Below are 71,174 nucleotides of genomic sequence, written 5' to 3'. Positions count from 1 at the left end.
CCTGATAGTAGCCTGCAGATTGTTTGGATTGTGTCCTGAGTAAGAAACAGCTTGCCTGGCCTGAAGCATCTGTCATATTAATTTTTCGTTGGTGCATAATCTTTTGGTTATTTTTTTAATTGCCTGGAGCTCGTTTACCTCTTAATGGGCCAGCTCATTTGCTCTTCCTTCAGCGAAGGCTCCGCAATTTGCCGCTGGCGGGCGGCCAATAGGAGCTCCCTTCAAGTGCTTGGTGGCTGCCTGGGCTATAAAGTACAGTGGATACTTCTAGTAGATGACCCCATAAACTGTTTTTTCTAGTACTAATAGCTTCCCGGGCCAAGCTAGAACCAAACAATTGTCATGCTAGACTGCCTAACCAGACAGAAAAAAATCGAGCTTCCATGTCCACGCCAGACACCATCATTGCCCCGGCATGAGGGTCAGTTTGGTTCGCTTCCTCACGTCTTTGTGCCTGGCCTGGAGCTTGTCTGATACTAGCCTGCAGATTGTTTGGATTGTGTTCTGAGTAAGAAAAAGCTTGCCTAGCCTGGAGCATCTTTCATATTAATTTCTCATTGGTGCACAATTTTTTAGTTATTTTTTACTTGCCTGGAGCTCGTTTACCTCCTAATGGGCCAGCCCATTTGCTCCGCCTTTAGCGAAGGCTCCGTGATTTGCAGCTGGCGGGCAGCCAATAGGAGCTCCCTTCAAGCACTTGATGGCCTGGGCTATAAAGTACAGTGGATACTTCTAGTAGATGACCCCATAAACTGTTTTTTCTAGTACTAAGAGCATCTCCAACAGCCGCGCTAAACTAGCGCCGCGCCGCAAATTAGGCTGTTTTAGCGCGCGCGCAACGCGACGGATCGCTCCAGCGGGCGCGCAAAACGGCGCGCGCGCTATAACGGGTTGGGCGCGCGGTCGAAAACACTTAGCCGCGCGGTGTATTTCAGGCGCCCGCTGCAGCGCGCGGCACACTCCAGCGCTCGCGCCCGCACTTCCTCTCCCACTTCCACCCCCCGTCCGGCCGCGCCGCCGCCGCCCGCCCCCCCCCCCCCCCCCCCCCCCCGACGACCGTTCAGACTTCCCCGGCCTATCCCCACGCGCCCGCGCTTCCACCCCATCCCCTCCTAGTCCCGCCGGCGCTCGCGCGCCTCCGTCGTCCGAGGAACAGCGCCCGAGCGCTCATGTAACACCCTCGATGCGACTATAGCTCCCACGTGTCGAGGCACGACTTAGAGACATAATCGCATTGAAGGCATATGTCGCAAGTTAGGCAATCTTCACAACATCCCATGTAATATGAATAATAAAGGGAAGATATAGTTGGCTTACACTCGCCACGTCAATCAAGTACATAAATAACATTATATCATCCAAACACTCATGGCCCGACTACGGCGCCAAAATAAAAGAGAACCCAACATGCGACACGGTCCCGTTCACCCCCAACTGGGCACCACTACTAATCATCGGGAAAGGAAACATAGTATCGTTGAGAGTCTTCGTCGAACTCCCACTTGAGCTCACACGCGTCTCCTGGAGCGGAATCATCAGGCCCTGCATCTGGTGTAATAGTAATCTGTGAGCCACGGGGACTCAGCAATCTCGCACCCTCGCGATCAAGACTATTTAAGCTTATAGGTATGGCAAGGTAAAATATGAGTGGAGCTGCAGCAAGCGACTAGCAAGTGTGGTGGCTAACTTATTCGCAAAAGAGAGCGAGAAGAGGAGGCAAAGCACGAGCGAGAAACTAGAGGGGCAACCTGCGCAAACATTACTCCAACACCGTGTCCACTTCCCGGACTCCGCCGAGAAGAGGCCATCACGGCAACACACTCGGTTGATTCATTTTAATTAAGTTAAGGTTCAAGTTATCTACAACCGGACATTATCAAATTCCCATCTGCCCATAACCGCGGGCACGGCTTTCGAAAGTTCAATCCCTGCAGGGGAGTCCCAACTTAGCCCATGACAAGCTCTCACGGTCAACGAAGGAATAGACCTCCTCCCAAGACGTTCCGATCAGACTCGGTATCTCGGTAACTCAAGACACTTCGACAGGTTAAAACAAGACCAGCAACACCGCCCGAATGTGCCGACAAATCCCGATAGGAGCTGCACATATCTCGTTCTCAGGGCACACTCAGATAGGTCAAGCTACAAGTAAAACCAACCCTCAAGTTTCCCTGAGGTGGCCCCGCAGGCTGCCCGGTTCGTACCAACACTCAGAGGGAGCACTGGCCCAGGGGGGTTAAAATAAGATGACCCTTGGGCTCCGGTAACCCAAGGGAAAAAGAGGCTAGGTGGCGAATGGTAAAACCAAGGTTGGGCATTGCTGGAAAAGCTTTAATCAAGGCGAACTATCAAGGGGTTCCCATTATAACCCAACCGCGTAAGGAACGCAAAATCCGGGAACATAACACCGATATGATGGAAACTAGAGCGGCAAGAGTGGAACAAAACACTAGGCGAGAGGCCGAGCCTTCCATCCCTTACCAAGTATATAGATGCATTAAGATAATGTAGAAATATAATGATATCCCAACAAGTAAATAAAGGTTCCAACAAGGAACGGCCTCCAATCTTCACCTGCAACTAGCAACGCTATAAGAGGGGCTGAGCAAAGCGGTAACATAGCCAATCAACGGTTTGCTAGGACAATGGTGGGTTAGAGGTTTGACATGGCAATTTGGGAGGCTTGCAAGCAAGTGGTAGGCATCGTAGCAATGGCATAGAAAAAGAGCGAGCAAACTAGCATAGCAAAGATAGTAGTGATTTCGAGGGTATGATCATCTTGCCTGCACAGTTGTCAGAGTTGACTGGATCCTCAAAAGCAAACTCAACGGGCTCCTCGTTAGCGAACTCGTCTCCCGGCTCTATCCAAACAAGACAAACAAGCAACAAGGACACAATCAACCACGTGCAAGAACAAGCAATATGATGAAATGATGATATGCTATGCGGGATGCGATGCGGGATGCAAAATGCAAGATATGACAGGAAATGCATGAACCTGGCCTCAACTTGGAATTTCAAGGGTGCCACTGGAAAGATGAGGTGAAATCGCTTGAAAACGATATAAAGAACGCCGGAATCGGAGTTACGGTTTGGAAATGGCAAGCGTTGCAAAAATGACACCGGTCTGCGATTTACAGCAAGTAGGCATCTAAATGCAACGAAATGAACATGCTACAGCACCCAAACATGACAACAAAATACATGGAAGGGATGCACACAAGATGCTTAACAAAAGTCTAGCACTGAGCTATGGCCAATTCATCCATTAGGAGGTTCAAACAAGCATGGCAAAAACGCAAATGGTAAAACAGATCTCAGACTTCGTGAAATCAACACTTGTCTGGAATTTCAGATCATATAGCTCTCTTCGGAGCAACAAAACAACATGCTACAGGACCTGAACATGACAAAGAAAGACATGGCATGGAGCTACTCAACAAGTTTAACAAAAGTCCCTTAGTGACCTTGAGTCAAAAGGGATCACAAAATATACTAACAAGCACACGAACATAGCAAAAACATAATCAGTTTTCAGACTTAGTGAAAACTGGGACATGCTGAAACATAACTCATGAAGGCATGTTTACGAGCTCGATGCACTCACCACGTTGCAAGTCACGGCAAGACAAGCATACATCCCTTAAGAAGGCACAAAATACAAGCTAGACATGGCAAGAACAATGGCATATCATGCACGGATCCACTACAATAACATCGGAAAATCGCAAACAAGTTGACGATCTACCCGGATTCACAACGAAGTGAAAGTAGAGCTCGATTGACTCAAGCTAGGGTGCTCCATAATTGCAAACAAAGACATGGATGGATAGAGCATTACAAGATTAACAAAACTCCCTTACTGATCATCCTCAAAAGAGGCACGGATCACTAGGAAACAACATGAACATATGGCATCGTGAACTAAACAATCCCAGGACGGTGAAATTACCAAGTCCCTGAAAACAGAATTAGCAAGTGCACCTCTTTGCAAGCTTGCACAAGACACCACATACATCCTAAAAATACATGGGTTGCACCTCTGGATAGATGACAAAACCCTTAACAAAACATATAAAGAACTCACGGGCAGATCATGCACACATTAATCATGGCAAAAATGACAAAAGTGCTAAATGAAGTAACAGATCTGACAATTAACTCACGAAGCCCTCTTCTAACAGCATTTCGGGCATCAAGATAAGCTCAAATGAAAATGATGCAATGGAATGCAATGATGTACTCTCTGAGATGAACATTTTGATATGTTATATGCATGAATTGGAGCTACGGATGCAAAGTTACGGAGCCGCGAACATGAGCATATGAGCTAAAATATCTGGGACTTAGAGAAAAAACAACCCTTAGATCTGGATCTAGGGTTTACTGTTCACGGCACGGAATCCGAGGACGGCGGCGCGGCTCGCCGGAGAAGTGGAGGACGGCGGCGGCCGGGGTTGGAGGCGCCGGATCCGGCGAGGGGAAGGTCGCCGGTGGCCGGGCCGGAGCTGGGCCGGCCGGGGCGAGGGGCGGCGCGGCGCGGTGTCCCGGCCGCGGCCGGCAGGCTCGGCGGGAGGCGGCGGAGTGCGGCAGGCGGCGGCCGGTGGAGGAGGCAGGCGGCGAGGCGGCGGCGGCGCGAGGCGGCGGGGAGCGGGAGTGGGCCGCGGGGGCCGGAGCTGGGCTCCCGGGCCGCGGCGGCTGCTGGCGGTGGAGCGCCACGTGGCGGCTCCCGGTTGGGTCGGCGGCGATGTCCGGCGCGGGGCGGACAAAGTCCGGCCGCGCGAGGTGGAAAATTTAGGGTTAGGGGGAGAGGATCCGCGAATTTGAATGGGGATGTATATATAGACATAGGAGGAGCTATGAGAGTCCAAATGAGGTGCGGTTTTCGGCCACGCGATCGTGATCGAACACTCTAGGACATGGAGCAGAGTTTGGTGGGTTTTGGGCCAAATTGGAGGGGTGTTGGGCTGCAAAACACACGAGGCCTTCTCGGTCCCTCGGTTAACCGTTGGAGTATCGAACGAAGTCCAAATGGTACGAAACTTGACAGGCGGTCTACCGGTAGTAAACCAAGGCCGCTTGGCAAGTCTCGGTCCAATCCAAAAATGTTTAATCCCCACACATGAAAGAAAGCTAGAAATGACCACCGGAGGAGAACGAAGCGCCGGAATGCAAAACGGACAACGGGGAAAATGCTCGAATGCATGAGACGAACACGTATGCAAATGCAATGCACATGATGACATGATATGAGATGCATGACAACGACAACAACACACGGAGACAAAACCCGAACCCGAGGAAATAAATATAACTTAACGCCGGAAACGGCAAGAGTTGGAGTACAAATTGGGAAAGTTACATCCGGGGTGTTACAGCTCGCTGCCGCGCCGCGCCCGCAAGGTGTTTGACAAAACGCCTTGCCGGGGTACTGATCCACGGGCACCTATGGGACCGGCGGACCGAGTCCCTTTCGGTTCGGCGAGGGCGGAGGTCGCGCAAAGAGCGGATCGAGGCGAAGCACGCGAGCAGTTACCCAGGTTCGGGCCGCACGGATGCGTAAAACCCTACTCCTGCTTTGTGGTTTGTATTGAATTCTTGCTCGGGAGCGCGAAGTGCTACAGTACACTTCAGCAGCTAACGAGACCGAGCGTGAGTGTTCGAACCAGCTAACCCCCCCCCTCTATGTTGCGCACGGGCCTCCTTTTATATGCTCAAGGGGTCACCGACAGGTGGCAACGTAGACAAGGGCAAAAAAGGGAAAGGTGCTGCGGTTGGTACAGCCACCTGCTACAGTGTATCATACCTAACCCTGACGGCAGGGGACAAGGGCCTTAAATGCCCGTCTGCATCGCCTAAACAGTGTAAAAGGGACCGTCAGGGACGCCACCGCTCGCCACGGCGGCAATCTTGTCAGCGCCGCTTGCCACCGCTCACCGCTGGCTGCACAGCCTCCCGCCACGTACGCTGGGAAGCGTCCCAGAGCGACACGTTGGTGGATGTGCTGGAGCGCGGGCACGGAGTAATGGCTTGCCGCGGCAAGCGCCTTGCCGCGGTCGTTGTCTTGTCGCGTCCGGGAGCTTGTCGCTCACCGGGCCTTGCCGGGACGCGTGGCGCGCCGCGGCAAATTCCTTGAGATGCCTTGGGCGGTCTTCCCGGCAAGCTCCTCTTGCCGGGGTCTTGAGGTGCCTTGGTTGGCCTTCCCGGCAAGCTCCTCTTGCCGGGGTCTTGACTTGGATACTTTGTTCTTGAACAGCTCCAAAGGAACCACGGAGGACCTTGGCGGTCACCCGGCAAGCCTTGCCGCGGGATGCTGCGACTGCCCGTGCACAAGTTCGGGATACTAGGGTACCCCTACTCTAGTACACCGACAGGAGCCCCGGGGCCTGGGCCATACACGGTGCCGAGCGCTGTTGGGCCAGGCCCAAAACAGGGCACGGGCACGCGCGGCCTAGGTTACGCCGTATCTTTCTCCGTATCCACCGCTCCCTCCCCGAACGGCACATGTTGAATGCGGCGTCGTGGGAGAGATCGTGGGTGGTTATTTTATTCGGAAATGCGGAACGTCCGCCCCCTCCCTCTTTATAAGCAGGGGAAACGGGGGCAGTTCGCACATTCGCCCGTTGCTGCTTCCAATCTCAGAAATCTCCGCCGCTCCCTCGTCTTCCCAAAGCCGAAAGAGATCAGCGCTCCGCCCTCCATCGCCACCAGCGCCACCAACGCCATCAATCTCCTCCACCACTTCCGCCATGGCTCCAAAAGCTGACAAGGGGAAGGTCGTGAAGTCGACCGAGGCGCAACGGCTCGCGGCGCTGCGGAAGGAGCGCGCAGTCCCCCCCCCCCAAGCTTGCCGCGAAGGAGCTGAGGGAGAACTACTACCTCTTCTGGTCGGCGGAGACGCGAGCGCATCCGCGCACAAAGGTACTCCCCACCGCCGCTTGGAAGAAGGCCCCAAATGGATACCCCTTCTTCGCTCTGTTCTTCTACTGCGGGCTCTGCCCGCCTTTCTCTGAATTCTTCTGTGACATCATGAATACCTATGGATTCCACCTCCTTGACTTCACCCCCAATGCCGTTCTGACCATGGCAGTTTTCCCACATCTCTTCGAAAACTTTGTCGGAGTCCATCCCAACGTAGCCCTCCTTCGCCACTTCTTCATCCTCAGAGTAGAGAGAGGAGAGCCTCTATCCAGCGGAATCGCCTGGATCTCAAGGGCCGGCAAGAAAGAAACCTATCTGGAGGGAGAGTTCCGCGGCAAGTGGGAGGAGTGGAGAGCAGATTGGTGCTGGATTGACGAGGAAAATCCGCAGCCATTCACCACCCGGCGCCAAACCCCAGTAGCACGCGGCAGCGATTGGAGTGACGTGGCCCCGGAAGACGACAGGCTGAAGATTGCCGTCACCAGGATCCTGCGCCTCAGGCTTGCCGGACTCACCGTAGGCGCTGTTGGCGCGGACTTTCTTCGCCGCCGCATTGCCCCCCTGCAGGAACGGGGGAGACCCACTTGGGAGTTCAAGAATGCGGCGGACATCATGAGGCTGCGGCCGGGCCTCAACTACAACTTCACAGTTCTGGAGCTCAACACGATGCTGCAGGAGCTCTTCAAGTATGACCCCCAACATCCCGAAGTTTTCAGGTTGCCAGGGGGCGTCGTTCCGTTGTGCAACAATTCCTCGCTCGACCGCATCCGTGCAATGATGCCAGAGTGCGACTCGCATGGAATTGTGCCAACTGGGCAGGAGCCTGCGGACGACGTCGTGCAGCAGTTCTTCGATGACTTGGTAGAAGTGGCGATCCGCGCTGACGAGAAGGACGGCCTCACCCGCGACACCACCGACGCGGAGATGGCACTGATCGCCACCAGGCTGGAAGAGGCGGCGGCAGCCACAGCCGCGGGCGAGTTTGGATTTACAGTGGAGGAGGCAGATGCAGTAGAGGCGGCAAGCCGTGCCGAGCGAAGGGAGCCTGCCGGCGAGAAAGAGCTTGCCGGGCAGAACGTTGAGTCGAGCGAGCCCGCCAAGGACACGAGCGGCTCGCTGGAGATCAACTCGTCTTCCACTTCGTCTTCGGGTAGCTCGCCGCAAGCAGAGCCTCCATCCCCGCCAAGAAGGCGTCTCCGCAAGGCCGGTGACGTAGCGGAGCGGCAAGCGGGTCAACAGTCGCCGCGCTGCGTGACACGCTCCACCGCGGCAAACACCGTTGCCGCGGGAGTGCCTCATGCTACGACGACAACTGGAGCGGGGCCCTCCCGGACCACCGCTTCTGCTCCTGCCGCTTCTCACGCCGCGACGACAGCTGGAGCAGGGTCGTCTCAGACCGCCGCCGCTGCTCCCGCCAAGCGGCCAAGGGAAGCTTCTCCTCCGCCTCCTCGCGCCGGGCGCGCGCCGGACTTTGATTTCTCCGCGTTCAGCTCCGACGAGGAAGAAGAAAAAGAGTAAGCTTCTCTTGCTGCTTGTCTTGTATCTCACTTGCTTTACTCTGAACTTGTTCCTTTTCAGGACTCTGGCCCAGAGAGCAGCGAAGAGGGCCAAGGCCCCGGTGATTATCATCGAGGATGAACCCACGGTGACAGCGGGGAGCGCACCCGAGACAACCTTGCCGGACCCGGCAACTTTTCTCCAGAGCAGCCCCCAGCGTAAGTATATGGTTTGCCTTCCGCTTGTGAGTTGCGTATGGATACTCTGTCTTTGCTGATATTTGATTGCTGACTTGTGTAGGAGCAGAGCAGCCTCACCAGGAGCCAAGGGAGAATTCCCCGACAAGGGAGATGTCGGTGTACTAGAGTAGGGGTACCCTAGTATCCCGAACTTGTGCACGGGCAGTCGTAGCATCCCGCGGCAAGGCTTGCCGAGTGACCGCCAAGACCCTCCGCGGCTGCTTTGAAGACCATCCAAGAGCAATGTACTCAAACCAAGGCCCCGGCAAGAGGAGCTGGCCGGGAAGGAAACAAAACCCCGGCAAGAGGAGCTTGCCGGGAAGGCCAACCAAGGCATACCAAGAAGACTTGCCGCGACGCGCCGCGCGTCCCGGCAAGGCCCGGTGAGCAACAAGCTCCCGAACACGACAAGACGACGACCGCGGCGAGGAGCTTGCCGCGGGAAACCCCCACTTCGCGCCCGCGCTCCGGCACACCCGCCAACGTGTCGCTCTAGGACCCTCCCAAGCACACGTGGCAGGAGGCCGTGCAGCTAGGGGTGCGCGGTGGCAAGCAGGCGCTGACAAGATAACCATTGTGGCAAACGGTGGCGTCCCTAGCGGTCCCTTTCGGCACTGTTTAGGCGACACAGACGGGCAGTTAATGCCCTTGTCCCCTGCCGCCAGGGGTAGGTACGATACACTATACAGGTAGTTGTACCAACCACCACTCTTCCGTTTTTGCCCTTTTGTCTACGTTGCCACCTGTCGGTGACCCCTTGAGCATATAAAAGGAGGCCCGTGTGCAACAGGGGGGGAGTTCGAACACTCACGCTCGGTCTTGCTAGCCGTCGGTGTGTACTATAGCACTCCGCGCTCCCGAGCTAGAAATCAATACAAAACCACAAAGCAGGAGTAGGGTTTTACGCATCCGTGCGGCCCGAACCTAGGTAAATCGCTCGCGTGCTTCGCCTCGATCTGCTCTTTGCACGACCTCCGCCCCCGCCGAACCGAAAGGGACCCGGCCCGCCGGTCCCATAGGTGCCCGCGGACCAGCACCCTGGCATCTTTGGCGCGCCAGGTAGGGGGGTCGAAGTTGTGTGAACCAGATCCGGCGTTCTCGCGAGCTAGATCTTCATCATCTTTATCAGCATGCCGCCGAAGAAGAAAGTTTCAGAGGCAGCTGCTCCGTCCGCGCTGAGCCAGCCACCACCGGAGCAAACGGTTGGTGGGGCAGGCGCCGGCGGAAGGACACGCATCGACGAGGGAACTCACGGTGCTGCCAGGTCCCAGGACAAGGCTGCACTGCCCATCGGCGGCGTAGCCGGCTCCCACAATGACCGGGCGCACTCCAAGACCTCGGCGTCCGTGCATGCACCGTGCCCATCTCAGGAGGCGCGGGACCGGCAGCGTCATGGTACTCACGGTACCATGCATTCGCTAGATCAGGATCGAGCTGGTGGATCTCAGAGCGCCCAGGACCACCATGCACGTCAACCTGCTGGCGCGAGCGAGACACGGTCGCCTGGACGAGATACTGCTCCTTCTAACGTAGTTAGAAGTCCGAGCATATCCCGCTCCTCGCACCGTTAGTTATCTCCCTTGAACGACCGCACTTTGTATGGAAAACCTGTGCGCGGAGGAACCTACTCGTAGCTAGTTGCGCCCTTACTTTGTTTCGAGTCCGCTCAACAACTTAAGTGAGCTGCTAGCGCCCTTACTTTGTTTCGAGTCCGCTCAACAAATTAAGTGAGCTGCTAGCGCCCTTACTTTGTTTCGAGTCCGCTTGACAACTTAAGTGAGCTGCAACTAGTCGCGACAAGGTTTCTTGCCGGTAGCGGCACCGCCAGCAGGCTGCTGACGTTCCGCACTCAGCGCTCGCGGCCCGGGTGCCTGCACCGGCAAGTTCCCTAAAAGCGTAGGGCAAAAACATACAGAGGAAGGAATCAAGTAAAGGGAGTAACGTGAGGAAGGCAACCTTGTTCTTCGGCGCGTTCATTCCGCCAAGAATTCCAACAAGTTGATGCCGAAGTGGGAAGGCCCTTACCGGGTGAAACGAGTCACTAGGCCTGGCGCTGTCCGCCTTGAGACCGAAGATGGCGTACCAGTGAGCAACTCCTGGAACATCGAGCATCTTCGTAAGTTTTACCCGTAAGGCGCGGTTGTCGGACCCCGTCCGGTAACCACCCTTTTGTACAAGTCTTGCCGTTGTTGCATGTAATCCTTTGTACAAAGCCGGGCGCAGATCCCGTGCATAAGTAGAGCTCATGTGCTCCGCACATTTTGTCAATTTTATGCTTTCTATTTTCTGGCATATATGATCTGACACTTTGTGCAGCACCTACTCCACGGTAAGCAATAACGAGCCGTAAAGCTCCATATCTGTATTGTCTCTTCTTCCTTTTGAAAGCAAGGTTCCCCCTCGCCCACAAGTTTGCCGGGGGGGGGAAGGAGAAGACGATGGATGGTATGGGCCAGGCGTCGTTCAAGAAAGTTTCGCCTTGCCGGGAAGCAAACAACAGAAAAGATAAGTTGCCAAAGTTTGAGCAATCAGATTTTTTAAATTTTAAGTTATCTCCCTTGAACGACCGCACTTTGTATGGAAAACCTGTGCGCGGAGGAACCAACCCATAGCTAGTTGCGCCCTTACTTTTCTTCGAGTCGGTTCAACAACTTAAGTGAGCTGCCAGCGCCCTTACTTTGTTTCGAGTCCGCTCAACAACTTAAGTGAGCCGCTAGCGCCCTTACTTTGTTTCGAGTCTGCTCAGCAAATTAAGTGAGCTGCAACTAGTTGCGGCAAGGTTTCTTGCCAGTAGCGGCACCGCCAGCAGGCTGCTGACGTTCCGCACTCAGCGCTCGCGGCTCGGGTGCCTGCACCGGCAAGTTCCCTAAAAGCGTAGGGTAAAAGCATGCAAAGCAAAGAGTCAAGTAAAGGGAATAACATTGCAAATAATACCCAGAATAAAGTTATATTACAAAGACAGCTTGTCGCATCTCTAATAGATTGTTTTCATGACATGATGGGCAGCGACAAGAAAAGAAGAAATGAGCGGCCTAATCTACGCAATCGCCTTCGACCCGCTTGATCCCGCTCACCTTGTCCACAATGGGTGCGACAAGGGCCTTGAGCTCCTCCAGATCAGCTTCTGGCGGTAAGGACCTGAGGATGTTGGTGAGGCGGAGGCCCGGATTGCGGAAGGCCACCTTCATCAACACTTTCTCGAGGGCTCCCGCGCAGATCTCGCGCGACTCGTCAGCTAGTTGCTTGGGGATCCTCTCCCGGAGTCGCTGAAGGGCTGTCGCCACGCCCTTGAAGAATAGAATGAGCTTGGCGCTGGGTTGGAGGTTGTCGTCGGAGGAATACCCGAGATCCTCCATCCCTAGTTGCGCCAGCTCCTTGTCGATGTCCATGGCGGCATTTACATGGCTCTCCGTCCAGTGCGTCACGGTTTCCCTGAAGGCGTTCTAGGCGGTGGCAGCGCTCTCCAGCAGCGCCTTGTCGGCCTTGATTTCCTCCTTCAAGGCCGCCTCCCGCTCCTTGGCACTGTCCAGAGTCTTGGTCAAAGTGGTTAGCTTCAACTCAAGATCCACGTTGGAGACCTTGGCGGCGCTGAGCTCCTTGCCCTTCTCCGAGAGATCGGCCTCCAACCGCGCCACCTTCGTCTTCAACTCCTCCTTGGCGGCCTCAGCGGCGGCGGCGGCGTCCTCCGCTTGCTTGAGGGCTCCGCCAAGCTTCTCTTCGCGCGAGGCAAGCTCCTCCTCGTGGGCGTCGAGATTGACCTTCCGCTGCGCCAGCTCGCCCTCCTCCGCGGCTAGCTTCACAGCGGCAAGTCGCTGGCGCTCTTCGGCTTCGGCCTTCTCAAGGAGAAAGGCCTTCTGCGCTTCAACGAGCCGCTCCCGCTCCTCCGCCAGGGATCGGAGGGCTTCCCGGTGGAAACCCCCGAGCTCTTCCGCGCGCTTTTCAATGTCTGCCCCTGCCTTCGCGACAAGTGCCTCGCGGGACTCCAGCTTGGCCTATCGCGCGCGGTAGAGCGACATCAACCTCCGCAGCAGCCGCTCTTCTTCGGGCTCGTTGTTGCTGCTGCTTGGCGCGTCGACCAGCGTCAACCCCGCGGAGGCAAGCACTTCTCCGTCGAAGATCTCCCCCTCGACCGGCGCTCTGGAGCTTGATGCCCAGGGAAGATTGATGAAGACGTCGTCGCCGGCCTTCAAGTAGATGCCCGGCTGGGGCTCCCCGGAGCTTGGCGCTGCGGTTTTGGCGAACGGATCGGTGGTCGGCGTAGCGCCTGGCGCTCCTGCGGCCTCTGGGCCGTCAGTACGATCGCCAGATCCCCCGCCAGTTGTCGCGTCGGCAGCCTTGCCGGCCCCTGCGCCAGCGGCATCGCCGCCACCGGTTGCTTCGTCGGCGGCGACCTCGGTCTCCATCTGCTCCGCAGCGGATGGATCTGACGGCCGGAAAAAGGGGAAGAGTCAAGCAAAATCCAGCAGAAACTCATAAAGATCAAGAAAAGAAGGATCCAAGAGAAGTTTTGAAGCAAGGGGAGTACCTGCACCAGGCTCTGCGGTCGTGGTCTCCGTCGTCGGGGGGCGGCTGCTGTCCCTCGCCGGAGAACCCTCCCTTGCCGGAGACTTCTCCCTCACCGGGAAGCCTTCCCTTGCCGGAGAATTCTCCCTTGTCGGGGGATTCTCCCTTGGCTCCTGGTGGGGCTGCTCGGCTCCTACACAAATCAACCAGCAGATATCAGCAAAGACAAGTACCCATGCACGCCTCGCCGCGGAAAATAATTCACACACTTACGCTGGGGGCTGCCATGGAGGAAAGTCGCCAGCTCCGGCAAGGTTGTCTCGGGCGCGCCACCTGTTGTCGCAGTGGGCTCGTCCTCGATGTCGACCACCGGGGCCTTAGCTCTCTTTGCCGCTCTCTGGGCCAGAGTCCTAAAGAGGAACAGATTCAGGGAAAAGCAAGTGAGAAACAAGACCAACAGCAAGAGTTGAAGAAATGCAAGTGCAACAAGAGAAGCTTACTCTTCTTCTTCTTCCTCGTCGGAGCTTAACGCGGAGAAGTCGAAGCCCGGCGCGCGCCGGGCGCGAAGAGTCGGAGGAGAAGTTTCCCTTGGCCGCTTGGCGGGAGCAGTGGCGGCGGTCTGAGACGACCCCGCTCCGGCTTTTGGCGCGGCGTGAGTAGCGGCAGGGACTGAAGCGGTGGTCCGGCTAGACTCCGCTCCAATTGCCGTCGTAGCATGAGGCGCTCCCGCGGCAACGGTGTTTGCCGTGGTCGACCGTGTCACGCGGCGTGGCGACTGTTGGCCCGCTTGCCGCTCCGCCACATCACCAACCTTGCGGAGGCGCCTTCTTGGTGGGGATGGAGGCTCTGCTTCTGGTGAGCTGTCTGAAGACGAGGTGGAAGAAGAGTCGATTTGCAACGAGCCGCTCGTGTCCTTGGCGGGCTCGCTCGGCTCGGTGTCTTGCCCGGCAAGCCCCTTCTTGCCGGCAGGCTCCCCTCGCTCGGCACGGCTTGCCGCTTCTGCTGCATCGGCCTCCTTCGAAGTGAACCCGAACTCGCCCGCGGCTGCGGCTGCCGCTGCCTCCTCCAGCCTAGTGGCGATGAGCGCCATCTCCGCATCCGTGGTGTCGCGGGTGAGGCCGTCCTTCTCGTCGAGGCGGATTGGCACTTCCACCAAGTCGTCGAAGAATTGCTGCACGACCTCGTCTGCAGGCTCCTGCCAAGTTGGCACAATCCCGTGCGAGTCGCACTCCGGCATCATTGCACGGATGCGGTCGAGCTCGGAATTGTTACACAAAGGCACGACGCCCCCCGGCAACCTGAACACCTCGGGATGCTGGGGGTCATATTTGAACAGCTCCTGCAGGATCGCGTTGAGCTCCAGGACTGTGAAGTTGTAATTGAGGCCTGGTCGCAGCCTCATGATGTCTGCCGCGTTCTTGAACTCCCAAGTGGGCCTCCCCTGTTCCTGCAGGGGGGCGATGCGGCGGCGAAGGAAGTCTGCGCCAACAGCGCCAACAGTAAGCCCGGCAAGCCTCAGGCGCAGGATCCTGGTGACGGCAATCTTTAGCCTGGCGTCCTCCGGGGCCATGTCACTCCAATCGCTGCCGCGTGCTACTGGGATTTGGCGTCGGATGGTAAATGGCTGCGGGCTCTCCTCGTCAATCCAGCACCAATCAGCCCTCCACTCCTCCCACTTGCCGCGGAATTCTCCCTCCAGATAGGTCTCCTTATTGCCGGCCCTTGAGATCCAGGCAATCCCACCGGACAGAGGCTCTCCTCTCTCTACTCGGGGTATGAAGAAGTGGCGGAAGAGGGCTACGTTGGGAAGGACTCTGACAAAGTTTTCGCAGAGGTGTGCGAAAACCGCCATGGTCAGGACGGCATTGGGGGTGAAGTCAAGGAGATGGAATCCATAGGTGTTCATGATATCGCAGAAGAAATCAGAGAAGGGCAGGCAGAGCCCGCAATAGAAGAACAATGCGAAGAAGGGGTATCCGTTCGGAGCCTTCTTCCAAGCGATGGCGGGGAGTACCTTTGTGCGCGGATGCGCGCGCGTCTCCGCCGACCAGAAGAGGTAGTACTTCTCCTTCAGCTCCTTCGCGGCAAGCTTGGGGGGGAAAACTGCCCGCTCCCTCCGCAGCGCCGCGAGCCGCTGCGCCTCGGTCGACTTCACGGCCTTCCCCTTGTCGGCTTTTGGAGCCATGGCGGAAGTAGTGGAGGAGGTCGACGGCGTTGGTGGTGCTAGTGGCGATGGGGGGCGGAGCGCTGCTCTCTCTCTCAGCTTTGGGGAGGCAAGGGAGCGGCGGGGATTTCTGAGAATTGGGAACGGCAACGGGCGAGTGGGCCAACTGCCCCTGTTTCCCCTGCTTATAAAGGAGGAGGGGGCGGACGTTCCGCATTTCCAAATAAAATAACCACCCACGATCTCGCCCACGACGCCGCGTTTGACGCGTGCCGTTCTGGGCGTGCGCGGTGGAAGCGGAGAGATATGCGGCGTGACCTAGGCTGCGTGTGCCCGTGCACTATTTTGGGCCTGGCCCAACAGCGCTCGGCACCGTGTCTGGCCCAGGCCCGGGGGCTCCTGTCGGTGTACTAGAGTAGGGGTACCCTCGTATCCCGAACTTGTGCACGGGCAGTCGCAGCATCCCGCGGCAAGGCTTGCCGAGTGACCGCCAAGACCCTCCGCGGCTGCTTTGAAGACCATCCAAGAGCAATGTACTCAAACCAAGGCCCCGGCAAGAGGAGCTGGCCGGGAAGGAAACAAAACCCCGGCAAGAGGAGCTTGCCGGGAAGGCCAACCAAGGCATACCAAGAAGACTTGCCGCGACGCGCCGCGCGTCCCGGCAAGGCCCGGTGAGCGACAAGCTCCCGAACACGACAAGACGACGACCGCGGCGAGGAGCTTGCCGCGGGAAACCCCCACTTCGCGCCCGCGCTCCGGCACACCCGCCAACGTGTCGCTCTAGGACCCTCCCAAGCACACGTGGCAGGAGGCCGTGCAGCTAGGGGTGCGCGGTGGCAAGCAGGCGCTGACAAGATAACCATCGTGGCAAACGGTGGCGTCCCTAGCGGTCCCTTTCGGTACTGTTTAGGCGACACAGACGGGCAGTTAATGCCCTTGTCCCCTGCCGCCAGGGGTAGGTACGATACACTATACAGGTAGTTGTACCAACCACCACTCTTCCGTTTTTGCCCTTTTGTCTACGTTGCCACCTGTCGGTGACCCCTTGAGCATATAAAAGGAGGCCCGTGTGCAACGGGGGGGGAGTTCGAACACTCACGCTCGGTCTTGCTAGCCGTCGGTGTGTACTGTAGCACTCCGCGCTCCCGAGCTAGAAATCAATACAAAACCACAAAGCAGGAGTAGGGTTTTACGCATCCGTGCGGCCCGAACCTGGGTAAATCGCTCGCGTGCTTCGCCTCGATCTGCTCTTTGCACGACCTCCGCCCCCGCCGAACCGAAAGGGACCCGGCCCGCCGGTCCCATAGGTGCCCGCGGATCAGCACCCCGGCAGGAGAATTCTCCGGCAAGGGAGGGCTTCCCGGTAAGGGAGAAGTCTCCGGCAAGGGAGAGCGCCAGCGGCCCCCCGACGGTGGAGACCGCGACTGCAGAACCCAGCACAGGTACTCCTCTTGCTTCAAAACTTCTCTTGGGTTCTTCTTCTTTTTGTTGGATTTTTGCTTGACTCTTCCCCCCTTCTCGGCTGTCAGACCCATCAGCTACAGAGCCGATGGAGACCGAGGCTGCCGCCGAAGAAGCGGCCGGTGCTGGTGATCCCGCCGATGCAGAGGCCGCCAAGGCTGCCGCCGCAGCATCTGGCGAGGGGTCCGGCGATCGCACTGACGGCCCTGAGGCCGCAAGAGCGCCAGGCGCTACACCGACCGCCGACCCGTCCACCGCTGCCGCAGCGCCAGGCTCCGGAGAGCCCCAGCCAGGCGTCTACCTGAAGGCCGGCGAAGGCATCTTCATCAACCTCCCCTGGGCGTCGAGCTCCAGGGCGCCGGTCGAGGGAGAGATCTTCGACGGGGAAGTGCTCGCCTTCGCGGGGCTGACGCTGGTTGACGCGCCAAGCAGCAGCAGCAACGAGCCCGAAGAGGAGCGGCTGCTGCGGAAGTTGATGTCGCTCTACCGCGCGCGGCAAGCCAAGTTGGAATCCCGCGAGGCGCTCGTCGCGAAGGTGGGAGCAGATATCGAGAAGCGCGCGGAAGAGCTCGGGGGTTTCCACCGGGAAGCCCTCCGATCCTTGGCGGAGGAGCGGGAGAAACTTGCCGAAGCGCAGAAGGCCTTCCTCCTCGGGAAGGCTGAAGTCGAAGAGCAACAGCGGCTTGCCGCTGTGAAGCTATCCGCGGAGGAGGGCGAGCTGGCGCAGCGGAAGGTCAACCTTGACGCCCACGAGGAGGAGCTTGTCGCGCGCGAGGAGAAACTCGGCGGAGCCCTCAAGCAAGCGGAGGACGCTGCCGCCGCCGCCGAGGCCGCCAAGAAGGAGTTGGAGACGAAGGTGGCGCAGCTGGAGGTGAATCTTGCCGAGAAGGGCAAAGAGCTTAGCGCCGCCAAGGACTCCAATGCAGGTCTTGAGTCGAAGTTGACTGCTTTGACCAAGACGCTGGACGGCGCCAAGAAGTAGGAGGCGGCCTTGAAGGAGGAGATCAAGGCCGAGAAGGCGCTGCTGGAAAGTGTCGCCGCCACCCAAAACGCTTTCCGGGAGACTGTGGAGCACTGGACGGAGAGTCTTGTGGTTGCCGCCACAGACATTGACAAGGAGTTGGCGCAGCTGGGGATGGAGGATCTCGGGTATCCCTCCAACGAGAACCTCCAACCCAGCGCCAAGCTCGTCTTGTTCTTCAAGGGCGTGGCGACGGCCCTCCAGCGACTCCGGGAGAGGATCCCGAAGCAGCTGGCCGACGAGTCGTGCAAGATCTGCGCGGGAGCTCTTCAGAAAGTGTTGGTGAAGGTGGCCTTCCGCAATCCGAGCCTCAACTTCACCAACGTCCTCAAGACCCTGCCGCCGGATGTCGATCTGGAGGCGCTCAAGGCCCTTGTCGCACCCATTGTGGACAAGGTGAGCGGGATCAAGAGGATCGAGGGCGATCGCGTAGATTAGGCCGCCCATTTCTTCTTTCCTTGTCGTTGTTTGGCATGTTATGAAAACAATCTATTAGAGCTGCGACAAGCTATCTTTGTAATATATTTTTATTCTGGGTAGTGATTGCAATGTTATTCCCTTTACTTGATTCCTCCCTTTGTATGTCTTTTTACCCTACGCTTTTAGGGAACTTGCCGGTGCAGGCACCTGAGCCGCGAGCGCTGAGTGCGGGACGTCAGCAGCCTGCTGGCGGTACCGCTACCGGCAAGAAACCTTGTCGCAACTAGTTGCAGCTCACTTAAGTTGTTGAGCGGACTCGAAACAAAGTAAGGGTGCAACCAGCTACGAGTTGGTTCCTCCACGCACAGGTTTTCCATACAAAGTGCGGTCGTTCAAGGGAGATAACTTAAAAAATTTAAAAATCTGATTGCTCAAACTTTGGCAACTTAGCTTTTCTGTTGTTTTCTTCCCGGCAAGGCGAAACTTTCTTGAACGACGCCTGGTCCATACCATTATCTTCTCCTTTCCCCCCCGGCAAACTTGTGGGCGAGGGAACCTTCCTTTCCTTGGAAAAAAGAAAGAAGAGAAAATAAAGATATGGAGCCTTGCGGCTCGTTACTGCTTACCGGGGAGTAGGTGCTGCACAAAATGTCAGATAACACATGCAAAAAATAGAAAGCATGAAAATGACAAAATGTGCGGAGCACATGAGCTTTACTTATGCACGGGGTCTACGCCCGGCTTTGTACAAAGGATTACATGCAACAGCGGCAAGACTTGTACAAAAGGTGGTTGCCGGAACAGGTTCCGGCAACCGCGCCTTATGGGTAAAACTTACGAAGATGCTCAATGTTCCAGGAGTTGCTCACCGGAAAGCCATCTTCGGTCTCAAGGCGGACAGCGCCAGGCCTAGTGACTCGTTTCACCTGGTAAGGGCCTTCCCACTTCGGCGTCAACTTGTTGGATTTCTTGGCGGACTGAACACGCCGAAGAACAAGGTCGCCTTCCTCGAGACTTCTGGCGTTAACTTTGCGGCTATGGTAGCGGCGCAAAGCTTGCTGGTAGCGAGCAGCTCGCACAGCAGCCTGAAGACAGTCTTCCTCAAGGAGCAGCGCGTCATCTTGTCGCAGCTGCTCTTGCTCGAGCTCATCATAAACGAGCACTCGAGGTGACCCGTATACGAGTTCCGTGGGGATAACTGCCTCTGCTCCATAAACTAGAGCGAAAGGTGTCTGTCCAGTGGCTCGATTTGGCATCGTTCTGATCGACCAAAGAACCACCGGCAGCTCCTCGATCCAGTTTTTCCCGCACTTGTGCAGCCTGTCGAAAGTCCTGGTCTTGAGCCCGCGCAGCACTTCAGCACTTGCCCTCTCTGCTTGACCGTTGCTTCTCGGGTGAGCAACAGAAGCGAAGCAGACCTTGGCGCCAAGATCTTGGACGTATTGCATGAAGGTGCGGCTCGTGAATTGCGTACCGTTGTCGGTGATTATCCTGTTAGGGATCCCGAAGCGGCAAACAATCGACCTGAAGAACTTGACTGCTGACTGTGTTGTCACCTTCCTCACTGGCTCCACTTCCGGCCACTTTGTGAACTTGTCGATTGCAATGTACAAGTACTCAAAGCCCCCAACTACTCGGGGAAAGGGGCCGAGAATGTCGAGCCCCCAGACCGAAAATGGCCAGGATAAAGGGATCGTCTGGAGAGCTTGAGCTGGTTGGTGTATCTGCTTGGAATGGAACTGGCACGCTTCACACTTGGTTACTTGTGCAGTTGCATCCTGGAGGGCTGTCGGCCAAAAGAAACCTTGCCGGAACGCTTTGCCGACAAGTGCTTTTGCGCCAATGTGGTGACCACATATGCCTCCATGTATCTCTGCCAACAGCTTTTGTCCGTCTTCCCGGTGAATACACTTCAATTTCACACCGTTGAGTCTTCTTCTGTACAGTGTCTTGTCGACAAACTGGTACATACTTGACTGCCGGGCTACTCTCTCCGCTTCTTCTTGCTCTTCGGGAAGTTCTCCTGTCTGAAGGAAACGGACAATCTGCTGCGCCCATGCTGGAGCCTGCGGCTCGACAACAAGGACTAAAGGCAAATCTGCTGCTGCGGGAACATCCGCTTCTACGGCAAGAACCTGCGGCTCTGCCAGAGCTTGACGTTCCCCGACAAGCTTGCCGGAGCAAAATTTGTTGGGAGTTTCTGCTTCAACGGAACAAACCCTAGGGCTTGCCGGAGCATCTTGCTCCTCAGCGCTCTTGGTGTTGGTCTCAGCTGCTGCGGGAACATCCGCTTCTACGGCGAGAAGCTGCGTCTCTGCCGGAGCTTGACGTTCCCCGACAAGCTTGCCGGAGCAAAACTTATCGGGAGCTTCTGCTTCAACGGAACAAACCCTGGGGCTTGCCGGAGCAGACTGCTCCTCAGCGCCTTCGGCATTGATCTTAGGGACCTTCTTGGCGGCGGCTTCGGGAACCTCTGCCGGAAAATAGTCACCAGAAATCAACTTCCTCTTCTTGCTCTGTCCAGTTGATGGTGTTACGGACGGTTGAGTCAGCTTGAGCACAAAGATCCCTGGTTCCACAGGTAGCTTAAGTGCGGCGCACTTTGACAGGCCATCGGCAATGGCGTTCTGAGCTCTTGGAACATGCTCCATTTGTAGGCCATCAAAGTGCTCTTCTAGTTTTCTCACTTCGTCGATGTAAGCTTCCATTAACGGACTCTGATAACTCTTGTTTACTTGGCGGACGACAAGCTGTGAGTCACCCCTGACAATGAGCTTCTTGATCCCAAGGTCTGCCGCGATCCTGAGACCGGCAAGCAATCCTTCATACTCTGCAGTATTGTTTGTTGCTTGCTCTTTGGGAAAGTGCATCTGGACTACGTACTTGAGGTGCTCTCCGGTGGGTGCGACAAGCAGCACGCCAGCGCCGGCGCCTTGCAGCGAAAAGGCACCATCAAAGTACATCAGCCACTCTTTGCTTGCTTCCTTGACGGGATGCTCGTTTCTGGAATTTCTTCATCTGGTGTTGGCGTCCATTCTGCTATAAATTCTGCCAATGCTCTGCTTTGGATAGTTGAAGTACTCTCAAACTTGAGGCCAAAGCTTGACAGTTCCAGTGCCCACTCAACAATCCTGCCTGTCGCTTCTGGATTCTGTAGTATCCTCTTCAGCGGAAAGCGAGTGACAACTGTGATCTCATGTGCTTGGAAGTAATGATGCAGCTTTCTCGAGGCCATGAGAAGGCCGAAAAGCAATTTCTGCACACCAGAGTACCTTGACCTAGCCCCCTGCAGAAGGGAACTAACAAAGTAAACTAGGCGCTGCACCATTTTCTTCTGTGTCTCCTCGTGCATCTGTGCAGATCCATCTTTGTCGGGACCAGAGCTTGCCGGGGAAGCCCCTTGCTTGTCGCTGGATGCGCTTGCCGTGGTTGCTGGCTCGTCATCTGCCTCCCTCTCTGCTACTAACGCAGCACTAACCACTTGATTGGTTGCCGCTATGTACAGCAGCAACTTCTCTTGTGGCTTAGGTGTGACAAGTATTGGAGGGGAGGACAGGTATCTCTTCAAGTCTTGCAGCGCAGCCTCCGCTTCCGGAGTCCATTTCATTGGACCTGCCTTTTTCAATAATTTGAAAAACGGCAGGGCGCGCTCAGCAGACCTAGAGATAAACCTGCTGAGAGCAGCCACACAACCGGCAAGTCTTTATACATCCTTGACGCGCTTTGATGCTTCAATCTGCTCAATGGCCTTGATCTTGTCGGGATTGGCTTCAATTCCCCGCTGAGACACGAAAAACCCGAGAAGCTTGCCGGAGGGGACTCCAAACACACACTTCTCTGGGTTGAGCTTGAGGCTGATCTTGCGCAGATTTGCAAAGGTCTCGTCTAAATCTTGAATCAGAGTCGCCTTGTCCTTGCTCTTGACCACTATGTCATCTATGTAGGCTTCCACATTTCTGTGTATTTGTGGCTCCAGAGCGACATGGACTACTCTTGCAAATGTTGAACCAGCATTTTTTAAACCAAAAGGCATCCGTACGAAACAGTACGTGCCACATGGAGAAATAAATGCGGTCTTCTCCTCATCCTCTTCTGCCATGAAGATCTGATGGTATCCTGAGTATGCGTCAAGAAATGAAAGCAAATCACATCCGGCTGTGGAGTCAACAATCTGGTCAATGCGCGGCAAAGGAAATGGGTCTTTGGGACAAGCTTTGTTAACATCGGTAAAATCGATACAAAGTCTCCATGTCTCGTTTGCTTTGCGCACGACTACAGGATTGGCCAACCACGTAGGATGGAGCACTCCTCTGACAAGGCCTGCTGCTTCCAACTTCTTGATCTCTTCTGCAATAAACTCTTGGCGCTCCACTGCTTGTTTCCTGACTTTCTGCTTGACGGGCCGTGCATGAGGACAAACGGCAAGGTGGTGCTCAATTACTTTCCTAGGAACACCGGGGATGTCAGACGGTTGCCACGCAAACACGTCGACATTCGCCCGCAGGAAAGCAATGAGCGCGCTTTCCTATTTAGGGTCGAGAGTGGCACTGATGGTGAAGGTACCACCAGTGCCGTCCTCCTTGGCGGACACCTTCTTCGTCTCTGGCGGAGCTGCCATTGTCTTCTTACACTTGCCGGTGGAGCTCGATGGTGCGTTCTCGACGGTAGCGCAGCACTCCGAAGAGGTGCGCTTGCCGGAGTGGGCATCAGAACTCTTGCCGGACTTGGTCTTCTTCTTCCCCCCGGGAGCTTCAGCGGCAAGTGACTGGCGGTCTGTTGCGGCTGCAGCTTCCCGGTAGATCTTGTCGGCGCAGATAAGAGCATCCTTCTTGTCGCCAGGGACAGAGATGACGCTTATCGGGCCTAGCATCTTGAGCATGTTATATGCGTAGTGAGAGGCTGCCATGAACTTGGCGAGTGCTGGACGGCCAAGTATCCCATTGTAAGGCAATGGAATATCGGCAACGTCAAATGTGACCCTCTCAGTCCTGAAGTTGAGCTCGCTGCCAAATGTTACTGGCAACGTGACCTTCCCCTTCGGCTTGCTCCTTCCCGGGTTAATTCCTTGGAATGTGCCGGTCTCTTCAAGCTCGCTGTCAGGGATCTGGAGTTTCTGGAGTACAGCGGAGGAGATCAAGTTCAAGCCGGCCCCGCCGTCAACTAACATCTTAGTGACCTTGAGGTTGCGGATAGTTGGTGAAACCAACATCGGCAAGCACCCGACCGCAGTTGTGCGGTCAGGGTGGTCCTCAATATCAAAGATGATAGGCGTGCTGGACCATTTCAGAAGTTTGCGTGACTCGACAGGTGGTTCTGCTGCATTGACTTCCCGCACCCACTGCTTGAGCTGGCAGTGCGAAGTATGCAGCGAAGCACCGCCGTCAACGCACAAGACATCTGTGGCTTTCTGGAACTCCTGCTCGCTGGTCTCGACATCATCCATGTCTTCGTCGTTGTCGTCGTCTTCATCCTTGTCGCGGCCGCGGGGAGGTCTGTCTCCTTGCCGCTGCTTGGCCTTGCCGCGGCGTCCTCCCCGGCCGGCGCGCTTCTTGCCAGATTCTCCAGCGCCTCCTTGGGCCCTCTCCTTGTCGCGTCGCTCGTACTCAGCCTTTTGTTGCTGAACAAGCTGCTCGACCTTCTTACAGCTCTGGAGGTCATGGCCCTTGGTGCGGTGCATCTTGCAGTACTGCTTGTCGGTGCCGTCCTGCTTGTCGGCGGCCGCCACAGCCTGGCAGTTGGTGCATGCGGCAATCTCCTTGCCGGAGCTACCAACTTTGGCTTTCTGGGCGCCACCTTCTTTGCCGGACTACTCAACAACTAGCACATCTTTACCTTTCTTCTTCCTGTTCCGCCGTCGGTTTTTCTTTGCCGGGGCAGCATCCTCACTGTCAGATCCTCCTGCTCCTATATTCTCTCCGAGGAGTTTCCTCCCTTCTTCAGCACGTGCACACTTGTCGGCCAGGGCATACAGCTCACTGACGTCTCTGATCTTGCACATCGCCATCTCCTCCCGCATCCTGCGGTTACGCACGTTCTGATGGAACGCACTGATGATCGCGGCGGGGTGGACATCTGGGATGTTGTGCTGTACACGGCTGAATCTCTGAATATACTTGCGCAGAGGTTCTCCTTCCTTCTGGGCGAGTAGATGAAGGTCGCTCTCTTGGCCATGAGGCTTGTGGCCGCCTGTAAAGGCGCCGACAAACTCATGGCATAGGTCTGCCCAAGAGGATATGGAGTTATCCGGCAAGTGCATGAGACAGGACCTGACGTTGGGCTTGAGCACCAGCGGGAAGTAGTTGGCAAGGATCTTGTCATCCCGTCCCCCGGCAGCCTGCACCGCGATGGTGTAGATGCTGAGGAACTCCGACGGATGCGACTTGCCGTCGTACTTCTCCGGTATGTCTGGTTTGAAATTCTTCATACTGGGCCACTGGACTTGCCGCAGCTCACGGGTGAACGCAGGGCAACCTACCGCGTACGGCAAGTCGCCTGGTTCCCCTGGCGCATGCATGTCGACAGAGGGCCCAGCGCACTGGTCTGATTGACGTCGCGCTTCTCTTCGGCGCTCGATGCGAGTACGAGCGTCTTCTTGCTGTCGTTCGTGAAGAACTTGGCGCTGATCGCGGCGAGCTCGCGGATCTGACGACGCGGTGGAGTCGCTGTCGAGGTGGATCCGGTGAGTCGGCGATCTTGGCCTTCGAGGTGGAGAGTGCACAGAGGTTGCACCCCCACCGGTCTTGTCACCACCGGCTCGTGCCTGGCTAACTTGCCGCGGCTGAGACGTGCTCGGCTGCCGCTGAGTGTCGCCATTGGCGAAGCCGATGAGACTCTGGATGGTGGCCCTCCAGTTGTCGATCTTGTCCGCTGTTGGAGGGTAGTCAAGGAGCAGTTGAGCTCGCGCCAAAGCTTCTGCTGCAGTGGCGGGTGGTGGTGGCGAACGGTGCGAGGAGCGGGATATGCTCGGACTCCTAACTATGTTAGAAGGAGCAGTATCTCGTCCAGGCGACCGCGCCTCGCTCGTGCCAGCATGTTGGTGTGCATGCTGGTCTGGAGCACTCCGAGACCTACCAGCTCAATCTTGGTCCAGCAAACGCATGGTACTATGAGCACCGTGACGCTGCCGGTCCCGCACCTCATGAGATGGGCGCGGTGCATGTACGGACGCCGAGGCCTTGGAGTGCGCCCGGTCGTTGTGGGAGCCGGCTACGCCGCCGATGAGCAGCGCAGCCTTGTCCTTGGACCTGGCAGCACCGTGAGCTCCCTCGTCGACGCTCGTTCTTCCGCCGACGTCCGCCCCATCAGCCGTTTGCTCCGGTGGTAGCGGGGCGGACGGAGCAGCCGCCTCCGAAGCCTTCTTCTTCGGCGGCATGTCGATGAAGATGATGAAGATCTAGCTCGCGTGCACACCGGATCTGGTTCACACAACTTCGACGCCCCCTACCTGGCGCGCCAAAGATGTCGGGGTACTGATCCACGGGCACCTATGGGACCGGCGGACCGAGTCCCTTTCGGTTCAGCGGGGGCGGAGGTCGCGCAAAGAGCGGATCGAGGCGAAGCACGCGAGCAGTTACCCAGGTTCGGGCCGCACGGATGCGTAAAACCCTACTCCTGCTTTGTGGTTTGTATTGAATTCTTGCTCGGGAGCGCGAAGTGCTACGGTACACTTCAGCAGCTAACGAGACCGAGCGTGAGTGTTCGAACCAGCTAACGCCCCCTCTATGTTGCGCACGGGCCTCCTTTTATATGCTCAAGGGGTCACCGACAGGTGGCAACGTAGACAAGGGCAAAAAAGGGAAAGGTGCTGCGGTTGGTACATCCACCTGCTACAGTGTATCATACCTAACCCTGACGGCAGGGGACAAGGGCCTTAAATGCCCGTCTGCGTCGCCTAAACAGTGTAAAAGGGACCGTCAGGGACGCCACCGCTCGCCACGGCAGCAATCTTGTCAGCGCCGCTTGCCACCGCTCACCGCTGGCTGCACAGCCTCCCGCCACGTACGCTGGGAAGGGTCCCAGAGCGACACGTTGGTGGATGTGCTGGAGCGCGGGCACGGAGTAATGGCTTGCCGCGGCAAGCGCCTTGCCACGGTCGTTGTCTTGTCGCGTCCGGGAGCTTGTCGCTCACCGGGCCTTGCCGGGACGCGTGGCGCGCCACGGCAAATTCCTTGAGATGCCTTGGGCGGTCTTCCCGGCAAGCTCCTCTTGCCGGGGTCTTGAGGTGCCTTGGTTGGCCTTCCCGGCAAGCTCCTCTTGCCGGGGTCTTGACTTGGATACTTTGTTCTTGAACGGCTCCAAAGAAACCACGGAGGACCTTGGCGGTCACCCGGCAAGCCTTGCCGCGGGATGCTGCGACTGCCCGTGCACAAGTTCGGGATACTAGGGTACCCCTACTCTAGTACACCGACACGCCTACAAGGTATGTATTGCTCAAACTTCATGAATTTGATGCATGTTTTGAATTGTAGTTTTTATAGTATAGTATTGAACATTGTAGATGAGTTCGTCGTATGATTCTTCCGAAGAAGAATTTGATATGGAAGAGGAGGAGGATCTTGCAATGATCCTGGCTATGCATATATAAAAAAACCCGAAGCACGGTGGTTCGGTTATGGGTCGGCAGAAAATTTGGAGGGATAGGACCGATGCCCACAACAGATTGATCAGGCATTATTTTGTGGAGAATCCCATATACCCCGAGTCGTATTTTCGTCGCCGGTTTAGGATGAGCACCGAGTTGTTCAGGCGCATTGCAGAGAAACTAGCAAGCCATGACCGTTTTTTTCAGCAAAGGAGGAATGCCGCCGGAGAGCTCGGGCATAGCACCTTTCAGAAGGTGACAGCCGCTTTGCGTATGTTGGCATACGGTATACCGGCTGATCTTGTTGATGATCACTTGGCTATGGGTGAGAGCCAAGCCATCATGTGTGTCAAGCGCTTTGCAGTGGGAATTGTGCAAGTGTTTGGCGAGGAGTATTTGAGATCTCCCAATGCTGAAGACGTCGCAAGGCTATTGGCGATGAACAAAGCTCGCGGTTTTCCTGGCATGCTTGGCTCAATAGATTGCATGCATTGGAGTTGGAAGAATTGTTCAAAGGCATGGCATGGGCAATTCCACGGCCAAAAAAAGGGTTCCACTATAATCCTTGAAGCGGTGGCCGATCAGGAGACTTGGATTTGGCATGCATTCTTTGGAATGACTGGATTTTTGAATGACATCAATGTTGTCAACCGGTCACCACTGATGAATAAGATTGCAAACGGTGAGTTTCCACCGGTGCAGTTTGTAGCAAATGGCCGTACGTACAACTATGGCTATTATCTAGCGGATGGCATCTATCCAAAATGGCAAACCTTCGTGAAGCCGTTGAAAAAGCCGGAAGGTAAGAAAAATCTTGACTTCCACAATGCTCATGCGGCGGCTAGAAAAGATGTGGAGAGAGCATTTGGGATTTTGCAAGCCCAATTTGCTATTGTGAGAGGACCGGCTAGATTTTGGGATCAAAAAATGCTTTGGTACATCATGCACGCTTGTGTGATCATGCACAGCATGATCATCGAGAATGAGCGTGGCCAAGATTTAGACTACTCACAGTATGAGCTCTTGGGATATCCCGTGCGAGTGCGACGGGGGGCTGAAAGGGTAGCCCCTTTTATTGCCTCCTATCATGCCATTCGGCGTCCCGCAACGCACAATGAACTTCAGAATGATTTGATTGAAGAGTGGTGGGCATGGCATGGACGACAAAGAGCATAATGATATCTACATTCGACATTGTATTGTTCAGGAACTATTTGTTGTGTTTATTGCATTTATTGTACTGAACGATAAACTATTTGTTTGAGTTGTAATGATAACGAAATTGAACTATTTATTGTTGATTTATTTTGTTTGTTTGATCATTTTTGCTCATAATACATGTATATGTGGTTTGTGCGGTGCGCGCGTGCTGTATTTTTGCGTTCTGCTGGATCGGCGCGCGCGACTGCATTATAGTGCGGCTGCTGGAGCCAGCGCAGGCGGGCGCGCTAAACCAACCGAAGCGCGCGCAGCAAACAGGTTTTTTGCGCGCGGCGCTTAGCGCGGCTGTTAGAGATGCTCTAATAGCTTTCCAGGCCAGGCTAGAACCAAACAGTTGTCATGCTAGGCTGCCTAACCAGACAGAAAAATATCGAGCTTCCATGTCCACGCCAGGCACCATCATTGCCCAGGCATGAATCTGTGGACAGAAACCAAACTAGCTCTAAAACTTTCCGCAAACCGACAAGACCCAAAACCGGGAAAGCACTACTGCTACTTGGGCCGGCCGCAATTCCTCACTCATTTGTATTTGCCCAACAATGTGCCACAGTGAAAGACCACGAGAACTATTTCTCGCTCATAGTGAGATCAGCTTCTGGCTTGCCTGAAACTTTTTTGTCTACTGTACAATACTGACCAAGCCCGTTCTGAGCGCTCGCTCGCTAGTTTGCTCTTGCGCACTCACTCGTAGTTGTGTTCGATCCATTTTCTCTTCCTTTTTAGTTTATTTTTGTTTTTCTTTCGGGTTTTTTGTTTCTTCATCTGTTTTCTTCATAGTTTTTCTTTTTCCTTTGTTTTTTCACTAGTTTTCTTCATTTTATTCCTGGTTTTTTCTCGGTTTCACTTTTTTTTGCTTTTCCTTCTTTCTTCATTTTTGGTTTTCTTTGGGCTTCTTTGTATTTCTTTGTTTCTTTTTCTGCTTTCATTTTTTGCATTGGTTTTCTTTAGTTTTCATTATTATTATTTTTATTTGGTTTCTCCGTTTTTCTATGTTTCTTTGTCAGTTTTCATCGGTTTCTTTTTTGTTCAACATATGTTTAAAAAAATCAGTACACATTCAACATTTATCGCATACATCAAAAACATATTTATACATATGTTCACATTTTCCAAATACATGATTAATATTTTTTCAAAACTTATATTTTTTTACGAATAATTTTTTCTATACGCAATATACATTTTTGGTATATATCTAATCATCTGTCAATGCACGTTTAACATCTTTAAAATACAAGATTAACATTTTCTGAGTAAATGGTCCATATTTTTCAATACAAGGTGAACATTTTTAATGGCAATAAACACCATTTCATACATAATGTACATTTTCTGTATATGCCAGGAACATTGTTTGATAGATGGTTAACTTTTTAAAAACGGAATCAACTTTTTTTAAGTATATGATTTTGATGTCTACTTTTATTTAATGTACATTGTACCTTTTTCGTATATAGGTACATTTTTTATACATGTTTAAAATAATTTTAATACACGATCACCATTTTTTCATACACATTATATTTTTTGGTATATTTTTTATCTATATGTCAAACGTTTTTATACACATTTAACATTTTTCGAATGCTGGATTAACATTTTAAAATACTTGATTAATATTTTCAAATGCTTGATTAATATTTTGTAATAGATGATCAAATTTTTCATATACATTGTGTATTTTCTGCATACATTTTTCGTATACATGAGAAACATGTTTTCTATTCATATTTCACATGTAACATACTGGCACAGAAAAAAACTGACTTTGTGGCTTCTGACCTGTGGTGTCCCGCACGCCTAGGCCAGCACATCTCGCGCTCTCTTTCAGGCGAGGCTGCCCTACGCCTCGCTATAAGCAAGACATAGGTGCGCCCGTAAGCGATGGCCGAGATTGTGTGTAGCTTGAAGCGAACCCAAAGTGGCATCACCTGCAGAGCCATGTAAGTGGACCAGCCCAGTTCGGGACGTGAGCACGCACACATTTTGACATGTGTGACTGTTTTGTCTTGTTATATATTGTGTTTTCTTTCGAGTTTTCCGGTCCCTCTCCAGTTTTTCCAGGCTTTTTTCCCTGTTTTTTATCTATACGAAAAAATTACAAGATGTATGGAAAATGTTCACAAATAATGTTAAACATGTGCAGAAAATGTTTCTGATGTGTACGAAAAATGTACAGTTCATAAAAAAGTAGACATCAAAAGGATATATTTGCGAAAATTATTAATTATGTCTGTAAAGTATTTAAACATGTATTAAAAAATGTTGGTACTGGATAAAAAAAGTAGAGGTCGATGAGTAAGAGGATGGCATCAATTGCATCTATTCGGTCTGGTGCGGTTAGTGTTTGTCCACGTCACCGGTGGAGATGATGTTATGGTGTGTTTTTATTTTTCACTCATATCTCTTTCCAATGAAGCTTAGACATAAACAGACTTCATGAACTTGTGAGGTTTGTGTCCCCCTACTCTCCATAGGAGTTGGGATTATACTCTCGTCCATTTTGGCACCTCCTTCTTCAATGCGGCAATCTGCTCATGACGTGTCGTCAAGCGATGCAGAAGCAAGGTGGGGGTATTTTCTTCAAACACTTTATTACTTGTAATTTGTTGTTTTTGGAAGGAAATTATTGTAGATTTTCTGTACTCCCTTTGTTTAAAACTAAGTGTTGCTGATTTAGTACAAGTACAACTGTACTAAATCAACAACTCATTTTGAGACAGAGAGAGTAGTATGTTTGGCCATGTGCCTTCTGCCAAATATGATAAGTGGTGTGATGCTTTACAGGAGATCGAGAGGAGGAATGAGATCAAATGGCCACAAGGTACTCCCTAATATAAGATTTTTTTTGGGGGGTGCGGAAGTTTTGGAGGCCGAGCTCCAATGAGCTCGGTATTTTGAAAATATCAAAAAACATATTTAAAAGTTTCAAAATATCTGAAAAAAAGTCTATGGATTCCGGCCCAATGACAAAAATAAAAGGCCCATTAAAAAAAGCATGTTTGTTTTCTGTACGCCACATGTAAAAGTATAATGATGTGAGAATTTGCACATACGTAGTATACATGTGCACATGTGTTCACAAATAAATTTGGATTTATTCACACCATTTTTTTTTGAAAAAGAGCTCACTCGAGCTCGGCATCCGTTGGCATTTTTTTTACACTATCATAGTGTCAAAAACGCCTTATATTTTGATCATAGTGTCAAAAAGCGGCTTATATTATATTTTGATACAAAGGGAGTAAATAATACCGGTAGAAACTGATACGAGTAAAAACAAGAGAGATGTAAATGAATCCAACCAGTACCAATTTCCATAATGATCAAACCTTATATACAACTGGAGGGGATGCAAGTAGAGGGGTGCGTCCACTCGAGGGGGGCGAGGGAACCGTCATGACCGTTGCCAGATTGGCAAAGCACTTGCAGTTACACAAGAGAGGATTATCTCCTTAATAACAATATTAATTAAATTTTAACACTCCCCCTAATCCTTGCTCATCCTTGTGAATGATCATCCTTGAAATACTCTCCTCAAAAAACCCGGCGGGAAAAAATATGAGGAGATATGCATAATATGTCATGAAAACTCCTTCCAAAAACCAAGTGGGAAAATAAGGAGAAAATGACATGTCACAATGCTTGTATTACTATTTCCTCATTAAAAACCTTCTATGAGAAACCATTCAGGAAAAACTCATAAAAGAAAAGAGTACAATATCTAAGATCCAAAGATTTTAAACAGGTTATCATATGGGAGTACACTCCCCCTGAACCTTGCATTCACAAAGTCATATCATACCAACCTCTTTAATAGAATTCTAGAATGAAGAACTTGATAAAGACTTTATGAACAAATCATCGAAATTATCACATGACTTTATTTGCAAGATATTTAGCTCCCCGTTTCTTTGCAACTCCTGGAGCTAAAAAATCCAGAGCAATACACATTGTAATGTTGCTCTTTATAACCTATCTAAATCTGTGTAATACAAACAACATTATCTTCATAGATAATAGTGGGTAGTTCCAATGAACCAATCCCTCTTGAACTTTCAACAAAGTTCATCATTCTGACAAAGTCACATACATCTATGTGATGATTCATACAAATCAATAATTTCAGAATGACTAGTGGATGCAGCCACTAAAGTTTGTCTTCTTGACATCCGAGAGAAGGTCACACCTTCATTCAAGGAGACAAAAACCAGTCTGTGATCTAGGATTATGGGGGGGTGATATAAACCCAGCATCACAATATCCAACCATGGTCATATCTTGTTTTTTTCTCATAGAATGAACCAAGATCTCGTGTCCAAAAGCTATATGAAATTATACTTCACACCAACCCAATACCTTTTATTGGTGATGCATTATGTCTAACCAATCAATTCACTGCAAATAATATACCAGGCCTGGTGCAATTGCTAGATACATTAGTGCTCTCATTACACCGAGATATGGAAACTCAGGTCCAAATATCTCTTCATCACTGCCCTTAGGTCTTAATGGGTTTAATCTCTATCCAGAGATCTGACAACCATAGTTATTGATGGATATGATTTATCCATATTGAAGTATTCAAATATCTTATGGATAAATGTGGACTGATGAACAAGTATTCCCAAAGGAATACACTCAAGTTCCAAACACGAGCAAAGTTTGGTCTCGAACAAATCTTTCATATCATACTCCGTCTTAAGATGATTTGCCGGTTTCATGTACTTGTGTAGTTCCAATGATATTCAGATCATTAACATACACAGAAACAATAGAAAATCCTGCTTCAGATTTCTTCATGAACATACATGAGCAATCATCATTGTTTGAGTAATCCTTCTAACAAAGGAACTCACTCAGCCGGTTATACCACATCCATCCCGACTACTTCAAGCCATAAAAGAACTTCTGAAGCTTTACGCAACACATGTTGCGATTTAATTCGAAATCTTCATCTTCATTCCCTTAGGGGCTATCATATAGATATTCAAATCAAGTGACTCATACAACTACGTAGTCACAACATCCATCGGTTGGATATGAAAATTCATTATTCGCTACCAGTGACATCAAATATCGGAACGTTACTCCACTCATAATAGGAGATTATGTGTCATCTTAAACGATGACGGGTCTCTGCGTGAACCCCCATGCTACAAGCCTCGCTTCATGTCTCACCACCTCATTGTTTTCATTCCTCACATGAACAAAAACCCATTTTCTCCCCTAGGAAACAAATTCAGAGGAGTGGATATTACTGATCAGGTCAATACCCCCTCTTCTTTAGAGCGAGCGCCTCCTCAATTGTTGCCTTCCTTTGGATCAACCAGAGCGTCTAAGACACTCAGTCATGCATGGGCTTAAGTTCTAGATCCAATCCAAGGTATTTTGCAATTCTTGAGGAGAAATAAATGTTGACATAATGTAGTCTTTATTATATGATTCTTCCGGATCCATATACATAGTGGAGATTTCATCAATACCTTTTGACTCTTTGTGATTTCCCACGACAACTGAGTGAAGGTCTTCCGATGTCCCAACACCAAATTTGTGTGCGCACTCATGCTGGGGTCCTGGATGTGTCCAACATCCTTCAGGTGTCCTTCAACCCTAGGTTGAATATCAACATGAAGTTGACCTGCATTTACTGTTTGAGGATTCCTCATTCCCCTTGGACGAGGCCAAGTGGACCGATGGGTCACATCCTCTCTTCCTGACACATTCATTATGGGAACATTTTACTTTGTGACACCTTTATACTCAGTAAATGCAACTGACAGATTATTTGCGGTACTTTGCAAATTTAGAAACTTCTGAACCTGTAGTTCAGATTCATTCATACGTGGACCAAAGGACTAGATGTCTATTACCATCTCATTCTATTTCCTGGCATTCAATGTGGTTCTTATCTCCCCTTAATGCCGGAAAAATGATCAAAATACAAACAACGTACCGGGCCATAAACAAGTCTCATTCAAGAGACTTTAGGTACTTTATGATTGACGGAGAATTGTACCTCACATAGATCCCCATTTATCTATGAGGGCCCATATATGTATGTTGCGGTGGTGAAATCGGTGCGTATCCAATGCAACCGAATTATCGCAGATGAGAAATACTTGATGATTTTCACGTACTAACTGCAAGGGGAGACCATATAATATGCAGTTGGTCGAATTTGTATGAACTATGCAGTATGTCAAACTGCATGTGCCCAACTAAATGTTGGGAGACTATAATTCAGTAGGAGCTATCTTGATATCAACTTAATCCTCTTGATAAGTGGGTATGTACACAAAGTACCAATATGCTGCACAGTTATGCCTAAATGTAGGTAGTAACCATCAAATGCTCATGAACTAACTTCCATAGCATTATCCATTCTGATGGATTTATCCCGTGCTTGGGGTGATTTACTCTCAAATTAATGATCTGAGCAATCATGTTTGTAAAAGCATGGTTCCATATAAAAGTAAGACACACATTGGACCATCTTACCGATGCATTCGAAAGCACTATGGAATATCTGAATATTCCATATAACGGTTGAATTGGATCACACATATCTCCTATCGAAGGAAATCTAGTGGCACATCATTTCTCATAATATAGCATGGCCATGCGATTAATCTCCCAGTTACACATTTTGTGCATACAAAAACTGGCGAAATAGGTAAAATTGACACCCGTTAGATTGTGTCCAATGGAACCATCAATAATTTTCTCATTGCCCCAACACCGGGATGACCAAGGCAACCATGCCATATCTTGAACTTACCAAGATTCTAGAAAATTATCTTATATGCCCAAAGCATATCCAATTTAATGTATCTATAGTACAATCCAAAATATAGAGAGGACATTTGCTCTAGGATTTCTTGCAAATCCCTTGAGCCGAGTCATGAGTAGGCTTCCAACCTCACTCACTTCATGAGTTTCAACATAGAAACCAATGTGGATATCTTTAAAACTCAGCAAGGTACGAGTAGAATCTTGAGAGATGTAAATAAATCCAACCAGTATCAATTTCCTTAATGATCAACCCTTACATACAACTGGAGGGGACGCAAGTAGAGGGGCGCATCCACTCGAGGGGGGGGGGGGGGGCGAGGGAACAGTCGAGACCGTTGCCAGATTGGCAACGCACGAGCAGTTACACAAGAGAGGATTATCTCCTTAATAACAATATTAATTAAATTCTAACATCTCCCAAATAACTATTCATAAGTCAGTTCGCTAAACATCGTCCTGAATACAAAACTCGTACGATAACAAAAGAGGACAAAGATTTTGAAAAATGGCCAGTGTGTAAAGTAAATTAAACTCAAAAACCAACAACTTTTTAGCTCTGCGGAACAATAATATCCACTCTCCAACCCCGCAAAAAATAGTCCACTCTCCAAACAAAAACCCAGATCGGCATGCCGACTTTTGGCCCCTGGCGCCCTACGACCCTGACTAAACGAAAGAACGTGTCGTCCGAACTCAGCCCGACGTCCCTTCGACGTCCCGGAACGGCGCCGGTGATTTGAACGATCTGCCCTGATCTGACCTCTGATCACGCATGCCCAGTCCACCGTCAAGCGCACACGCACATCTCGTCTTTTCATTCCGCGACGCAGAGCGATCAGCGCGTCCAGATCGCCGCCGGGCCCCGGAGCGCCGGTCCAGGCGACCTCTCTGCAAACAGTAACCACCCCGGCCGGCCTTAACCCCCGTCGTCCACCTACGCAATGGCATCAGGGCCGGCCGGCCAAAGGACAGGGAGAAAAGGACGGCGAGCACCGCACCGACCGTCTCACGCTCTTTATCTATTCCCTCTGGCGAGCCGCAGCATAGGGTCCCCGGGCCGATCGATCGGGCACCGGCTAGTGGCGCAGGTGCTCGCCCGGCAACTTGCAAGGTGATACCCACCGCCGGCCAGCACGGCCGCACGTACCCTCGCCCCCGGTGACGCGGTGGTCGGTCGTGGGCTGTGCTTGATAAATGAATAATTTAACACGGAAGGCACGTACGTACTGCTGCCTAGCCGTACGTACATGAGACGGTAGAGACGCCGCCCCAACGATCGGGGTACGTGCGTGCGCGCGTGCAGTACGCGAAGACGTCGCCGTCGCCCTCGCGTGCACAGGGGCACCCAGCCACGTACTGCCGCGGAACTCGGCGCCGGTCATCGCCGCCTAGCTAGCTAGTGTTGCTCAACAGTGAGCTATCTGCTGTTTTCTTCCGGAGAGCATCCGGCCATGAACAGAGACGGAACACAGAGGGCAGGCAGGGAGCGTGTTTTTTGACCGTGAACAGGGACGGGACACGGAACGCATGCGACATGTCGAACGCTCTGGCCTCGACGTGGACTGTTGCTGCTGCTCACCTCTCTCTCAAGTGAATCTCAAGCCAGACCGGTCGATCGGTGCAGTGCGGTGTAGACGACCGTGGCGGTGGGTCACGAATGAGCGGCTTGATTCGATCGCTGCTTCAGGATGAGGACGAACGAGGTAGGTCGCTGCATCGGCGGATCGTGTGAGCCGACAGGGCCGGGCGCGCGCGTGCGAGAGCTGACGGCCGGCCGTCGATCGCCTCTGTTCCGCACAGGCGGAGCGCCGACCCACCACCGCGAGGTGCCCTGCCCGCGGTGAGCCGGGGCCCGGGGCCAAGAGCGCGCGGGCGGTACGTGTGTGACGCGCGGCGCGCGCGCGCACGCGCGCAGCTGTCCGCGAGGGCACCCGGGTCATGTCAACTGTCAAGCCTCGTTGCTTGTCCTTTGCGTTCTGATTTTATTTGGCCTGCCTACTACTACATCACCGTCGTGAATCTCAGGCAGACCTGTTTACCGCACAGAGCTACCAATCGCCGCGTGCCAGATCCTTGGCAGAGATCACAAAAACTGCAGATCGGATGGCCTGTTTCGTAGAAATGAGATTCCATTATAGCAACTCCAACGGACCGACCCAAACGGACGGCGATTTCATTCGTTTTTTATTCGTTTGGATCGGCCAGACGTACTTTGCTTCCGCATTTGGATCAGCGCGTGTGCCCAACGCTGGTCTGAACCCATTTGAACGACGAAAAAAAAATGAATGTATGCATATTAAAAAAAAACAATACATATTAATTAAACATTAAAGCCGGCCACGAAGGCCGGCAAGAGTCCACGTTCCACGTGTCCACATTTACATTTAAAAAGAATAAAAACAGCCTAAACTACGAGGTGGCGCGCTGCCCTAGGCGTCGTCGTCGTCGGCGCCGTCCCGGCCCAGGCGAACGCCGTGTTTCAGAGTGCCGTCATGTCGGGCTGGGCCGACGCGCGCGCGCGGGGGGGGGGGGGGGGGGGGAGTGCGGCTGCCTGTGCAGCCGCGGCCTGGAGTGCCTCCTCCTCGGCCGCTACTCCTCCTCGAGGTCGCGCTCGAGCATTTCGAGGTACTCGCCGTCGCGGCGCTCCTCGGCCACCCTGATCTTGCGCCAGTGCTCGAGGTACGCCTGCTCCTGCGCCGGCGTCGCTCCCATCCAGACCGGCGGCGCGCGTACCCACTCGCGCACTACTCCCGTTCAGGAGTAGCGCTCGATGCGGGACGGCGGGGCCACCGACGGCACCACGCTATCACCTACGCCATTGCCGCCTCGTATCGAGCCTCCTCTTCCACCGCCTCCACCCTGCGCCGCTCATCCTCCTCGCTCTCCCGGCAGACGGCCGCAAGGGCCGCCTGGTCCTCCTCGCGGACGACGAGCGCCGGTGGCGGCGATCTCTTGTCGACCTCGCGCACGCCCCGTCGCCTCGCCTCCTCGTGATCGAAGGCGAACCAACTCGCCCAGTTGGGCGAGTCGGTTGCGTAGGTGGGGTCACGACGCTGCTCCGGCGTCAGCAGCGCCCGCCGGCGCCGCACCTCCTCCGCGTGAGCACGAGCCGACCGCGGCGGCGCCGGCACTGGAATCCTATCTGGATCCAGATGCCAGTCGTGCGGCAGCGTCACGTCGGGATACGGCAGAGGCTGACGGTGCTGCCAGTGCCACTCCGCCTGGTGCACTGGCACGTTCACGCGCTGCCTCTGCCGGCGAGACGCCGGCGCCGAAGGAAAGGGGTGGCGGGGGACTTGCCCTTGGCCTTGCTACCGCTGGCGCCGGATAAGAGGCCCATCTCGCTGTGGTTGTGGTGGCTAGGGTTTACCGGCGACGAGGGAGCAAAGGATGGCGGATGTGGACGGCGAGTTTGGATGAGGACGGCCCCGCCGCACGGCCGGCTTAAAAAAGGACGAGCGTCGTCGCTGACGCGTGGGTCCGTCGTCATAAATTAAGCTGACCGCGTGGGCAGCGGGTAGTTGGACGACCGTCATGTGGGGACGCGGCGGACAGCGGGAAGGCGCGCGAAGCGTCCGTTCGACGTCCGCACCGACGCATTTGGGACGCAAATTTGGGCCGCAAATGCGCCGGCGCGGATGCGACACGGACGTGATTTGGGTTTGGGTCGGCCCGTTGGGCCGTCACTTTTGTCTACGCCGACCCAAACGAACACAGGCGGATGAAATGGGTCGGCCCTTTGGAGTTGCTCTTATATCTCACTTCTTACTTCTTAGGTACTGTAAGTAGTAAAACTAGTTGGCCCGAGAGTGGCGTTTTGGAACATGGGAGCGTGCGCTCCTGGTTTTAAAATATGTTTTAAATATATTTTGAAATGGCAAAAAAATTTCAAACAAAATTTGGCGTGTAAATCTCGATATTCTACATGCTCACAAAGTCGTTTCGCAAAAAACCGACAATTTATGGCCCTGTTTGGATCCTTAAGTTAGAGTTAGTTTTAGTTAGTTGGGGCTCAAATAACCCAAAAGGATTCAAACATGATGGGTTAGTTTGGGTTAGTTGTATCTAACCCACTCAAAAAACTAGCCCACACTAGAGGAGCTTATTTGGGTTAGTTTTCTTAGGCCCACTAAAAAAATAGTAAAAAAACTTACCCCTCCTGCACCAGATCCCTTCTTCCCACCCACCTTGCATGACTCCTCCCCATCGCGCCGCTCGCCCAAGCGCAGCGCCGCGCCACCGCAACCCCGGGAGCGCCCTCCTGCGGCCCCGCTCGCCCTCCTCGGGTTGCCGCTCGTGCCGCTCCCTCGTCACCGGCCGCCGCTCGCGCCTCTCTTTCCTCACCAGCCGTCGCTCGCCCTCCTCCGGTCGCCGCTCACCCTCCTCCGGCCGCCGCTCGCCCTCCTCCTTGCTCAGGTGCTCTGGTTGCTCTGGCTGCTAGATGGCCAATCTATTTCATGAATTTCTGTAATTTCGTTAATGTGCTCTGGTTGCTAGATGGCCAATCTATTTCATGAATTTCCTGAAGAAGGAAGACTATTATACATGCAATGTTGAGTGTGCTTTGTGCTATTGTTTAGATTCAGGTGGTGAAGGAAAGCAAACCTTCATGCTTATTATTGTCCTAATTAAGTGACTTGTGATGCTTGGATTTTATAGGATACTTTGTACCTCAATTCCTTTTGCTGCGTTTCGTATTCTACTATCATTGCTAAACGGTTGCAATACAGGCATGTGAACAAAGGTGGGGACTGAGGTTGTTCTTTGTTATTTCTATTTACTTACATTGCTTTGCCTAAAATGAAAGTACTCATGTCCTGTGTATCACAATCGTTGTTATAAAATGCTTATGTAAAAGTGGAACCGCATGCTTGTCTGGCGACTTGTATATTTGAGTGGGACATCTCATTTGTATGAACAAAATAAAATTTATCATGTTTTGGACCCTTGATTTGTAAAGATCGTTTGTTTATGTCAATTGTGAGTGGGAGGAGGCCACACAAGAGCCGGCCACACCAAATCCGGCAGGAAATAGGGTCTAGAGTAGTCAAATGATTGAGAAAGAGTATTTATTTTCAATCTAATTCAAACATCTCTTTGGTTTGAGTTAGTTCAGGGTTAGAATCTAACTCTAACCTCTAACTGAGTTAGAGTATGCAAACAGGGCCTATGTGTCGCGTGTGAAAATGAAAAAATCTGGTGTTAAAAAACGCTTTTCACAAGACATCTTTTTGTCTTTTTTGCATAAGCCACAAAAAATGGCGGTTTTTTTCGAAACTTGGCGTACACATATATAATATCAAGATGTATGCATCAAATTTTTATTTAAAATTTTTCACACTTTAAAATATACTTTTCGCGGGCAGGAGCGTGCGCTCTGGGGAGCACCAACGGATTTCCGCAGTTGGCCCGTTCTTCATTTTGAGAAAGTTGCCATGGCTTTTGTGACATTCCTGAAAGGGAAATAACGGGGGTGCAATGTTAGCATTTTCGGCCGCCCACGTGAATTTCGGGCTTTCAGTGATGCCAATACATGCACCTTGGATGGGAATGTGAACATTTTGCCATGCTACTTTTGACATATGGGATGGGATCTCAAAGAGGAAAGGACGCCCTTTTGCCAAGAGTTGAATTTTGTTGTTGTTCTTTTTTTCAGGCAACACATGTCTCAATCGTAAAATAAAGAGTAAGGTTCAAACCACACAGATGTCGACCTGACAAACTGAAATGACAACAGAACCCTACCAATAGCCAAAAAATGCAATCAAAAAGAAAATTACAATCAAGATTGAAGAACCCCTTCAGTTTGATGCCAATAACCGTCACCTGACTCCGGCACCACTACAACAGCCACAAAAAATGGGACAAAAAAGAACTCCTTACCCGAGCCCGGCGCGGCTCCATCATCGACATGCAGTTATTCAGACCTCCAAATTAGCTCGTCAAAGATGAAGCCATTATCGTTGAAAACAATTTGGCGGGGGCAACACCCCTGACACCATCAAACTTCAGATCTAACACCACCGCGCGACAACATCAGAGGAGGAAACCCGACCCGCCAGTCTTTAACCACGAATCCACCGTCTTTCAGTTGCCGCCAACCTAGATCACTGTCGGCACCCGCTCCTAAACAACCTCTCGTGCTCCGTGTTGCTGCTAGCGAACATCGTCGTGGCGGCGGAGTCCGAGGACGCAAGTCCACCACAAGGATGTCATCGACGCCACACCACCTGCGGTTGAGCAGACTAGTTTCCAAACCCATCATCGACCATAGAGCAAAACGCCTTGTCGAGGAAGGATCTCGAGCTTCTTTATACAATGCATCCATTGTCGTCACCTAAGCAAGATGTCAAATGACCAAAAATCTAAGCTGCAAGGGCCCTAAAACCTAAGCTACACGATCCACACACGTGGGATTCGCCACCCCCCCTCCTCACCACTGACAACTGAGAGGACGACGTCGAAGGCTAGTCTCTGTTGGTGGGATCGCCTTTTTTCTCAAGAAGAAAGAAAACCGGAATAAGCAATGAATCTCGAGTGCAAAAAAAAATGTTGTTCAACTAGCAATGTGGCCCTCGAAAGTGTAAGGGCTCGCCTGTAGAGTATTCAACTCATCCGAAAAGTAAAATTATGATTTCAGAGATACTGAAAATATGGAGTTCTACAGAATAAAGTTTATAGTCACTTTAAATATCATTTTAAGTAGATATTACCCACGGTAAATATTTTGAATCATTATGACTTATGCATGAATGATTATTATAAAATATCACATATGAGGGACCTTTTGTGCTTTGTTAATTAATAGCGAATTACCGAGAGGTTTCCCTCGCGGTTTCAGGCGTCCAAAAAATATATTATGAAATATTGAAAATTATCATGTCAGCGCATTCTACAACACCGTCTAGTTGAAGCACGTAGTGGTATTTCAATCTACTTTTATGCTCTTCCTTCTATTCACCGCTATTTGATTAAGATGTTCATAACTCTCACTTACATGTATTTGTTCTGTCATGTAACATGACTAACGACTAAGTTACTTGGGTGTAGCATGGCTATGTGGCTCAGATGTCACGTAGTATAAACAATTTATTTCATCACTAGTTTACTACTCCCTACAATCTATATTGATTGTCGTTGATTTAGTAGAAGGGGTACATATTTTGAACCAAATAATCTTTTATGGCTACGTCACCACCAATTCCGCTCAGTTGATCATCAGTACTCTTTAGTGTCATCGTCATAGTCCTTTAAATAGTAAACAATTACTATATAGACAACACAAAAATGTACTCGTATTTGAATACATGAACTCATATCCAAAGGATATTTTTCTGAAAGTTTAGACCCAAAGAAAATTCTCCTTTCAATCAAGACTTATCAATGTTGAACATTCTCAAGTGGAAACCTCCTAAGAATAAATATGGCACATATTGTTTTAAAGTCCCCTTAACTAATTAGTTTTTATATTATGTTGTTGATATATAATACACACCCTTATTGGTGGCTTCATCTCATCAGCTTCCAATATGTCAGGATTGATACTTCTACACTGAACTCATCATTCTACCCAATTACCGATCGATAAACCTCCAAGGCTCCAACTATATGTTCGTCTTCTACTTGATCTCTCTTTGTCATTGTTGACTCCAAGTACACAAGTAGGTTATGGATAGTTGTGGCGTCTAACTAAAATCAAACTGCAAAAACACCACTTATATTCAAATGGGCCTTTTGAGAGTGATTTGTAAGATCATAAGGATCACTTAACATTGAAAATATGAGTATTATTTTGTTCAGCCGTGGGAGCCCGCGATCCAGCCTTCTTGCACAATAAACTCCTCCGTCTTTTAGCTGGTGTGTTGCTTTGGGCACAAAAAAAATATTGGAAAAAGCTTATGTTGTGGTAATTTTGACTGGAGCAAATAATTTACTTTATTTCTTTCTTCGTTCCTTACATAAGACAACGAAGAACATAATATTGCCAATGTGTAGAAAATTGTACGTAGATCCTGACTAAAATGGGTTAGGGAAGTTAGTTGTTCTAGATTTTGAAAGTACACCTCATGTATAGTAACAATGTTACATGTTTGTTTCATTTCAGGTACTTTAACCCATATCAATTTTAGAGGATGTTCCATAATAAAAGTAAGTCGTAGATACAATTTTTGCGTGTATCTTTTAATTTTGAACCCATCAGTACACATGGCTAGATGGATTTCATGCTTGTAAATCAACCTGCATTTAGGTTCTACACAAAAAAGTGTTTTGTTGTTGTTTTGCAAACGAACTAGCATAAGGTTTTTAATGAGGCACAATAATACTTTCACAAACCCTAGTTACTGGAAATGTACCAGGATAGCTAAGTATAGCATGCATCAAAATTAAATTCCTTTAATTTGAAATTGAAGGAATTCCAAAGCCTCGAAATTAATTAAAAGGGAGAACCCTAATAAAAAGTCCAAAACAAAATAATCCAAAATGCATGAGCTCATATAATTTACATGGATCCCACCCTATTTTCTGGGATTATTAAAGAATATTCTTTGGATATTGGAATTAATCCATAGGTATTTGAAGTTGGTATACATTCATAGAAAATACAAAATATAAACAAAAAAATCTTGAAATATGTATTATGCACTTGGAAAGGTTCATTTCTTCCAGACATCCTACCACCCAGGGTAGTTACTCCACATGTCCCATATATCATGTGGTAGTATATATACTACTTTATCATCCTAAAAATTATCATATACTATATCTAAGGTGTTTCATAGCAACTTATATGAAAAATTGCATGTGAGTCCATAATTTTTCATAAATTTTGAAAATACCTTCATATATGTACGTATAAAACAATATACTAAAAAAATAGTACATACTACCTAAAAAGTAGGATATATATACTACGATATATTCTTATATACTACATACTACACATAAATACTTTCGGTTCTGATAGATACTATACACAACATACAAAAACTAACGTGAGGGTAACTACCACTGGTGGTAGGAAACATTTATCCTATACATGGCCTGGCCCAGCTCGTCCTGGAGGGCCATGGTCGTCTTCTTCCTATCGATAGGAGGATGAGAAGGCACGTGTGTGATGCGTGCGGCCGACCAGCGCTACATCCTGCTTCCGTCAACATTGGAGGATGGATTAGGATGCTACACAACCCTGTGGAACTCTCTCTCTCTCTCTCTCTCTCTCTCTCTCTCTCGGTTACTCCCCTACCCATCTCGGTCTCTAACTTCCTAGCAAGATCCAGCAAATCTTGTTACACTTGGGGTTGTATGGAACGCTAGACGGTTGTTGTTTTTCGGGAGCATCCAAGTCGTGTGATTGTGCCCCGGGCTCGTTTATAAAGGTTGGAGCTCGCCCCAAGAGCTACCCCTGGTGGAAGATAACTTAAAGATTCGTTGTTTGAGGTTCTCGGAGAAGAAGGTGAGACATTCATTGGCGTGGGAGAATTCTTTGTTCCCACCTCCCCGACGAAGATTAGCACACCTCCAAGTGTGTGAACTTCGGATTACATCACTGTCTTCACCACTTTTGGTTGTCTCTTAACCCCAACTTTATTTTTTGTTATTACTTGCTTGTGTATTGCCTTTTGCGTACCCTGCTAGCTTGTTGTAACACATCATATAGGGTTGTACTACCTAGTTGCATTTCTAGTGAACTTATATTCTCATGTTAGTCTCCAAAAGCAACTAAGAAAAGAATTTAATCTGGTAGTCACCTATTTACCCCCCCTTCTAGTTGATATTTATGACATCTTTGATCCTTCAATTGGTATTAGCGCAAGATCTCTCTCTTGTTGTTTAACTTCACCTCTATAGAGAGCAAAGATGCCCGAAGAGAATGTCGAACTCGAGTTGAAAATTTTGGAGTTAGAAAGGAAGCATGATGTACTTGATCAAAGGACATCAAGCCAACCACCGCGCCGAACACTGTCTGTAATGAGATTGATAAGGAAGCCTACACTCAACTAAGGCATCTCTACCATGTACTTCCACACGACACTCATGTTATTGATATAGCCCTCCACCTACTCTTGCTTCTAAGAATTATGTTTGTTGGGAAGTCTTGATGAGTTATCATCTTTATGGTGCCAATTATGGGCTTTGGGAAATAATCATGGGTGGTTACTCCCCTGTGGATCGTTCTAATCAACTCCCTGGAAACAAGGGCTAGGCAATTTAACTTTCTTGCTCTGTATATGATTACTAAGAGTGTTGATCCGGTCATCTACAATCACATTCGCATCTACTCTACGATACCACAAAGGGGGCTTGGGGGTGCTCTCGAGAGATTGCACCAAGGTAACTCAAATCTCAAGACATCCAACCTTACCGTATTGAAGAGCAAGACAGATTTATTTGCTACGACGAACGGAGAAACACATATTATGTATATCTCCTCATATTTTTCACATGTTTTTCGAAAGAGACTTTGAACGAGAAAATGTATGATAATAAGGATGGACAGTGATTAGGAGGGGTGTTGAGAATTACTATTTAAGATGATTCATGCATGTACTAACCACTCGCGGTTTCTTACTCACACCTCTCCTGTCATGCCTCTGTATTCTAAAACTAAATCCTAGTGCAACATTCCCGTCAAGCCATGTCACCCAAAAAAAGAACAATTTTAAGATTATATCATGAATCAATCAAGTTCATTAACTGTTGGCGGTTCAACCTACAAACTGTCACGCCCCTTGGTAAAGAGATGATGAAAAGATGTCTCTACGGGGAAGACTCATCCGTTGGTGAAAAGGCGCCCCTTTGTGAAAACAACACATCCCTTGATATCTCCATGAAATGATGTCTTTTCATGAAAAATCGTATTAGAGAAAAATATATATGAAAAAACATAATAATGGTTAGATTAACACGTCACACAAAAAACATATTTTGTAACTTCCCAAAGGATGAGTTCAGTAACATTGCATTAACTGGGCTAGAAAACTAGCATATCAAAATTAAAATTTAATTTGTATATACATTTCAACAACATTTAAATTTGGCAACTCTATACTCCAAAAATAACAAAATGTTACATATAAATATTTTAAGTAAACTCATTAAAACTACTCCATCCGTTCACAAGTGTAAAATGTTCTAACTTTTCTTCCTGAATCGGATGTATATATTTTATTCAATGTGTTTGTTCACTCATTTTCAGTCCATTTGCAGTCCATACTGAGATATCCAAAACACCATATATTCGTGATGGAGGGAGTATATAATAACCCAGTTAATATATACTAGCATACATCTATTGTTACACAGCCTTTGGGAGGGTATAAAACTATAAATACCCACATCAACGAATAGAACAAACAACGGTTCACTATTACCCCCTTCATTCATGAATATAAGATGTTTGGATATTTGAATACACACTAGATATATACTGAAATGAATGAACAAACACAACAAAATCCGTCCATGTACATTCGGTTCACAAAAAAGATTACTCCCTTCGATCCGTATTTAATCGTCGCTGATTTACTAAAAAGTTGTAGTAGTACTAAACCGTGAACGGAGGAGTACCTTTTCATTCAACGTTTGTTTTTACATAAAAAACAAGGCAGAACACACGATACGTGCAGGGGGGTAAACGGTGCTAAGGTGCCACGGCGGACCTGTAGCGAGTGAAAACAGATCATGTTTATCTACTCAAAAAAAGCACTCTCAAAGCTGAGACGAAGCTGGAGTAGAAAAGAAGAGGCTCGTCTGGAATCAGCGCCAACTCTCCCCGATCTCGCACCGGCCACCGTCGCGCTGGCGCCGCTGCATAGCTCGGGCCGCGCCGCGCGCGTGCGTGTAGCATTGATCGCGGCGCAGCCCATGGAAGGAACGATCCGGGCCTTTGCAACGGGAAACCACGTCACCACCGCGCCGTGGTCACCGCCCTCCCGGCACAGTCACAGCTCACAGGCACCAGCAGTACCACGCACGCACCCACGTACAGGGCGACGCTGTCCCGCGGGGTCACTCGCGGCCGTGGGGATGCGCCGTGGTCCCGCGCTGGCTCGTCTCGTCCCGTGCGGAGCCAAAAGGGAGCGGCCGAGAAAAGGCGCGGCAGGTGCCCCGCTTTCCCCCCCTCGCCGGCCAGTGGATCTTCCAGCCCAGACACGCAGGCCGGGAAAAGGATAGGAAAGCGGGCTCCCTCCCTCCCCTCCGTAGACCAGCTGTGGAATATTTCTCAAAGGAAAAGAAAAATGTGGAATCTAATTGACTGTAGCCAATTCTTCTTCCTTTTTTTTTTGCAGGGTAGCCAATTCTTCAGCGCTTGGTGAATGTGCTTTGGATCCAATATTACGTTTATAATAGCTTATTATTATTATTTTTGGCTGGGATTTCGGCAGTGAGAACATATGCCACCCTCCCTCTCCTATGTTAAGTTTCGAGATAAATAAAAGCGAAATCGTTTCCTCACCTATCCTTCAGTTAGCGCAAGCTCTCCCCTTCAACCTTCGTTGACGAGTTCATGGATTCGCCGCCTTCCCTCGCTTCGACGACCGGCGGGTAGGGGAATTCTTGTGCCTCCACTTTCATTAGTAGTTTAGGTTAGGGTTTTCAATCCTTGCAGGTGCTGTTTTTGGTGGATGGCGCCGCCTATTCTTCTCTGAATTCATCTTTCAGGATCCGATCCTCCTTGAGATACGGTGTCAGATGCTACACATCAATTCGAGGCTTCAATGGCGATGACTGCAGTTTCAGGCCGCTGGTCCTTAGTGACACAATTCCCTCGCTGTCATCGAGCTCTGATAAGAAAGCGACGACGATGGCTAGTTCTTTATTTTGTTTGAGGTGCTTTGTATTTTCATGAACCTTTATAAATGATTTGAATCTTTTTCGCAAAAATATTATTTTTAGATAAAATCTGTCATACGGTAAACTCTTCTGCATACATTGAACTCTTCTGGAAAACGATAGGAAAGCAGGCTCCCAACCCTTCGTTGATCAGCTATGGAATATATTTCTCAAAGGAAAAAAATGTGGAAGACTGTAACCAATTTTCTTTGCATGGTAATACATGTTTTTATATCATAAGGATCAAAATACAAGTCACATAAGGACCGACATAACAAAACTGAAAAGATAGCATAACATCTCTGAGCTTGACACCAACGCCCGTCACCTGTCTCCAGCACCACCACTGCAACCACCGAAGAAAGAATGACGGATCACCTCCTCACCGAGATCCACGCGGCTCCATCGCTGATATGCAGCTTTGCGGACCTCCAATGTGGCTCATCAAAGTGAAGCCCTTGCCGTTGAACGAATCAGACCGGGGCAACACTCCGGACACGCCATCAAACTTCAGATCTGACACCCCACCATGACTAAGACGCCGAAGAGGGAAACCATACCTGTCATCCACGAACCCCGAATCCCGCACACGTTCCGTTTTTCAAATGTCGTCGATGCAAACCACAATCTGCATCCACTCCTGGACTGTAACCAATTCTAATACTTTTTATTTTTTTTTGCGGGTGAGAATTCTAATTCACTCGCTGAATGTGCTTTTGGATCTTATGTTAGAGTTTTATAAGTTTTTGTTTTAGTGTGAGATTTTGGCAGTGGGAATATATGCCACCCTCCCTCTCATACGTTAATTTTCGAGGGGATAAACCAGTGGTACAGTAAACTATTCTTGTACAGTATACTGTAAAAAAGCCACAAAGGTACATAGAAAGTACACAAAGGTACGCCTACACTTGGCAACCGTAGCGCTACCCTCTGCCGAAATACTCTACTAGTAGTACTCTGCTGGAAGAGAAAAATAATAATTAAAATTGGTTCCTCCCTCCGTCCCCCGTCCACCTCCCCTCTCCGATCTAATCATTATTTAATCCTTTTCCAGTCTCACATGAGCACTTGCCCCCAGCCCCAGCCCCAGCCCCAACCCCCACCTCCACCCCTCTCCGATCCCCCAACCACCGCCACCACCGCCTCCGATCCCATCCCCACCCCCCTCCTCCTCCTCCCCCGCCTCCGGCATGAGCGGGGCGGCGGAGGAGGCGGACTCGCCGCCTACGCACATGTCCGAGGACTCCTCCCCGGGCTCCTCCTCCTCCTCCGGCGGCAGGCGGACGCCGGATCTGAGGGGCGGCGACAACGGCGGCGGCCCGCGCTCCTCCTCCTCTGCCCCGCCCGACCAGGTCCTGGACAACGTGCTGGAGAGCGTGCTGGAGTTCCTCACGGCGGCCCGCGACCGCAACGCCGCCTCGCTCGTCTGCCGCTCCTGGTACCGCGCCGAGGCGCAGACGCGCCGCGAGCTCTTCATCGGCAACTGCTACGCCGTCGACCCGCGCCGCGCCGTCCAGCGCTTCCGCGCCGTCGCCGCCGTCGTGCTCAAGGGCAAGCCGCGCTTCGCCGACTTCAGCCTCCTCCCCGACGGCTGGGGCGCCAACGTCAAGCCCTGGCTCGAGGCGCTCGGCCCCGCCTACCCGTGCCTCGAGCGCATCTGCCTCAAGCGCATGACCGTCACCGACGACGACCTCGGCCTCGTCGCGCGCTCCTTCCCGGGCTTCAAGGAGCTCTCCCTCGTCTGCTGCGACGGCTTCAGCACCCTCGGCCTCGCCGTCATCGCCGAGCGTTGCCGGTACTTATGTCCCAGCCAAACTCCCTTTTTGTCTTGCATAGCTTGCTGTCGACGCATTCCCGTTGACTTCGGGTTGACGCTGCGATTGGGATTGAAAGCTGCTGGAGGTTTGAATCTTTGCAGCCTTCTCGCTCTCGCGGCCGCGCGGTTCTCTAGTTCTATGCACGTGTGGTGTGCCATTCTTTAGCTTGTTGTCCAATGTTTTGCTGCTAGATTTCCCCAGCATATTTTTTGGGTTGACGGCCCCATGAATGAACTCAAAATATATCTTGACGTGCTAAGTTTGATACGTATTCGTACCAATGATGCTTGCGCTTGTGGTTTATTCCACTGACTCAAGGCGTTAAAACATAATCCTTTATTTCGTTAGTGCCCGTTGACGAGAAAATTAAATCCTGGGTAGGGAATATCGCAGTTCATATATTTAGTACTACCTGAAACTTTTAATGGGTCCTTGTTAGCAAACTCCCTCTGTCTGTAATACTACCTCCGTTTCAGTTTATAAGTCCTACGCGTATACCTAGGTTGCCAATTTTATCACCTTAATATAAACTATATAACACAAAAATTATACGGTTTGAAAATAGAGCATCTGAAGTTTATATTGGTATATTTTTTGTAATATATGACTTGTATTAAGTTGGTCAAATTAACGACCTAGGGGCACGCGCACGCCCTGTAAACTGAGAGAGAGGTAGTAGACAATTTGGTAGTATTCCGTTGCATTTGTGGCAATCCAGTTTGTACTCCCTCCTTCCAAATATGTAGAGCCCATCAAATTTTTAGCCTAACTTTTGTCCACTTATTTGACCAACATAATATGAGTTATATGTCACTGAAAGTATGTCATTTAATTCGTATCCGAAAGTTTAGTGGTATAATATTCGGGGCATACAACTTGTATTTTCTTACTCAAATTCATGGTCAAAGTTAGGCTCAAAGTTTGATGGCTGCCTTACATATTTGGAAAGAGGGGGTAGCTTAATGCTTATCTACTTCAGCAGCTCCCAGACTTGGAAGTCTCCAGACTCCAGATGTGCTTGTTTCTCTTGCTTGGCTTCAGTTTATAAAGGAGTGGAGTCGAGTGTGGCATCTAATCGACTGATGTACTTAATACTTGTGTAGGCACCTGAGGGTTCTGGATCTGATCGAGGACTATGTGGATCAGGAGGACGAAGCAGTGGACTGGATCTCCAAGTTCCCAGTGTCAAACACATCCCTAGAATCCCTCATGTTTGACTGCGTTGCTGTCCCATTCAACTTTGAGGCCCTAGAGGCCCTTGTGGCACGCTCACCCTCTCTTCGCCGGCTGCGTGTGAACCACTACGTTTCGGTGGAGCAGCTACGCCGTCTCATGGCACGGGCTCCGCAGCTCACACACCTTGGCACTGGGGCCTTTCGTCCTGAGGCTCCACAAGGTGGAGGCATGTCGGTGTCTGAACTCGCACCCTCTTTTGCAGCCTCAACGTCTATAGTCTGCCTCTCTGGGTTTCAGGAGGTCAACCCTGAATACCTTCCAGCAATCTACCCAGTGTGTGGTAATCTCACCTCCCTTAACGTTAGCTTCGCGAGCCTAACTGCTGAGGATCTGACACCAGTCATTCGCCAATGCCACAAACTTCAGACATTCTGGGTAGGTCCATACTCTTATTTGTTTTACCATGGTAGTCTAATTCATGTTACTTTTTCTTTTCATTTGTACTAAACTGCATCTGGTTTAGGTTCTTGATACTGTGGGTGATGAAGGCCTCAGGGCTGTGGCTGAGACATGCTCTGATCTTCGTGAGCTGCGAGTATTTCCGCTGGATGCCACCGAAGACTCTGATGGGTCTGTGTCAGATGTTGGGCTTCAGGCTATATCCGAAGGTTGCCGAAAGCTTGAATCCATACTTTACTTTTGCCAGCGGATGACAAATGCTGCGGTCGTAGCTATGTCCAATAACTGCCCTGACCTTGTGGTATTCCGTCTTTGCATCATGGGTCGCCACCGCCCTGATCGTATTACTGGGGAGCCCATGGATGACGGCTTCGGCGCGATAGTGAAGAACTGCAAGAAACTTACTAGGCTCTCAGTCTCTGGCCTGCTCACTGATACGGCATTTGCATACATTGGGCAATATGGCAAACTAATAAAGACTTTGTCTCTTGCCTTCTCGGGGAACAGTGACCTGTCGCTTCAGTTTTTGTTCGAGGGATGCACTCGGTTACAGAAGCTTGAGGTCAGAGATAGCCCATTCAGTGATAGGGGACTGCTTTGTGGTTTGGATTATTTCTACAACATGAGGTTCCTGTGGATGAATTCATGCAGGCTAACCATGAGGGGTTGTAGAGAGGTAGCTCAGCGGATGCCTAACTTGGTTGTTGAAGTAATGGAGGAGCAAAATGAGGATAAGGTGGAAACAGAGACTGTTGATAAGTTGTACCTGTACCGCTCACTAGCAGGGCCAAGGGGTGATGCACCGCCATTGGTGAAAATTTTGTAGTCATCGCTTATTTTGTGGGAGTTTGGTGGTGATCCGAAGCAGAACTTTTCTTGTCCTACTGGACCTGCTCATCCTTGTTCTGTTATTCCTGAACGAGAGCTGGTCGTTTTGTGTTCTTGATCAAGTTAACTGGAGCCAGTGGACGGAAGTTTCCTGTGGAGGGTTTTCATGATTCCACAGGACGCAACAATGTATTATTCACTGGACCGAAGGAGCACCGGCATTGCTTACGCCTCACGAATTCACAATTGTTCTCATGATGAGGCGGCATTTGCTGTTGAAGCAGTTTGGGTACCTCACTACATGTGTATCATCTTGATCAGCATCTGCTATGCCGGGAGCAGTTGAAGACAAGGGAATCAGATTCCGGCCTCGCGTCGATCCCAGTATTGCAGCACAGATGAGCAGGGGCTGATTGCACTCAAGAGTCCAGTTAGCGCTTCTGTTTCATCCATCCAGACAGAGGAGTGGGCATGCCAATGTGAATTCCACTCTGCTACCATCCATGTACTTGTGCTTAGAAGATGACTATGGTAAAAGAAAGCCTCCCCTTTGTTTGTACTTTGTAGCCTCCCTCGAGACATTGTTGTTTTTGTAGACCCTCCCCCTTGTAGGCCATTATTATTATTATCTCTTGTTACATTCAACTTTGCCTCGCCTTTATTATGATGAGAACTACCCAAGGAGTTGAAACTCTATTATCAGCAAATTTTGTTCTTTCATCCTACTACTACCACAACTATCATGCTGCTTGCCAACTGTCATAGCCACCCCTCATTGTTGCCACTACTAACATAACATGGCTCTTGCCTAGAGCACCGGCATCTTTGCTGCAATGAGTGCCCAGGCAGGCCTTGTCAGTTGCCATTGGCATCATGAGGCCAGGCCCTACCAATGATTTGATCTTTTACATACATAGACACACAATCCCTTGTTAATTAGCGTCACATGTCCTGCCTGTGGCGCCCAACCTGGCACTTGCCATCTGCTCCCCTCATTTTTCCTCTGTCATCCCCCTGTCACCCGGCCGTTGTTTTCTCCCGGAGCCCGCCCTGTCGCCGCCCGCCACTGATAATCGGAATCTCATGGAGTCGCGAATGGTTTAAGATGCAAGCCTCACCTGCCCGGCGGTTGGCGGCATGTGCCGCTGCTCCCTGGGGCCGCTCGACGCATCTCGCGTCGCTTGTTGTTTACTTGCAGATTTGCCATACATTATGGGCGTCTGACTCGGTTCGGTGGCCTGGCCACCACTTCAACTCGGATCTGGATCGATCACGCTATTGTTTATGCCGCAAGCCCAGCTGGCCTGCCCTTGTTCGCTTGCGATCGACCGATCTGATGGAACCGAATCAGTCGGAATCAGGTGCCCAGCCGGCCAAAACGGCTTGGCCACCGACCGAACGATGGCCGAACGGGTGCTTTTGTGGCGTGGCGAGGGATGGGCGATCGGAATAGCGCGCCTACGCGGGCGGCTAGACGTTGTAGGAGTACGTCCGTCGCGGCGTGTGCGTGCGTGCTACTGCTGGCACGTCAACGTCGCCGTCTCCCTCCCTCGAAAGGTGATGGGATGGGAGCAGTGGGCGGCAGGGCAGGACGCGCGTAGGATCCGGGCTTTCGAATCTGATGAGGTCTCGTCTTTTCTCACGGGGCCGGCCTTCAATGGCGCTGTGCCTGGCGTAGCGGTACGGCCAATGATGGCTTTTGACATCTATGGATGACGCCGGGTGTTGGACTGAGATCCATCAACGCGCCGTCCCTGAGGCCAACTCCACCGCACGATCTTTGGGACTGCTCCGCTTCACAAAAATCGGTTTCGCTTCACTAAATTCACTTTAAAGCAGTTTCATCTAAAAGTTATAGTACTATCAAAGAGAATGTTTGGCTGCCATCTAGCTCCATCTTTAAAAATGAGAAATTTGATGGAAAGGATCTATTTGATTGGTTGAGGGGAGGAAACGAAGGGGTATCCACTTACTGGTGGCAGTGGTGGGTAATTTTCACCTAACTCCAGCTTCTAGAGTTTTTTGAAGCACCCTTTGAAGAGCTTCATAAAAAACTGGGAGTTGTATCCCAAATTCTAGTTTTTTTGCGGAGCGGCATATCGTGGAGCTACCCTGTTTGGCTTGTGTTTTCTGTAGCGGAGCTGAATTTTAAGGAGTAGAGCAGTCCCAAACAGGCTCTTAAATCTATACCCATTTTGTCCGGATTCTGTCCGTATGGGGTAGAAATAGAGAGAACAAACGTCGGACAGAGGCCGCACAAACTCGCTGCGCCCAACGCTGCTACCCTAAATCTATACCCATTTTGTTCGGATTTTGTCCGTATGGTGGGCCAGGTAGAGAAAAGGAGAGTGACATGTGGGGTTGAGGCAGATACAGACGGACGACGAGGACGCGAAGACGTCCGTTTTGGCCCCAAACCGAGAGCAACTTTGATCTGGAAATGGGGTAAAAGCGGACACAGACCGGACGAAACGTCTGTATGCTCCCATGCATTGGGTCGTTCGGTTTGTCCGTTTTACCCCAAACAGACACAAATTAACGATTTGGGGTAGAAATGGGTCACGCGCTGGAGTTGGCCTGAGAGCATCTCCAGTCGTTGGCCCCTCATGCCAACTCCATCGTGCGACCCCAAACGAACGTCCATTTTGTCCGGTTTCTGTCCGTTTGGGTAGGGCAATGGGGTCGTGTCCGGGTGTGTTCTGGGATGCGGTGGCCGTGCGCCCAGCGCGCGGCCACATCCATTTGCCCCATCCTGTCCGTCAGGGCTAAAAATACCCATATTTTCATCAAAACTAGTTTTCCAACCCAAAATATTTGTCTGAAAATTAAAATAGTTTCACAACCCAATTGAAATTGTCTTTAATAAAATAGTTTTACAACCAAATCAAAATTGTCTCGACTGAATATAAAATGGACCAATACATCTATTAGTTACCAATGTGATCCCACACGTGCTCAACCAAGTCATTTTAAAGATTCAAATGAGTGTGCCAATCACGCATCTCATGGTGGAATTGGGCAAATTGTTCAAATATGGCCGGGTCTTAGTGCAGAGGCTCAATATTTTCACCTTGATAATCAAATCCTTGGTCGAAGATACTCTCATCACGCTCGTCCTCGACGATCATGTTGTGCATGATCACACAAGCAGTCATCACCTTCCAAAGCTTCCTTTCACCCCATGACAGTGCAGGGTTTCGAACGATACCCCACTGGGATTGAAGCACACCAAAAGCACGTTCCACATCCTTTCTAACACTCTCTTGTATTTGGGCAAATCTGTTTCTCTTCTCACCTTGGGGTTTCGAGATTGTCTTCACAAAAGTTGACCACTGAGTATACCATCTGCTAGATAGTATCCCATGTTGTACTGGTGGTCGTTGATCTCAAAGTTGACAGGTGGGGAGTGGCCTTCTGCAAGCCTCGCGAAGACTGGAGAACGCCGCAGCACGTTGATATCATTGTGAGAACCTGCCATGCCGAAGAAAGAATGCCATATCCAAAGATCCTGCGATGCCACTTTTCTTATATGACAATGCACCCGTTGACATGCCCCTTGTACTGGCCCTGCCAAGCAAATGGACAGTTCTTCCACTCCCAGTGCATACAATCTATGCTGCCAAGTATGCCTGAAAAGCCTCTAGCTGCGTTGGTCGCCAACAATCTCTCTGTATCAGCGGCAGTTGGCTGCCTCAAGTACTCTGGGCCAAACACCTCGATCACAGCCTGGCAAAACATGTACATTGACATCAGACATGTCTCACTCATACGCACATACTCATCTACCAGATCGCCTGGAATTCCATATGCAAGCATGCGGATGGTCGCGGTGCATTTCTGGTAAAAGGAGAATCCAAGCTTGCCAAGGGCATCCGTCTTGCACTCGAAGTATGGGTCATGAGCAACCACTCCTTCTCGGATACGATTGAACACATGCCTTGCCATTTGAAAATGTCAACGGAATTTATCCGGCTTGAAGAGCGGGGTGTTGGCAAAGTAATCAACATAGAGCAGGGCGTGGCCTCTCTCCCTGTTGCGGTTCAGGTTGGGAGCACGGCCAGGGACTGACCCCCCCTGTACTGTGGAAGCTACCGTTGAATGTGGTCGTGAACGACCAGTGCAACCACCACAAGATTTTCATCATCCGACGACGAATCGTCCGATGAACAAAGGAAGTGATGGAAGAAAAAGTCGTCTCCACTGTCCATACCTTTGTGGGAAAAATGCCAAACACCTTGCGGTCGTGGTGGCGAAGAGGCCGCGATGATCACCTCGACGCAGCAGGGGTGGTTGCCGGCCGACTACTGGCCGCTCTGGAGCTCTCGTCGGAAGCTGCCGAGGCCGCCGTGGTGCGTCGCCGGCGGTCCTGTCCCCTCTGTGGCCGGCAAAGATGGCGACGGCCAAACCTCCGATCGACGGCCAAAACTATGGCGAAAGCACGGGCGTGGTGGCAGCCATGTCGAGAAGTGGTTTGGTAGGGACGACCGAAGGCTGCGCGGTGAGGAGGCGGCCGGAGAATAGTGGCCGCGTGGGGCGGGGGAGAGAGGGTGGAAGCGTTGGGAGCGGAGGGACTGCTAGTGTCCCCGACAGGCGGGCCACGGGGGGGACAAGGGTGTGCGTCCAGGCTGTCCGCGCGCGTCCGTTTCACCCCAAACAGAGCGCAAGTTTGGGCCGGGGATGGGTCGAAAACGGACGGAATCCGGACATTTGTCCGTTTGAGGCCGCATGCTGGGCCGCGCTATTTGTCCGTTTTACCCCAAACGGACGGGGCCGGACAGGATAGGGTCGCGTGGTGGAGTTGGCCTCATGCGGCGATTTTACGAGCCCCTGGAGGCGAGCTGGCGCTAAAATCGGCGCGGGGGCAAGCGGGTTCCCAGCCGCTCGCCCTAGGGTCGCCCCAGACGCGTTTTTTTAGTTTAAGAAAATCAGAATTCGGCAAAGTTCGGCTAAAATTCGGCAAACTTGACATTCATATTCAACATGTTCGGCGTTTATATATATATATATATATATATATATATATATATATATATATATATATATATATATATTAAAAAAACATCTACGGGGTGAAGAAGTCGATGAGCGCGGCGAAGTCGCCGAAGTCGTTGCCGGCCTTCTCCTTCTTGATGGGGACGCCGCCGTTGCTGAGCCTCCACCCCATCGGCCCGGTGCGCATGTCCGGCGGCGCCGAGATGTTGGCCTCGAAGAGAAGCCACGTCTCGTCCTCCTAGAGCGAGTGGCGGCCAAAGCCATTGGCCGCCGCGGAGTCGCCGGGGAAGCGTTCAACCATTTAGAGGGGAAGGGGAAGGGGAGGAAGGGGAGAGCGGCAGAGCTCGACGACGTGCGGGAGGGACGGCGGTTGGTTGGGCTCGACGGACTTGGGCTGGTGTGGCCAGCGGCAAGGGGAAGCCTCTGGTTTTATAGCCCTGGTTGTGTGAACGCGTGGCGAAAGGGGAGGCGTCGCCGCGCCAGCCAGCCCATGATGCGCCGCCCGTGAGAAATCAATGGCAAGGCTGACCGGCGGAAGCCTTGCCATTGTTTCCCTGCGGGAAATCGAGGCGTTCTGGGAAAGACAAGGCGTGTGCCGCTGACTCGACGGGCCCATCGCGCTTTAGCACCAAAACCCTCGCCCCGGCGTCCCCGAGCGCCCCCCAGCGCGCAGGGTTCGGCTTGGGTTCGTCGACGTCGATTTTGGCCCAAGCCGGCGAAAAACGGGGTCCTGGGGGCGCGACTGGGCCGATTTTTGGGCGCCGGCGTGGCAAAAACGCCTAAGGAGGGCCTGTTGGGGACGCGGCTGGAGATGCTCTGAAGCCAACTCCAACACGTGACCCCATCACGTCTGCGCACGTCTGTTTGTGAGACAGAGCATGCCTTCCAACGTGTGGCCGCAAACGGACCGTCGTTCGTTTTCTGTCCGCTTTCGACCCTTTCGTGGCCCAAGTTTGGGCCAAGTTTGCGGCTGAACGGATGCAAATGGCATATGCCCTTGTCCTGCCCTAGCCCGTCCGTCGGGGAGAGAGATACATAGTTGGCTTACAATCGCCACTTCACACAACCCATGTAATACATAAGGGAAAGAGATACATAGTTGGCTTACAATCGCCACTTCACACAAACACATGAATAAAGCAATACATCAACCAGTTACAATCAAGGCCCGACTACGGAGCCAAAATAAAAGAAGAACCCCAGATGCGACAAGGTCCCCGATCGACCCCAACTGGGCTCCACTATTGATCAACTAGAACGAAACAACACAAAGGACAAGATCTTCATCGAGCTCCTCCTTGAGCTTGGTTGCGTCATCGGCACGGACTCATCGGCACCTGCAAGCTGGTTTTGGAAGTATCTGTGAGCCACACGGACTCAGCAATCTCGCACCCTCGCGATCAAGACTATTTAAGCTTATGGGTAAGGTAAAGGTATGAGGCGGAGCTGCAGCAAGCGACTAGCATATATGATGCTAACATACGCAAAAGAGAGCGAGAAGAGAAGGCAAAGCACGTTCGAGAAATCTATGATCAAGAAGTGATCCTAAAACAACCTACGTCAAGGATAACTCCAACACCGTGTTCACTTCCCGGACTCCGCCGGAAAGAGACCATCACGGTAACACACGTTGTTGATATATTTTAATTAAGGTCAACTTCAGGTTTTCTACAACCGGACATTAACAAATTCCCATCTGCCCATAACCGCGGGCACGGCTTTCAAAAGTTCAAAACCCTGCAGGGTGTCCCAACTTAGCCCATCACAAGCTCTCACGGTCAACGAAGGATATTCCTTCTAGCGGGAAGACCCGATCAGACTCGGAATCCCGGTTACAAGACATTTCGACAAGGTAAAACTAAACCAGCAACACCGCCCGAATGTGCCGACAAATCCCGATAGGAGCTGCACATATCTCTTTCTCAGGGCACACCGGATTGTCCAAACTTCCGGTAGGCCAGCCCAGAATTGCCCCTGGTGGCCACCGGCGGCTGACAAGTTGGACCAACACTCAGAGGAGCACTGGCCCAGGGGTTTAAAATAATGATGACCCTTGGGCGCGCGACCCCCAAGGGAAAAGAAAAGGCTAGGCGGCAATGGTAAAACCAATGTTGGGCATTGCTGGAAGAGTTTTATTCAAGGAGAACTGTCAAGGGGTTCCCATTATTACCCAACCGTGTAAGGAACGCAAAATCCGGGAACATAACACCGATATGACGGAAACTAGGGCGGCAAGAGTGGAACAAAACACCAGGCATAAGGCCGAGCCTTCCACCCTTTACCAAGTATATAGATGCATTAATTAAATAAGATATATAATGATATCCCAACAAGTAAACATGTTCCAACAAGGAACAACAACTCCATGTTCCAACAAGGAACATACTTCAATCTTCATCTGCAACTAACAACGCTATAAGAGGGGCTGAGCAAAGCGGTAACATAGCCAAACAACGGTTTGCTAGGACAAGGTGGGTTAGAGGCTTGGTTCAACAATATGGGAGGCATGATAAGCAAGTGGTAGGTATCGCAACATAGGCATAGCAAAAGAGCGAGCAACTAGCAAGCAAAGATAGAAGTGATTTCGAGGGTATGATCATCTTGCCTGAAATCCCGCAAGGAAGAAGAACGAGTCCATGAAGAAGTCAAACGGACGTAGGCGAACGGGTCCTCACAAACACGACGTTACCGGATCCAACCCGAAGAAGCAAACACCGGAAAGAAGCACACAAGATCTTTTTCGGGTTAGCTTCAATGCCTCTTTCAGAAACCAGAAAACCCAAGAGCTTGCCTCCTGGCATGCCAAAATCACACTTCGCCGGGTTAAGCATCATCTTGTAGACCCGGAGATTGTCAAAAGTTTCTTTCAAATTGTCTATCAGGGTTTCTTTCTTCCTTGACTTCACCACAATACCATCCACATAAGCATGAACATTGCGCCCAATCTGATCATGAAGGCAATTTTGCACACATCGCTGGTAAGTCGCTTGGGCACTCTTGAGCCCAAAAGGCATAGCCACATAACAGAAGGCTCCAAAGGGAGTAATGACAGATGTTTTCTCCTGGTCCTTAACTGTCATCTTGATCTGATGATAACCAGAGTAAGCATCCAAAAAGCTCAAATACTCACAACCCGCCGTAGCATCAATGATCTGATCAATACGGGGGAAGCGAAAGGATCAACCTGGCAAGCCTTGTTTAAGTCTGTGTAATCCACACACATACGCCAAGTACCGTTTTTCTTAAGTACCAACACCGGGTTAGCCAACCACTCAGGATGAAAAACTTCAACAATAAACCCAGCCGCAAAGAGCCGGACCACTTCTTCACCAATAGCCTTGCGCCTTTTTTCATCGAAACAGAGAAGGAATTGCTTGACCGGTTTAAATTTTAGATCAATATTAAGAGTGTGTGCTTTACAAAACAAGTCATAAACATATGGCGGTTCACCCTCTTGGGCCTTAAGTCGCCACTGGGTCTTGGGCCGTCAATGGGTTTGTATGATCCGCCATCATCATGAATAAGCCGCCAGCGGTATGACCCAGCCCCTCCTGGGCGGTTCATATCCAGTAGTTATATCCCCAACATGCCCCCTCGGTCCAGCTGCACCCCTGCCCCTCTCGTCCTGAGCCGCCGCTGCCATTTTCCCCAGACGTGCCGCTGTGCAACTCGGCCACGCGCTCGCTCCTACCCTTGTCGCAACCCTATTGAGTTACCCAAACCCGGCCACCTGATAGCGCACCCGGTGATTGGATTTGGAGCGGATCCGACCGGACTTGATCTCACCCGGCTGCGGGAGGCCGCGACGTGCCATGGACTGGCCGGGCACCGGGCCAAAAAGCCATGGCAAGGCCGCATGCAGGTACTGACTCCACCTCTGGCCGTTCGGATCTACCCCGTCGGCGGTTCGTCGGCAAGTACATGAACAGCCGTCGTCCGGGCTCGGTGCTGGTCCAAAGGCTCGTCGGCGCATCGTTGTCACTCATATAATGCGACGACTGCCCAATGAAGTTCTTGGTTTGGCCGATGGCGTTGTCGCCGGAATGCCGGTCGTCAGGCGTAGGCACAAATCGCCGAACATAAGAATGGGAGAATGCTCAAAGCAAGTCTATTGGCGACTAGTGCCATGAAACTACAGTCCCAAGCTGATCCATCTTCTCGACCCTGCCTGTCAAAAAATCTCAGCCTGCCCACGGTACGAACAACTACAAATTAACCATAGTTTTTCATGGGTGGGGTGACATAAGAGCATCTACAACCGGTTTTAGCAAATCCGGCCCTTCAGACGCCCGCGAACACGTCCGAACGCGTTGGTGGACACTGACCGGACACGTCTCAAATTAGCCACTTCGCATCCTTCGCTCTCATATTTCATCCCTATATTCATACAAAACATGCAAAAGTAATCCTACGTACTACATCTACGTGCTACCCCTAGTTACTCTTTGTTGTCCGAGATGTCCATGGCGATGGTGCGGGACGTCGGCTGGACGGGCGGGTAGGAGGGCTCAGACTCATCCTCTTCCTACTCGACCTCATCCATGTAAGCGAACATCTCCGCCTCGTCCGCGGCCTTGCGCCTCCATCTCCTGCCGGCAACGGCGTCTTGCCTCCGCAGTCGACTTCGACCCGAGGGAATCGAGGATAGCCTGCTGCTCCGCCTGCAGATCCCCGTCGTCTGCGTCCCCCACATCCTCCTCCTCCGGCCCATCCTGATCCACTGCATCCGGAGGAAGCCCCGCGGCGACTCGGGCTTCGCACCTTGCCCGGATCTGCTCAAGGAGTTCGAGCCGGCGCTCCGGCGTCAGAAAGGGCGCGCTCCTTACCCGACGGCGTGGGGGCATGGCTACTAGGTGGACGGGTGGAGTGGAAAGTGGCGGTGGCGGCAGACAGGAGGAGAAAGATGTGGATGGATGGTAGGGTTTCGATGCCACCAGTCGACTTAAATAGTCGATCAATGCACTATGCGGCCCGCCGGAGCTGCGCCACGCGGCGCCCCCGGTCCAACGGAGGAGACGAGTTTCGGACCACCGGGTTTGAGGGCGTTTCCGACTAGGACTCTTCCGTCAGTCCGACGTGACGGGCGTGCCCGACCGCGCCGGGGCGCCCCATATCCGCCTCATTTTTGGGCTGAATATGGGGGGTGTCGGTCAGTCCGGGCGTTTGATGGCTATTTGAAAGGTCCGTCTGAATTAAAAAATCATGATCGAGCAGTGATCGGTCAGTTTGTCCGAGCGTATGGGGCGGATTTGAGAGGTTCGGTTGTAGATGCTCGGAGCAACGTCTGTCTCGCGGCCGCGGGAGCGACGCGCCGATGACGCGCAGCGCATCGTCGCGGGTCGGATGGATCGGCAAGCAAGGGACTCGTCTCTTTTCACTAACTAGTAATCATGCCCGTGCGTTGCAACGGGCCCGATAAATACGGCTCAAAACCCCCACAATTCAACGTCTTCTATTTCAACATGGTGTCCCACCTGTGTCACCACTTGTCTTAGTCCCTCACCGACACCGTGTCACCACTTTTCTTAGTCCCTCACCACCGGCGATTACCGCAGTGTCCTCTAATCACAACATGTCTGGACTTCGTCAATCCCAGCCATTGCGACACACATGTCATTAACGTGCAATCACAATGGAATGTTTAAAACATTAAAAACTAATCTTGTCGAGCTGGACATGAGGATCGCTCTCCGCAAGCTATTCCCTACACTTGGTCTCACGCATCCCGCTACAGTGACAACATGGAGGCCGTCGTGGAAAGTAGCACCCTGAGTAGGGTGTCATTGGCGGCCATCGCAGTGCTTCACTACCATGAGCGGGATCAAGGACCTGGTTTGTGGAGGGTCACTCAAAGTCTGATCTGTTGTGCATTGTTGATGGGTGCCAACGGCCGAACCGGGGATTGGTCATCACACTCTAGCACGCGGCTTTCATGAGCCCCTTCCTACACCGACTTGTAATTATGAAAATTTATAATGACGGTGGGCTTCGCCCTAGTCTCATCTAGCAGAAGACCCGTGTGTTGCTATAGGCAAAAGGTGAAAAATATCTCCGCATGCACCATCGAAAGCGTCAAAATCATCTACTTTTTGCCTCTTTGTTGACCATTATGCGGTTCACCGATCTAAGCTCCATCCTGCGGAGACACGATGTTGAGTGAGAGGATGCATCAATGTCGACGGTCAGGCATGCACCTCTCGCAAAAGTGAATTGGAAGTAGATGGCATGCAAGGGTAGGTTGACGACAGCAGCTGGCAGAAACTTCGAATATGGAGCAAGGATAAATAGACAATCAAGTCATGGTCTCCTTTTCTCTCTTATTACTAACTAACTAATTCAAATTTTTTTACATTTATCAAAAAAAACATCTTAAGAAACAAATACCCTTTCCTATTGATTTTAGCTCTAAAGCTTTTTGTTGCCTCAAACTCACTGACCTATATTGAACCATTCAATATATAGCACACCATTTTTTGGGGAGCGGATATATACTCCTAGAGTCTATGCCTCCATTTTTCTATGGTTCTCATTGACTGATAACTACACATCAAGTGCACCTTGATACTGGTAGCAACTGGTCGCGCACTCCCACACTCGTTTTTTTATTATAGGGCCAAGATGATACGATCGAAAATAATTCAAGCCCTATATCTGCACAACAAGATGTAACAGAACGTCCTTTCATTTCATTGATCAAAGCATATTTGTAATCACTCAATTCATAGTTTTGAACATGTCAATGGCAGGACTGACACGTCCAACAATCATGCATATGTTGTCAACTCTCCGCTTCGATGGCGGTGGCTAGGTCAACCTAGGTGCTAGGTGAGGAGACCATCATACGCAGTGCCAGTTCCTAGAGGGCATCCGAGGAGGCCGGAGAGGCTTGCCTCAGGCAGGAGCCTAGAGACGTCGTCCCATGCCCGGCAACGCCAGCCACTGCATTTCCTCGCTTGACAACTCGGCATTCTTTAAACAGCCTGAAATAATTCGTAGTGTCATTAAAGACTGAAGTAAAGTTTGATTTAAAAGTTTCTTCAGTGCTATATTTACCACTGGTATGAGTAAACCTTAGCAATAAATTAATATGGTCGGTAAGATACATATGATTTTTCAGTAAGAATTCACCCTTCCAAAGCACGAAACTTGCAGATTGCCACCCATCTTCAGTCACACTTGAGACCAGAGAGACTGAAATTGAAGGCGCTGGAATAGACCTCATCTTCCTGGAGGTAAGAGTTATTCAAGAGCTCACTTGCAGGAAGTCTTTCATCTACAGGAGCTAGACAGATTTCTATGAAATTCTACTTGTGTTCCTGACTCTAAGTTATACCTACTGAAGTATTTTAGCAGTAAACATTATGTTAGCGTCAGACTTACATAGTTGCTTTCGAAGAGCAAAAAGTTTAACGCAGCTGTATTAGCAGGTCAAAAGTAACACCCGTTAACTCCATAATCCTAAATCTCAAGAAAAGACTCACCAAAAAAAGAAATAACATGTAATAAACTGTTACCAGGAGTCCAGCATCGAGGACATCGCCTTTTGAAGAACAAATGCCAAGTGTATGTGAGCTAAATATACTTATACAGATCTAGGGGATACGATGAGACTATGCTTCCAAGCACAGAAAGAAGTACATGATCGGCAATGGCACAAACAAATCTGCACATAGTAAATAATCTGATACAGTATAGACTATACACCAAGGGAAAGCGGAACAAAGCGATTCACAAAATGTACAAACTTTACTCTACAGGCTCTGCAGGCTATAAAATCAGAACATATATATACTCAGGTGCAGATTCTTCAAAATAACTTCAATTGGTTGCACCTTTTCTCAGATCAAATACAAATAGTAGCTGCATTTGTGTAGAACAAAGAATGAAGCATTCATAGCTTAGCTGCCCTTTGCTTCAGTTAAACAATACATGCTAGCTTGCTTGATGGTTGTGCCCAAAAAATCCAGAGTGAACAACTCTGAACCTGGCTCTAGCTAAAAGAACAAAATCATTGGCTTAGGTAAGCTTTACTCAGGTTGCTTGATAGTTGTGCCCCAAAAATTCAGTCAATAACTCTGAACCTGACTCTAGCTAAATTACAGACACTGTGACATGAGTAGCAACCTGAGTAAAGCTTACCTAAAAGAATAACATCACAGAGGCCTCTCACCAAGGACCCGGGAAGCATGCGTAAAACTGATGCTCCTTTCCATAGGAGAAATATAAGTGAACTGACAATCAACTATTCTAGTCATCCATGCTTATATATAGTATAAAAATATGGTGAGTTCAGAAATTAATCTTTTCTTTAAAACTAAACAAAGAAGGAAAAGAAACATACATGTGCGACCGATCGAATAGGGAAGACATGGCATAATTGTTGTATGCATGTACCCAGCAGTGGGCGTTTCAGGCACCCTGCAGGTAATTTTGTTGGACACTTATCCATTAACAGGAGCATCAACAATGGTACGGAGCAGGAACCGTGGCTATGAACAGACCTTGCAATGAATCTCGGTGGAGGCAGCGTCGAGCGCAGAGATTGTGCATGTGACCGCAGACGATGTGAGCACGGCCCAGTTGCAGTGATGCAGGGAGGATGCGAAGGGCAGCGGTGTGCTGCTGGATTGACAGAAGAGGCTGCGAATAGCACAGGGTTCAGCAAGGGGATTGGAATACCCAAGCAACTCATTGTATTGCCAGTGAAGCGTTCTAGTGCCGTAAAGTCTAATGCGCCTGCATTTTAACACAATGGTTGTTAGTACACGACTAAAATAAATTTTTAAACAAAGTAACCTGAGAGTGTATCCACAGTAAATAGAATAGGTATATTTTCACAGATCCGTAGCTGTCAGAAAAACACAATGTCACACACCTTTGACACTTTGCTTTTTCCATTGATGCAATAATGTCGCCAGACCATATAGTCGCCGATCTTCACTGTTCCATCAGGACTATTTATGAATATATTATCACACTTTAAGTCGCTATGTATATTCGTTGGCGCCGGACTCTAATGATATTCCAGCCCTGTCAATATCTGTATTGGCCATCGTCTCATAGCTTTCATACCCACTTTCTTGTGCTTCCTACAGAACCTGGTCATTGTTTCAAATTTCAGCAATCAAAATGTATTGAATAGAAGGGCGATAAGAGTGAAATCTATCTGTGGTTAACTTTCTAGATGCATTTAAGATGTGCGGCCAATCCCAATCTAATTTCCTTTGCACAAGAACAGACTCCGGTGTAGTTAATACGACACCAAATTAATAAGTACGTCAACTTGTAAACAAAATGGGTAATCCATAATAGAATCAGGCAAAGTATTACGAACGCTCCCCGGTAGGAAGAGACATATGAGTTGTGCTAAAGAAAAAGGGACATACTGCCTCGCATGCGAGATGTGCAGGGCTCTGTGATGATGTTAACTGTATTCTTGTTCTCACCAACCCATTAGGTGAACAACTCCTGAATGTTCTTGTCCCTCGGCGTCTTCAACAGCTGGATCTCCATACTCATTTGTTCTATCTTCTCTGAGGAACTCATGACAGAATCTTCAATCTATGTTTAGCTCCATGTCACCTCATCACCCTCCAGCATATCGAAGGTTTAATAGCTATTGGCACAATATACATTAAGGAACACGTGGTGAGCAATTTCCAGTCTTACATGGCCACTGATAAATTCCAACCCAAAAACGGAACTGAAATGTTTAAACTTGATTAAAAAAACTGGGGTTTATTATAGGCTATAGGTTTGAATTTGGAGTCTAGCAGGCATACTAATAATGCAGCAAAGCGAATCAGATGAGCAAAATTAAATACGTTTTCCATGAATTTGTTGAGGTTCACTAAAAGCATGAAATTCATCAGTGGATATTGTAGAATTCAAGCATGAAAGGTCGCACTTCATAGATGATTGGCTGAAAACAAACGTGTGAAATCACACTCTAGACAATGGTCAATGACACAGATACGTAGAAAAAACACCAGATAGTTCAATTGAAAGATACACTGTGTTGGCCACGGGCGCCTCATGGCTTGGCTCGGCTTGTTCGCCTCCTCCAGAAGCAGGAGGACCTCGCCCAGGCGGGCGTTGCTCCAGTACGCACCTATGCCCGGCTTGGGAGCCCGTGGCCTCGGCGGACCTAGGACGCTCAGGATCCACGACGGCGCTCCCGTACGCTCCTACGCCCGGGTTGGGAATCGGGAGCTCATGGCCTCGCTGGAGTTTCGTCCAGGCTGCGGGGGCACGCACACAGGGCCCATCTCCGTCGAGCACAACCAGTGCATCCGCTTGCGGTCCAGCGCGGCAACCCGCGTTGGTCCGGAGGCGGCGCTCCGGTGGCGGTCCGGCATTGGAGATCCAACGACCATGGCTTCCGCTTCCTGTGAAGGGGGGGAGAGAGAGGGATGTGAGAAATAGAACCAGAGGAAGGGAGGGAAGAAGGAGAGGAGGGCAGGGCGGCGCGTTGGTCCGGCGGCGGCGCTCCGATGGCCGGCCGGCGCGGGGCGGCGATCTGGCATGGAGGTCCAGGGCCATGGCTTCCGCTTCCTGCGAAGGAGAGAGAGAGGGGGATGTGAGAAATAGAACAAAAGGGAGGGGAAGGAAGAAGGAGAGGAGGGCATGGCGGCGCGTTGGTCCGGTAGCGGAGCTCCGGTGGGCGGCGGCGCGGGGCGGCAGGGAGGCACGGGCGCGAGCCGCCCGCGCGTGGAGGCGCTGGTTGCGGTCGGCGGCGGCGGACACGGGCAAATGCGGCAGGGTGTTTTTTGTCAAAACGGTTTTATCAGATCCACTTAAACAGGACTGCGGGTTTATTTCAAAGTAATATAGGGGCTCTTTCGCAAAAACACCGACGACGTACGACCAGAGGCGACCGCTGGTTTATTATTATATATATATAAATAGGGAAAGATTAGGGAAAGATTGAAACGTACGAAACCATCAGTGCGCTGCTGCATATGTTACCACCCACCCGCCCCGCTGTTAAGCCGACTCGTCGCTTCGTCCCTCTGCGATGCATGCTGCTATGTGCGGTCGCTCTCTCCGGTCAGCTCCATCCACGACGCGGACCCTTTTTTCAAACCTATTCGAAATCTGACTCTGTTTGAATTTTTTTCGAGATCTGACTTTTGAATTCGTTGTACAGTCGTGCGTGCGTGCGTGCGTATGTACGTAACGTACTGCCGCTGCTTGATGATTCTCGTTGCGTGGTCGTTGACACCCGGCCATCCGTCTACGTCTATCACCGGACAGTTGTGCAGGTGGTTATTCTGGTGGCTGTTTCTTGTGCGCTCGAGATTTCTACCGTGCCAAAATGGTGCACAAGTGCGCGCAGGTAGCTGGGGAGGTTGGTGCACAATTGTATCTCAAGTTCTCAATAACCGAATAGATTCTTTCGCCCTAGAATGCACCGTGGACAATAAAGGAAGTTCCCCAATTTCCCATTCGAGCCAGTAGCGACGTACTATCATAAGTATCATTGCATGTCAACAATGAGCAAGTTCAGTGAGACAGACAGCATGTGCCAACCTAACTTCATCATCCGACAATCCATGAAGACGAGCCGAATATCTCGGCATATCACGTGGATGGTTTCCCTGTATAATTCCTGTCCAGGTGCTGAGCCCTACCGTATCCAGCGTTATCCTCAGACCAAAAAAGTTATATCCCTCTTGCCCTCTTTGTTTCGCACCAATCAATCAGCCGGACCGTACATATGCAAAACAGTGAAACCACCGCACTCCGTCAACGGAATCATAATGCTCTTCTGTCGGCTAGCTGAAAACAACCATAAATAAACTCGATCGATCAGCCTGCACTGTTTGGGGTTGACGCGCGTAACAAAAAATCACCTCATGGTTGGGCAAGGAGCCGATCGATCGATGGAGTTTATTCGTTAGGTGAGATGCCAAGCTAAGACGTTAATTAGGAGTGTCGTGTCGTGACACCAAGCTAAATGAAACAGTCTAAGTAGGACAGAACAACGACTTTATTAGCAAACAAAACAAACTTGGATTGCAGGCTCGTCGCTGTCGTAGACTTTCATTCGATTGAAGATGTACTCCCTTCATTCGGAAATACTCGTCATAAAAATAAATACAAATGAATATATTTAAAACTAAAATACATCTAGATACATTTATTCTTTGAACAAGTATTTCGGACGAAAGAAGTATTTTCTTCTGACAGAAGCGTAATAAAAGCGGGCAGAGTTCTTCACGGCATGCATACTTGCAAAAGCTATTCCTGCAAAACCCTAGATAGACTTCAAGGTATCCACGCGCGCGATGATCGATCTGACGACGCCGCCACCGCGGAGAAGGAAGCCAATCGGAACTCCAAGCAGGTCGTCTCTCCTTTATACGAGTCAGACAGCCAGAGCCGGAGCTCACAAGTTTAGTGCCAAAAGTGGGTTAATGTAGAAAGAACTATTAGCATGGAAATGAATGCATTCCGCACTAATAATGGTCCCTTAAGTGGTTGTTATAGCCTTGTCTAGTTGGTGCACGAGTAACATGGCGGCGCCGTTCCTAGTGTGCTTGCTTTACACGGAGATTAGTTGCTTTCCGGCGGCGAAAATCGTACTCGCCCGGCCGGGCGTGGTGTACCATGACCGTGATGGGAGGACGTGAGGATCATGCAAGGGTTGTAAAAGTTGAGGCTAAAGCGTATGCAATTAAGCAGGGACGCGTGCATGTTATATAAGAGCAGAAGATTAGAGAGAAGGTTAGACGGTTAGGGCTGTGGATTGATCTACAAGGAAACTAGCTAAATCGAATCAGATCTCAACAGCCCCAACCTATCCTAACACGGTTACAACAAACACACGCACACAATCTATAGCTATATACGGTTTATAGATACACCGTATTATACAATGCTTGACACTACCCCTTAATCACAACTTATGTAAGTTGATATTGTGTCGAAAAGCTGCCAGCTGCCTCAAAGAAAGGGGTTTAGTAAACCCATCTGCAACCTGATCACCCGTAGGGACAAACCGAACATTCAACAGTTTATTGGCCACCCGTTCTCGAACAAAGTGATAGTCTATCTCTATATGCTTTGTTCGAGCATGTAAAATAGGATTAGCAGTCAAATATGTAGCACCAAGGTTATCACACCAAAGTGATGCAGCTCGAGGATGATGAAGACCCAATTCTGTCAACATATTCTGCACCTAAATAATCTCAGCAGTTGCATTAGATAAGGCTTTATACTCAGCCTCCATGCTTGATCTGGATACAGTAGCTTGCTTACAAGCACTCCAGAAAACTAGATTACTTCCAAGAAATACTGCAAAACCTCCTGTAGACCTTCTGTCATCAGGACAACCTGCCCAGTCAGCATCAGAAAAAGCACTGACAAGCATGGAGTCAGACTTGCAAAGTTTAAGTCCAAGACCCTGCGTTCCTTGAAGATATCTAAGAATCCTTTTGACTGCAGTCCAATGAACAGAAGTGGGAGCGTGTAAGAACTGATAAACCTTATTAACTGCATAAGAAATATCTGGCCGAGTAAAAGTAAGGTACTTTAGCGCTCCCACAACACTCCTGTACCGAGTAGAGTCATCTTGTGCAAGTAGTTCCCCATCATGAAGAGACAACTTTTCAAAGAGAGACAAAGGTGTAGGCAAAGATTTGCAACCTGTCATCCCAATGCGCTGAAGGATTTGTTGAACATATTTCTCTTGTGACAACAGAATACCACTTGCAACCGGCTTCACCTCAATTCCAAGAAAAAAATGTAGACGCCCTAAATCCTTGAGCGCAAAATCCATACATAAGTCCTTGAGAAGGGACTCAATTGCTGCAGGAGAGGAACTTGTAACAACAATATCATCAACATGGATAAGCATAAATATGATGATTACATGCCGACGATAAAAGAACAATGAGGTATCTCCTTTTGACGCAATAAACCCAAGAGACTGTAACTTGAAATACAAACGAGAGTACCAAGCTCGGGGTGCATGTTTCAAACCATATAGGGCCTTACCAAGCTTGCAAACATGATGTGGTGAGCTTGAATTAACATACCCAGGGGGTTGCCTCATAAAGACTTCATTTTCCAGAACACCATGCAAAAACGCGTTCTTTACATCTAGTTGTCAAATGCACCAATTTCTAGAGACTTCAACTGAGAGGATTAACCTAATGGTGGCAGCCTTCACTACAGGACTGAAAGTATCTTCATAGTCAAGTCCATGCCTTTGTTTGAAACCTTTGGCAACCAAACGAGC

General features: G+C 50.4%; 2 protein-coding genes and 1 long non-coding RNA gene across 14 annotated transcripts; 1 reads left to right on the top strand and 2 right to left on the bottom strand.

Annotated features, from left to right (window-relative positions):
- The first annotated feature begins 48,747 nt into the window (after positions 1–48,747).
- On the top strand, positions 48,748–52,633 carry LOC125518544 (transport inhibitor response 1-like protein). The gene is made up of 3 exons (XM_048683356.2): positions 48,748–49,452; positions 50,578–51,085; positions 51,174–52,633. The coding sequence occupies exons 1-3, from the start codon at positions 48,848–48,850 to the stop codon at positions 51,933–51,935; spliced, it is 1,875 nt and encodes a 624-aa protein (XP_048539313.2). The 5' UTR covers positions 48,748–48,847; the 3' UTR covers positions 51,936–52,633.
- A 2,620-nt stretch (positions 52,634–55,253) lies between these two features.
- On the bottom strand, positions 55,254–55,882 carry LOC147958682 (uncharacterized). The gene is made up of 3 exons (XM_087532248.1): positions 55,724–55,882; positions 55,546–55,663; positions 55,254–55,408 (listed from the first exon to the last, which is right to left on the bottom strand). Exons 1-3 carry the CDS (start codon positions 55,880–55,882, stop codon positions 55,254–55,256), a joined length of 432 nt encoding a protein of 143 aa, XP_087388374.1.
- Positions 55,883–63,595: 7,713 nt separating this feature from the next.
- LOC125519423 (uncharacterized) lies at positions 63,596–67,714 on the bottom strand. 12 transcript variants are annotated; one of them, XR_015610345.1, is made up of 6 exons: positions 66,942–67,714; positions 66,316–66,545; positions 65,805–66,027; positions 65,431–65,665; positions 63,983–65,347; positions 63,596–63,909 (listed from the first exon to the last, which is right to left on the bottom strand). It is a non-coding gene; the product is annotated as an uncharacterized LOC125519423 (long non-coding RNA). The 12 variants fall into 12 exon arrangements; XR_015610347.1 differs by having other exon boundaries at positions 64,000–65,347; positions 66,942–67,713; XR_015610349.1 differs by having other exon boundaries at positions 64,033–65,347; positions 66,942–67,713.
- Between the last annotated feature and the right edge of the window lie 3,460 nt (positions 67,715–71,174).

The sequence above is a fragment of the Triticum urartu genome, chromosome 7A (assembly GCF_056163025.1).
Source record: "Triticum urartu cultivar PI428250 chromosome 7A, HENAU_Tu73, whole genome shotgun sequence".
NCBI lineage: Eukaryota > Viridiplantae > Streptophyta > Magnoliopsida > Poales > Poaceae > Triticum > Triticum urartu.
Note: the sequence above shows the minus strand (reverse complement) of the source record. Positions and strands in the feature narration are given on the sequence as shown.

Excerpts from the sequence above, each read along its gene's own strand:
- LOC147958682 (XM_087532248.1), bottom strand. The coding sequence starts at position 55,882 with ATGGCAAGGCATGTGTTCAATCGTATCCGAGAAGGAGTGGTTGCTCAT. Across the intron at positions 55,664-55,723 it reads ATGGAATTCCAGGCGATCTG|GCTGTGATCGAGGTGTTTGG; the intron begins GTAGATGAGTAT and ends ATGTTTTGCCAG. Across the intron at positions 55,409-55,545 it reads CATACTTGGCAGCATAGATT|GTTCTCACAATGATATCAAC; the intron begins GTATGCACTGGG and ends TCGGCATGGCAG.
- LOC125518544 (XM_048683356.2), top strand. The coding sequence starts at position 48,848 with ATGAGCGGGGCGGCGGAGGAGGCGGACTCGCCGCCTACGCACATGTCC. Across the intron at positions 49,453-50,577 it reads GTCATCGCCGAGCGTTGCCG|GCACCTGAGGGTTCTGGATC; the intron begins GTACTTATGTCC and ends ATACTTGTGTAG. Across the intron at positions 51,086-51,173 it reads ACAAACTTCAGACATTCTGG|GTTCTTGATACTGTGGGTGA; the intron begins GTAGGTCCATAC and ends CATCTGGTTTAG.